The 72,089-nt window shown below is 39.6% G+C and overlaps 1 protein-coding gene across 1 annotated transcript; it reads right to left on the bottom strand.

The window, feature by feature from the left end:
* Nucleotides 1-22,851: 22,851 nt before the first annotated feature.
* On the bottom strand, nt 22,852-56,486 carry TMEM161B (transmembrane protein 161B). The gene is made up of 11 exons (XM_082497784.1): nt 56,383-56,486; nt 49,791-49,871; nt 45,208-45,305; nt 43,343-43,499; nt 34,505-34,656; nt 33,905-33,965; nt 32,034-32,174; nt 28,530-28,643; nt 27,239-27,413; nt 24,968-25,064; nt 22,852-24,131 (listed from the first exon to the last, which is right to left on the bottom strand). The coding sequence occupies exons 1-11, from the start codon at nt 56,454-56,456 to the stop codon at nt 23,854-23,856; spliced, it is 1,428 nt and encodes a 475-aa protein (XP_082353910.1). The 5' UTR covers nt 56,457-56,486; the 3' UTR covers nt 22,852-23,853.
* Nucleotides 56,487-72,089: the final 15,603 nt, after the last annotated feature.

The raw sequence follows: 72,089 nt of genomic DNA, 5'->3' as shown, positions 1-72,089 counted from the left end.
CTCTGTTGTGGGTCAGTAGGATCTTGTTTAACCTAAAGCAGTGTGGGCAGCGAGGGTAGACATCACACAGATGGAGCACCAAAACGATTGCTGAAACTCCTGTAGCAATTTTGTATGATTTCAGGAAATCTCTCCAGCAAGAGTAGGTTTGTTCAGCCTATGACCTGCCTTCCACATCAGCAGTGGAGCTGAGGGTACCATGTCCTCAGCAGCCCTTGGGACAGATCCGCTTCAGTGGCAGGGAAGTGGCGATCCCTCTCTTCCTTTCCCAAAATTATTTGCTAAGAAACTGGTATTATGAAGACAAAAAGCTTCGCAGAAATATGGCAGACCAGACCCTTTTTATTTTCTTTTCAGATGCTTTGCCCTCCTTATAAATGACCTAACAGCTGAAAAACGTACCTGTAGAATTTTTTCTAAGTTGGGAAAATCTCTGTGTGGTGATGGTGGAGAGAGGCTGCTGCGGACGCTCCCTCTGCATACTCTTCCTCCAGCAAGAAAACAACTTCACATCCACCTCTGGGGAACAGGAATACGGTCTGTGGACCGAAACGAGTAAAGCCTGGTGGGGTTTGGGTCGAGAGGCTTTGCCAACAGAGCTGAGCACACAAACTCCACCTTCTCACCACTCTTCTCATGTTTTCCTTCCCATGTGGTTCTGTAGGAAGGAACAGGGACTGGTCACCTCCCTCACACGCGTGGTACAAACCTGTTTGGTTTAATAGGGGAAGTTTTTGGACAGAGCAATGCACTGCCTACATGTGCAGAAAGGCAGAAATGCGAGGAAAGAGACCAGGCCAATAGAATAAATATAAACAGGCCCAATGCCACATGTGCTTCGTTGCTTATTGCGGCCTTCCAGTCCCTAGAGGGGGCCTACAGGAGAGCTGGGGAAGGATTTTTTACTGGGGCACGTAGTGATAGGACGAGGGGGAATGGCTTTAAACTGGAAGAGGGCAGGTTCAGATTGAACATTAGGAAGAAGTTTTTCACTGTGAGGGTGGTGAGGCACTGGAACAGGTTGCCCAGAGAGGCTGTTGAGGCCCCATCCCTGGAGGTGTTCAAGGCCAGGCTGGATGTGGCCTCGGGCAACCTGGGCTGGTGGGAGGTGTCCCTGCTTATGGCAGGGGGTTGGAACTGGATGATCTTCAAGGTCCTTTCCAACCTAAACCAGTCTATGATTCTATATCTGTATAGATTTTGACTAAGAGCCTAGGTTGTGTGGTTAACTCTCACGGTTTGGCTGGAGTTGAACAATATTTCAGGCCCTATTGAGAGAACTCCACTCCTGGAAACCATGTGATTAGGTGAAAGGAAGAAATCTGGAAACGAGCAGAAAAGATATCCCTGTTTTTATTTTTTAAAAAAATGAGAGTTTCTAGTCTTTATGGTTAGCCCCGCCGCCAGCAGCAAAGCCCACCTACAGCCGCAGGAAACAAAAGTCTCACTTTGTCCTCCTCTTTTTGTTTGGCTTTTTTTTTTTTATTTTTTTTTTTATCTTTTTTCTAAAGGTTGCTAATTATTTCACTCCTTGCAGAGCTTGCTTAGAGTCTACAGGAATTGTTTCTTAAATATGCAAACCTATAGGTGTGCAACGTACTGAAATTATGCAATTCAAAATATCCCCCCAAAAAACCTTTTCGCTTTGGTCAGTCAGACCTTGTTTGAAATTATTTGGTTAAATAACTGATTAAAAGTGCGGAAATATAAGATTCTTAATTATTTGATTCACCCAAAATACCTTTGATTAGTCTGATGCAAAGGCATTTTCAGTTTATTAATTAAGCATACTTAATTACGCTTAATTAAGTGTATTTCAATTAAGAATACTTAATTATGCTTAACACAAAACACATGAGTAATGCTGTTGCCTTCCTTAATGCACGTACTTAAGTCACCTGCAGGGGAACAGGGAGATGTTGCCGCTGTGTTTCCCAGCCAATTCCAAGAGAAACCGGCAGCGCAAACGAAGGGCCTTCAGCTGGAGGACTCCTGGTACACGCTTGCTCTTGTGGCCAAAGGCCCTGTTTCCCTCAAAATAAAAATTTGTTGAATGTGGAGCAGCTGGTAGTGTAAAGCACGTATTTATAATGTCGTGGCTAAATAAGACCTCAGCGACTTTGACTGGCTGAGATTCTGATTCCAGGCACCGGTTCTTTCTTGGGGTGAAGAACAATAATTTAAAAAAAAAAAAAAAAAAACACCAAAAACCACACAAAACAAACAAACAAACAAACCAAAACCAACAAACCACAAATATCAAATTTTTCAGAGCCAGCCAATTATTCTACATTTTGGTGTTCATCAAAAGCCCCCTGCTTTGGACCACCTAAGCTGGCCACGTTGGTCCACTCTGTCACCCAGAGCTCTCACGGTTAATTCATACACCATTGCGTAGTAATACTCTTTAAAATCAGGCAGTGAGCAGAGGTTACTCCTGCTTACACCTCTGACACTCTTTGTACTAAGAAGCATGTTGTCTATGCTTAAAGTGCCTTATCAAAGTCTTTCCTTGTGCAGTACATCCCAAAGCCGCTCACATGAAGCTGACTGATGAAATCGATGCAATTTTGTGTTCTAGGTGTGGCACAAGGTTTCCAGAAGACTTTTTCCTGTTAGCACTGACATAGTAACAGATACCCCAAAGCCACACTTCTCACCTTATTTCTGTCTTACCTGTATTTATATTTTTTTCATTCTTTGTTAACAAAACAACCTAGAGCCCCGTGTCAGTAGAGCTCAAGCTGCAAAGACTGGACCTAAAATGAGGAGCGAGATACTCCTGCTACATCCACATCCCCAGCTGAGCATTCAGAGCATCTTAAAACGAGGTACAGGGAGCTAAATTATCTCTCCTCAGAAGCTGATGGCTTGATCTTCAGGCAGGGAGACACGTAGACATCGTCTGGGCATCACCACCACCAAGCGCGTAGGCATCGCTGAATAACTCAGTGGGGGAACGAACCATCCATCAATCAAATCCTGCTGCCGAGGCCACCACAGCTCAGCAACTTCCAGAAGCGATTTCTCTTGCGGAGAGGAATCTGGCAACAAACTCGCTTGGACAAAATTGCAGGGAGATATATGAGGTGGCAGCAGGTCTCTGCCTTCAGAAGGATGGAAAAGGCGGGTCGTAGGATGGGAAGAGAGAGCACTACATCAAGAGGTGAGTCATTTTTCTGGCTGTGCTTTCCTCCCCTGCAATTCTTTCTTATTTATACATATATATATATAGGGAGGGATCAAGATCCAAGAGCAACTGCAATAAGTGATGACCTGCGGAGGGGTGACTTGCTGTAGCACCCGTAGATGCTAGTGACTGCGGCCAAGGCAGGAAGAAGGTTTGATGGAAACACCACTGGAGCAGGCAGATGTTTCCCAAACAATAATGACACTTCTAATTTCTGAGAAAGGAACATACGATGAAAAGTTACAGCTACGAAAGGGTAAGGGATACCCCTTTGTGAAGTGGAATTTGGACCCAGAAAACCTAGAGAAGACAAACAGTGGAAAATAATTTTGATGGAAGAGACGAAAAGTGATGGAAGAAGTGGCCATCAGGTTGTAAAACCTGTAAAATTGTGTTGTCGGAGGCTCCAAAGTGGGTCTAAAGAAGAGGAATTGCTCTGACTTGTTGGAGGAAGAACAAAGCTCCGAGACAGAGCCTGACACAGCCAGAGCCGGATTTCGCAGTGCATCCGCTCACCATCCTCTGCAGAGAGACGACACGGATTTGGGGGGAAAAACACCTGCAGCACACCTGGTGTTTGTTTGTCATATTTTGCTCTATCACCACTTGTGATGCAGCCCTATTTCTTTGTTCTTGTTGTCTTATCGCCTGAATTCTCACCCAGTCTCACATCGCTTCTCTCTTTCCTCACCAGGTCTTGCACCCTCGTTATGTCGTGTCCCACTGCGTTGGTGGGAATGCAAATTCCCGGCGCTAAGGGTGCAGGCGGAGCGCAGGGTGGGCAGCTGTTGACCAGAGGACTGGTACACTTTGCAGACTAAAATAAAGGAAGCCGAGTCCTTTGTTCCCTTCCAGCTGCCAAATCTCTCACCCCTTCACATGGGGGTCTGAGTGTGCTTTGAGGAGGGCTTTTAACAGGCGCTCACCATCAGCTCAGCTCTGCTTTCGCCAAGCTGAGAGTTAATCAGCTGGAATGTCTCAAACATCTTGGGATTTGCAGCTTCGTGACTGAGATTTTTTTCCTTTTTCTTTTTTTGCATAAGACTGTGCATAACCGTGTTTGGCTTACTGCCACTTTTGCCTTGGAACCCTGCTCTCCTAGCTACCCCTAAAAAGGTCAGATGTCTCAGAGGCTACAAATAAAAACCAAACAGTCAGTGCCTTACTCCCAGCATTTCAAAATTCTAACTGTACAGAGCACGGCATGTCTGTAATCACGTGTTTATTCATAAATGTGTTCTTAATAAAAGTGTTCCAAAGAGGAAACTCTTTAGACTTATTATGGGTAGAACTGAGTGAATTCCCAATACAAAATTTATTTGAATACTGGTGGTTTTGGGGTTTTATGTTGGTTTTGTTTTGGTTTTTTTTTTTCCCCTCTTGTATGAAAGTTCCCACCAACTTTGAGGGAAGCACATCGCTGACATTCGCTTCCAGCCAATCCCCAAGAAAACAAGTACACATCCCCAAACAAACATGAATCTTGTTCACCATGAGGATTCAGACAAGGAGGTTTATGATCTTGGGTTTACATTCATTCATAAGACAAATGCAATTTGTATCACAGCTAAGAAGATGGTGGATTTCAAGAGTCAAAAGCAACCCACTAAAGGGAAGACACAGGTCATTCTGAATGTGTAATGCTGGGGAAAAAGAAAAAAAAAAAAAAAAAAAAAAAAACCAAAGAGAGATTTTGCAGAAAACTGACCGTAAATTTGTTAGGAAATTTTACTTTGCTCTGTGTAATATTGAATAGGAAATACTCTGTTGATAGTATATGTGAATGTTCCTCGTTATTTCAAGGCAGAACATTTGTATTATAAAACCACAACTTTCAGGCATTCCTGTCTGTCTAGGATGGGCAATTGAGATTGCTAAGCAAACTGAACCATTCTCATGCTGCTTTGCAAAATGAGGAGAAAAATCACGGGAAAGCATGCACAAAAGCTGTGATTTACACTCAAAATAACCCAATCATGTCATCACATAGAGGAGAGAGTTTCTCTACAATGTCTAAGACCACTTTGAATAGGAAAGTAATTCCACAGCCATAAGAGTTAGTAAGAAAGTGACAACTTAGTACGTGGTTTTTTTTTTTTTTTGTAAGTGTACTGGGATTTCTCCTTTTTTTAAATAGCAAGCCTTTTCTGATCTGGGTTTCACTAGCTGTTTGGTCTTTAAATACATGAGAGTGAAACGCATCATCTTTTTCCGCGACCAGGGGGTGATGTGCCTTGGACGTGACTGATGTCCCCACCAGCACTGGGATATATTTATTACGGTAGCATTGCGGTGATCCCCTCCGTTCCACCTGGGCCAGGCTGAGGCTGTCTTCAGGATGCTGCTGCTGAACAGAAATGTTGATATTAGCAGAGGGAGCTTTAGGAGCAACACTACCAACACATGGGGATGGCAGGGGGAGGGGGGAGAGAAACCTAGGGAAGATTACAAGAACATTTATAGGTTGTGCATACGACCGTACTAAAAGCCCTACAAAACTCACTACAATGCCGCTTGAGTCACTAACAAATTGAAGCACTTTACAAAATTTGTAGCTCTTCAATAATTTTGAATCACTCTAAAGTGCTCATGCTCCAAACCATAAAGTCTTTCTTAACCACTGCAGACGTATAAAAGGCACATCATCAAAATGACGGTAATCAACTCCTTCAATCTCAGGTGTGAAATTGTTCTGTATTTTTCCCTTGTCATTTTTGTTATTCACCGAGAGCAAAAAAGAGAGAAGTGGTCATAAGGACGCAAGTAAAAAAAGTCCCTTTTCTAGATTCCTACATAATCAAATTCAAAAAACTGTGGATAAAATAAATTCCACAGTTATCTTATGCAACATTGGCTACACTATCAAACTTTTTTTTTTAATAGCCACCCCATGAACAAAAACAAACAAACAAACAAACAAAAAACCAACCACAAACATGAAGGGACTGAACAATCTCCATAGATATTTGCTTTAGCAGAGAAAGTGTTTTATGGTCAGAAGATGCACGCTTGAAGCATGTTGTGCCGGGTACTGAAAATACATTAACCAATATGTTAAGCTTAACATGTTTTTCCTATAACTCACACCACACAGCAGAGAGCAGTATTGAATTGTCTAGGTCAGATGCTCATAACTAGGAAGTTGTGTGAATAGTGGAAATCTCTAAACCAAAAGAATATTGGTGTGTGGGAGGAGAAATTTCAGAATAACTCAGAAGAAAATGAAAATACATTCAACTTCAATTAAAAAAAAAAAATGAATTACAAAAATCCAAAACTCTTACTTAAATAAGGATGGGAACTGAATAGTTCCATTTCTGTTGTGAAAAAAGAAAATCAAAATAATAAGAAAACACAAGTTTTGCTGCAGTTATTCATTCAATTCACAAATATTTTATTCCCTTGAACAGAACGGTCTTTTGTTTTTTATTAAAATACCAATTCCTCTCATGCTGTTCACTGCTGAAGTATAAACACATGTTGCCAAGAACACGCATTTCTGTTATTGCTAAAATTCTCCCGTCTCTGTCTCCGAAAACAGGCCTGAAGAGAGACGTCCTGTTGAAGCTTATTATAATGCAGCAACACAGTGTGGTGTATAAGCCATCTCATGCTTAAAAGACGTGAAACAACAGAGGCAGTTGCAAGGGAGAAAAATGAGAGCCTCGCCAGAACTGGAAGCAGCAAGTTTGGGTTTGTTTGGGTTTGTTTTTGTTTTATTTTCCCCACTTTTTTTTTTTTTTTTTTTTTTTTTTTAAATTCCTCCCTCCTGCTCTGCCAGGGACATCAAAAGTAATCAGATGGACTAGGTCAGCACAAATGAACAAGGTGAGCCAAGCTGCAAATGAAATGGGCAACACGGCAGTGACTAAGATAGCAGGGAGGTCACGTGTACCAGAGTTCAAATCTCTAGGGAACAGCTTCACGCAGCTCTAATCAATTTTTAAAATATGCTTACTCTCGGTTTTGACCGGCGGGTTTAGAACCAGTATTTCACACTAATTTTTGAACGACATTTTGCATCAAACAACACAACAAACTAGCCACTAAATTGCAACAACTTCAATTAAAGTTTCTTCCCTTTTTCAAATTAACCAAAATCTATCCCTTTTGATTCAGCAGGAGCTATGTAAGCATCAGTGCCCGGATTCCCTTACAAACCTTCCACACACCTAGTGTGTAAAACTTATATATACACTTATCAGTGAAATATAGGTTAAAAGGAAACTGCTCTCAGAACATGCTAATTCACTCAAAGTACAAGAAAAAGCACGGGATGAAGCAGGACCGGAACAGGAATCCCGCCGAAGACCGCATAAAAACGAAAATACAGGCAAAAGTAAGCAAAACAACGTTCCTCAGGTATCCGAAGAGTTTAAAACCAGCCCTGTGAAAGGGAACCACCTGTGCTGCTGGAACGAGGAGAAATTAAATAACTCTCCCTCCTCCATAGGTCTCGTCCTATGACCCCACCTCTGCCCAGGACTTCGGAGGGGAACCTGCTGCATCCCAGGTTGCTCCCCATCCTTGGGGCAGTGTCCGGCCCTCGACTAAGGGGTGACTTTTCACGGGGAAAAATAAAGGAGAATTCAACTGTAATTTGCACTGGGCCCAACGCTGCTATGTCTAAATCCAGTACCAATTTGCTTTTGCTTAGCCAAGTAGCTACACCACCCAAGTTTAAAAGTCACCCGTACAACAAAACAAGACCAGGGCCTCCGCAGAGATTTAAGAGCTCACCTTGAGGCAGACAGGCTTGAACGCTTTGCCCTGTAAAAGTCCCTCTCCATGTCTCTAACCGCACGGTGGTCCAGTATTTACCCACTAAACAAACTGTTTACATTGCTAATTCAGATTCATTGCAATTTTGTTTGTTCAGCAGCGGAAACTTAATTTTAAAACCCTTTTAATTGAATGACCTGCTAGAAGTATATTAAAGTGATTTCATTATTTTAAAATTTCCTAAAGGAAAGGTCATTTGCATAGTCGTCATTTTTCACGTGCACCAGCAGTAGCCGTTTTTCAGCATTCAGCTTCTACCCCTCCTTTGCACTTCATTCTGCACTGGGTAGCAGACAGGCTACAGAGACGCCGCAACCATGAAATGCGGTCCAGTAATTTCAAAAGAGAATTTAAAACAGAGTTTAAAAGTCAATACTAGATAATTTCACAGCTGTGCTTTATTTTTTCTTGCCTCCACTGCATGAAACCACATAGGTCCTCAAAACTGAGTATGCCACGGAAAGATGGGGGGAAATTTTGGGGAGAAAGTCTATGAAAAGCCTCATAGAGGACGTGGAGTCAAGTCCCACAGGGAACGTATTGGCCCAGGTCAAGTGCCTGGGCAAGATTTGCTCATGTCCCAAGGACGTTTCTCAGGCCAAAGTCTTTGCAGAAAAAGCAGGACACTAAGGTTATGGTCGCAGATACTTCAGCAGATGAGTGTAAGCCCACCTCCCTCATCAGCTTCACCAGTGACTTACCCTCAATGCACTCATATTCTTCAGTCTCTGATTTTCTTATAACCAAAATATGCTCCCTCAATGCTGCTTCTAAAATCTGATATTTTCACACTGATGCTGCCACCTGGCATTTTTATTTGAGTACAGAACGATGAAACCATCAGTAAATAAATACGTTGAGTCTCTACCAGGTGCACTTCCATCTACAACAGAGCGCGCTTTGAAACACATAACCACCAGCAGACAAAATTTCTTTCAATGTTTTGACAATTCCATTTTTTATTAAGTATACGAAACATTTGTACGTGAAAAGCTCAGTGTAGTCATTTTCTCAGATACAATATCCCTTTCCTGGCAAAAAGCTCGTGAAAAATAAACCCTTTACGCTTTTATGCGGTTGAATCAAAAGAAACAGAAGGTGGAAGTAAAAACAGGATTGTAGAGACCAAATAAAATTTGAAGAAAGATATTTTATATAAGCAGCACACGCCCTGACCACTTCAAAACTTATTTCTCAGTATTTCGGAGTGATGTTAACATAACCTAATTTGTTTGTTAAAAAGCAGAAATACTACTAAATCCACTTAAGCAAATAAGCCGACTTTCAGGGCGCTTCCTCCTGCCCTGCTGAAGAGCTGCTCTGTTTAACATAGGTCTGCATCAGAGACATCAACAGCTGACTTTGGGCATATTTATCCCTATCTAATGCCTTCCACAGAAGGCTATTTCCGTCTTTGCTACAGTTCTGCAGTTGAGAGAAAATACCTACAAGTTTTTTTGTGTTGATTTGGAAGTTAGGAGAACACAGATGGAAAGCACCGTAGCAATCAAAACTCTGGTAAAAATAAAGATGATCCCACTGAAAGCAACTATTAGTTCTCTAATAAGAATCCTTTGTCTGTGAATTTGGAATAACTTTGTTTTGTAGAGATGCAAATGTCGGGAACTCGTGGAGCTGACAGAGATCGGAGGTTTTTTTACGAAAGGCAGCAAAGCTGGACTTTACACGCTTTCCCAACAGGATAAATTTATGGTGCAGTGTGAGTTTAGCATCTTCCAACACTTGCCACAGCTCCTTCTCTAAAAGGTACCGGGAAAGCGACTTCTCTAGTGGGAGTAAAGAGAGACGATAAATAATGGTCCCATGGAAGGAGAAAAGGAACCAGAGGAAGAAGAGAGGTGCGTTTCTTTCATAACCAAGCTCAGAACAAAAAGAGCGAAACAGCAGCACACAAATAAGGGGAAGCATTAAAATAAAAATCTGCCACAGGCAGACAGGGACAAAACCACGAAAGCTAAGAATATCTAAGAGATAAAGGAAACAAGAAGGAAAATTAATAGCTGTCTATTACTTAATAGGGAAATTAAACAAATAAGCTGCTGGAATGCTCCTTAACTTTTCGGTTAATTTTTCACAATGGCAGGCCAGGATACAGAAAGAAAAGACTACTGAATATGAAGAAAAGTTGAATGGATTAGGTCAGGATTGCTTGAGGAAGGTCACTGGCATACTTACCGCACTGGCCAAAATTGCCACCACACAATTATTGACCAGCCCCAAAAAGCTCAGGGAGGACAAGGAGTGTCTTGGGGCGGGAGGCGGGGGAGTACATCCACCTTTAGGAAGTGTGGGGTAACTGGGGTTATTAAACCACCCAACCTAACTTCAATACCCAGACAGAACCCCCGAACAAGTTCCTAATTAAGCTGTAAACTCTGAGAGGGCGAAGCGATGATGAAGGCTGACACAGGTCTGCCAAGGGCAGATCGTGTCAAACCAATCCAATTTCCTTCTTGCACACAACTGGCCTGATGGGGAAGGGGAAAGGCAAGAGATGCTGTCCGTTTTGCCTTTTTTAAGGTCTTTGAGGCAATACAGCAGGAAATTTTCATAAGCAGACTACAATACATGGATTAAGATTATGAAGTGTGTACGTGCCAGTTCGAACACGGCATACAAGAACTACTGCAACCATTTCGCTGTTAGATGGTGAGTATATGATGGGGGTAGTGTTTATGTATAAAAACACACACCTGTAAACACATATATACAATGCATATATGTGCACACGCCTATGAGGAAAATACACTTGAATATTTTCCTTAGCATCTTCAGGGTTGGACTAGCTGACCTTTAAAGGTCCCTCCCAACCCAAACTGTTCTATGACTGTGATATCAGTATGTTTGCGTAGAAAACACATAGTAAATCTAACAGACCCAAGTTACAATTACTTTGAGTTTAAAGTAACTTTGATACATTGGAGGAATGGCCTAAAATTAATATTAAAAAAAAAAAAAGAAGAAACAAAGTGCCAAGTACTTAATAAAAAAAAAGAAAAAAATGTATATACAAAAATATGGAATAATTGTCTTTCAACAGTATAAAAGGACCTGGGAATTATCACATATCCAGGTAAGAACCACTGTTGCAAAGCTGTTGCAGAACAAGGGGCAAAGTTATTTGTGAGACATGTTAATAGGGCTGTCTTATTAACACTTGGGAGGTGATCGTCTGGCAGGGTTGAAAGAAGTGGGCTTGCAGTCAAGGGTGGGAGAAAAAAAGACCGGGAACACGGCCACGGTCTGTACGAATACATATGGGGTGAGCAATAACGGCTAAATCTGTAACGACAGATGGGCGGGGGGGTGCTCTTGCCTGGTGCCCCTCTCTGTGGGTGAGGAGGGGACAGGAGCACACGGGGCGCAGAGAGGGATGGCAAGCGCGTGCCCGGGCTGGCCGAAGGCGAAAGCCCCCGCTGGGGACACGGCCGGCACCTGCGGAGGCTGAAAACACCCCTCGGCCAAAAACCCTGCTCCAGAGAGCGGACTCCACCGCGGAAACCAAGACACAAAAGAAAAAGTGGTATGTACGTGTAAAAGTTTTAACAGAACATACATGCTACCTAGGGAGAAAGTATCAAATCCAGCTTGCGGAGACTTTGATAACAGACAAGGAACTGCGGAAATTCCTACCAAAATATCCTAAACCAACCACAACAGCCTGCTCGAACTACCGCCGTCCGGCGTGCATTTCTCAAGCAAGGTTCCCGTGAAAAGATGGAGTTGCAGGGGGAGGGGGGAGGATACGTCTCCAAAGTAGAGTTTCTTGACAGCAAGGCAATATAGCTGCCCAAAGGTTAACAATGACAATAATACACAGAGGAAAAGAACAAACCGGTTCTTACCTGCAGGCATTTAAGAGAAGTGGAACCTCATATTGCCAGCTCAGACCTGAAGCCAGCGAGCACAACAGCAAGTCTCCTACTGCTGATTACTTCTGCTGCTGGGAAAGCCAAAACTGGAACTAAAACTCAAGTGCCAGTTCGTGATCCCTCATCTACCTCCTCATTTTTAGCTGAGAAGTAAGACTCATAAAATTGTAGCGTCAGAACAAAAGGTTCAAGTGCTGAAGACTTGCACTCCTAACTTTGTAAGAGCAATGTTCTGACTCTGCTCTTGACATGGAATTAGATTCGGCATCTTTTGGAAAAATAATTTCCAGGCAAAGTTTTCTTTTCTAAGATATGATTATGCTTCTAGAAAGACAGAATAGAACGTTTACATTTCCTTATAGTTCTTTATTTTCAAATTTACATTACTTTTTTTCTGGATATCAGCAAAACTGTATTTTAAATTCTTTCACCACTTACAACTTTTCAAAGGCATTAAATCCCATGCAATATAAACAAAGTGGCTACACGTAGTCCAGGTTTCAAATGTGTTGAAGAAATGCTAAGTTTGTGTCTCCTAGTCATGTGGCAATCCAGCCACAGCAGTGCCAATCCAAAAGTTCCAAAATTCCAATTTTTAGAACAAGCCTAAATTAAACATTGGTTTGGTTGTTTGTCCCCCGGTTCCTTTACTTTTTGTTGATTATTCTTGTTTTGAGAGCAGTAACTTGCTCACCCATAGCAGCTTATAGAGAGGGTGTCTGAAGACAGCCCAGTGGAGAATTCAGCACTTCAGGTTGTAATGCAATTAGTGCCTCTCTCTGTTATAACCACATTTTCTACTACTGTAATTTATCTAGTGTCAGATTCCAGTCTCTGGTTCCTGTTCGGTCTTCCTCTAAGATTGGAGTCCTTTTCTATGCAGTTTTTCTTCCACGTTAAGGTACTTCAACCTCTGAATCCTCCCTTGATACCCTGCAGAGTTCTTCTTGTGTTTCCTATTAAAAGTCACTTTTCTAGTCCTTAAATCCTCCGCAGCTTTCCCAGGTTGTCATGTGAAAAGCAACAACGCACAACACCTCACGCTGCAGTTTTACAGCATCGGTCCCACTTATCCTGCGCTACGCAACACGACATCCAACCCACCCCTTTTGTTTTGACATTCAGCCCCCACCCCCTGGAGGGTTTTCAGCAGCATATATCGAACCCCAACATTACCACGTTGTAATTCCCTGTGGCCAACAAACCCCTGTCCAGATCAAGTGTTTTCTTTGTCTTTCATTCTGTAAACTGCAGCCCAAATCCCTCGACTCTGCTGTGCCCCTCCACCACGTCCCCTTCCCCACTGCTGTGAGCTCGTGCTGCTCAATCCCACTCCATGAGCAAGAGGACAACTGGCAATCTGGTCAAGATGCAGATGTTTGGGCTGGGGATTTTATATTTTACTCTTCTAATTGGGTTGATGCTAAAACCAGAATAGGAGTGGAATAGCTTGTGCTCTCTCAAGGAAGAAAACTGGATTTCAGGGCCAAAACCCGCAGGAACATCCTATTCCCAGTAAAACCCAAATGAACGGGAGGCAGCTGGTCATCTGCGATCCTAAGAGATCCTAAAAGATCAGATACATCTAACACCAATTAAAAGCCTGTATTCTTTTAGTTTCTGACACACGCACAACTGCTTCACACTATGCCCCACACATCTAAAAATGAGCATTTCAGGAAATCACGCAAGTTCTACACTCATTGAAAAACTGCTTTCAAATTTGATGGGTGGGAAGAACACGGGCTGCTTATCCAGAACCACCGAAAGCAGCTCGCGAATCTCCTGACTCAGAGAGAAGGACGCTTTATTTTCCTTTCTGCTTTCAAGAGAGACAGAATCACAAAGCGGCTCCGCACTTCACGAGCTGAGGAGCCGCCTTTCCCCCAGACCCACCAGGGCTGCACCCCACGGGAAGCAAAAGACTAACCCTCAACAGTGTATCGCAGATACACTCAGGTATTACGAAAGACAGAAAATACTGCAGGATTGGCTCCAGAACGAGTATAACAAATTACTTTCTATTTTCTAATGTAGATTTAGAGGGAAAGTGAACATTCCTCCAAAAGAGGGAACTCCCAGTCTCTGCTGCATCCCTTTTGCAGTCCAACAGTTCATAGCCTGCCCATCGAGCAGGCAAGCAACAATAACTGTTATACCTTCTTTGAAAATTCTCCATAAAATCTAAATCAAAATGGCAACATCCTCATTATTTTCTCAGCCCTGCCCAGACCAGCTAGCAGAGGACAGGTACCTGATGCTGTCCCTCTTGGCTGAAGCACACTTCTGAGGCTTACCCTACCACAGAACACACTCTGCAAAAATTAACGTTTTTAAGAGTTGGATAGTCCCTGGGTTATTACACTGAAGCAGAGGTCAGCTCTGCTGGTTTTCCTCACCAAGCACCTTCCGAATCAGCGGGGCTTTAGAGTGTGGCCCTGGTGGGTTCAACAGCAAGACTTCACATGGGCCTTGAAATCAAAGGCTCACTTCCATTGCAGGAGCGCACCACCAAGGCTGTCGTGGCAGCTGCAGAGCAGACGAATGTGAAGAGCTGGAAGGGCAGAGGACACACCTTCATGGCAACCAGGGTCATGGCTAGCAGAAGGATGGGCGCTTTTTCCAGGCAACTGCTCAATTGTCTGAGCTCTGCAGCACTTGGACGCTTCACAGGTGCAGAAGACGCTTTTAGAGTCAACAGCCCAAATAACCTGACCGTGTCCAGCGTGGCTCCAGCCAAAGTCCTTTTGCAGGTTAGACACAACAAACTTTGTAGGGCACAGAAGCCTAGCCTGGAATAGACCTGGAGAAGAACCTACACTGTTTCGGCACCCACTGGTTAACTTGCAGTAGCAAACCAGCATCAACAAGTTTCCCAAAGTAGAAGCACAGACTACACAAACTGCTGAGGAGAACATGGTGGGCTAAACACCCATTCTACTGCAAAGTCTTGGGGACTGTAGGGTCTCAAGGCAGTCCCAAACTTCGGGTTGCGTGGAGGAAGCAGAAGGCTGAGGTGGCTCCTGAGACACAAAGAAATCTCCCACCATAGCTCATTACCTTCCTCCTAACCGTGATTTTAAACTCACCCTATTAATCTGAGATAGGTTGGCCACTTCCAGGAGGGGATCCCACAGCCCAAATGCCTTTTACAGTTTCAAATCCCCACACCAAAAATCAAGACTGGCTCTTCCGAGGGACTCTGTGGCATTTTTCCACTCAGCAAAACTGTCTTTTATAATTGAAGAGGGTTTTGGTACCAACTTGGTTGTAGGTTAAAGGAGGCTGTTTTCTCAAGGATTTTTTTACTGTTGCAGAACTATCGGAGCAGTTTTGACATCATTCATCTGTACATGTTGCGTACATGGAAAGAAAATCCAACGCATAACCAAACCTGATATTCAAAAAAATCAAATTATAAAACCCACAACAGTTACAAGCTGTTATTAAAGTATATTCCTTCTTTGTGCTGTTAGCGTGAAACAAGTAGAAAAGACCACGTGATGTGTTTTTAAACACATTCCTTCTCTTTTTTTAAGACAACAAATACAACCCATACTTAAATGGTTTCTTATCAGGAACAGTACCAGACAAGAAGAAAGGTAATAAACCCTGTGAGCGTACTGGGGAACTCAGAACATCCCCAACTCACCACGGTACACAGCTGATCTTTTTCCCCCAGGAAGTTAAATTGTTCCCAAATTTTAACTCTGAAACACCCAGATATGAAAACATTTATATCAAACCTGTAAGTGGTTCTTTGTGGGTAAACTGCTATTCACGCGAATAAGACATTATCTGCATTTATATTAGAAAATTGTTTATACTGCTGCACCCCAAACAAGGAGGGGATAAATGGTCTACTCAATGATTTCTAAAAAAAGATACACCATGTAGGCTAGCATAGAAACTGAGAAAAAGTCTGGTTACCACACGTTCTTTGGCAAACCTGGAGATTTTGCACAATTTGTTAACAAGTGGGGTGTATAATACAAAATAGGAAAAAAAAATAATCACACTGATAGACAACAAATATTTATTGATCTTTGGCTTTAGAAATTTTCCTATTTTGGATACGGGAAATACTATATAAAATAATGGAAGTTTTTTTTAAACCTAGAGTAAGTACTGCAAAACAGTCCACCCTTTCACAGTGCACAAATGCAAGGCATGCAGAGTACATGTAGGGATGCTAAATTACCGTATGAGCATCACTGCAGTAGACGTTAAATGTCTAACATGGATCAATGCTTTACAAAGGCAAGCAAGTCGATGGGGCAGTTGATATACAGCAGATATCACAGTTTCTCTTCGATTTGCTGTGGTATTACCATTAGCAACTAACAGATGTAAATTTAGTTTTAATAATGTATGCATTATAAAAACAAAGTTAAATTATAACATTTCAACAGAATGAATGGGGAATACGAAAGTGTAATCTTGCTTCACTTTACAAAATTTACTGATGGAATTCAGGCGTTTAGATGACAAACCAATTCTTACTATTTTCACGCTAACAAAAAGCTGCCTGATACACGGTAACATCAAGCAAGACAAAACCAGCTTCTTAAATGCTCTACAGTAAAAAAAAAAAAAAAAAAGCAATGTAATTTCTTACACCTAGTGTAAGGAAGTGTTTCGTAAGCTTACTGGAGCAAGAGTTCCCAAACAGTGTACTATATACAGTATAGATTGCTACGGCCACTTTTTAGAGCTAAAAGCTCAGAATGTTTTTATAAGCCTTCCCCAGGGGAAGGCTTCCTTTGGTAGATTTGAATCAGCAACACCATCTCAACTTACAAGCACTTTGCATTTAGAATGCATAATTAACTCGAGTCGGCACCTGCTGCTTCCTCACTTGTTTAACTTCCCCACTGCGCCAGAGCAGGCAGGCTTCACCTTCCGCTCCCGCCTTTCTCAGAGGCAGCTGAAAGGTAAGGGTGGTTTCGCTATTCAACACCCTTACAGCATCCTACAAAACCGGTACAAGGTGTGACTTGCGCCTTTTCTTTTGGAGCCGCTTTGGCGGGTGCCAGCCAGCCCTGTAACAATCCAGCTCTTCTGGACTCTTTGTGCCCCCAAATCCATACGGATGCGGTGAACTTCAGTGCAGCCTTCCTGAGCTCAGGCGGAGCTCCGTACCCGGCTGAAGTCACCCCTGTGCCAAGCAGGGCATAAGGTAACCCTCATGGTGTCACTACAACACTTTGCTGAAGTCACGCCTCGCAGGACTGTGCGAGTCCTTTCCCTCAGTCACAAAAAAAAGAAAACGGAACGCGTAGGTGGCAGTGGGGTGTCATACTACCAGCCAGGCAGTGGGAAAAGCTGTTAGATTATCATTAAAGTAACGGGGATGGAAAAGATTTCTTCAAAATAGTACTTGCCTCCAACGTGTAACAACCCATAAACACACATGAACATTCTATACGCCAAAAGCTGTAAGGAAACAATAATTTAATAGCAAACCCCACTTTAAGGGCTAGCAGTCCTTGCATTTTCTTTCTGGAAGTTAACCTTCTATTATGCAGCAAAATAACTACAAAGGTACACGCACGAAATTTAAAGCATGTCTTCTAGAGGCCACCCACGTTTAGGCACTTTAGTCGACAGTGTACAGAAAGAACGCATTGTTACTGAAGGTTATTTATTATGTGTAGCAATCGTACCTAAGCATCAACTTGACATTGGCTTGGGGTAAAAAAAAAAAAAAAAACAAAACAAAACCAAAAAAAGACACACACCAACCACCAAATGCCCACAAAACCCCAACCCAAAATAAAGCAACTCCCCAGCTTTTCCAACGTGTGCTGTGCTCTCCCATTCGCAGGTCCCAATGAACCACTAAAGCAGAAAGCAAACAAGACAATTTGTTTTGAAACAGCAGGTGGTGCACCACCAGCCAGGACAGGTGAACATAACGCAACAACCACTTGACACCACCTTCACTATGAAGCATGACAGTCTTAATGCTTGTAAAGCTGCAACTATAAAAATTGTATTTTAACAGTAATTTAGCAGTAAGAGGAAGCTAGAATTTACATAAATAACATCACAGTCTTTCCCATTTGGCAAATACTGAAATGAAAGGAGGGGAGTCTTCTGCTCTTAGGTTTGTTCTAGAGTAGGAAGTATTACGTGCTTTTCACTTAAAAAGACAAAAAAAAAAAAAAAAGACTATTAACAGAAGAACAATGAATTTGTGTGTTCCCAGCAACAACGAGACATAGAGTAAAATATTTACAACTTGGAGGATGTTCCCTGTGTAATTGGTAACAAGTCTACCTTATGAGAAATTCTAGGCTTAAATTATTTACCAGCATCTTTACATTAATCTTTGCTCACATAAATGGGAAGACTGAAACATTAGACAAAGTTTCCTGCGATTGCTATTACAGAGTATTTCCCCATATGTATTCTTCCAAGAAAAACCTTACATATGGAAAATGCGCGAGATTGTTAACAACAGGACGAAGGAAGGATTGAAGACAGGAAAAGTGAAAACTGTCTGTTGGCACGTCACGACATGGGTATGAACTGTACCTACAAAATCAAATTTTTGGTGCGTTTTTCTTTGTTCTACATTTCTATCAAAAATACTATAAATATGCATTCTTGAAGCTTAGAACATACACAGGAAGCAGAGTTACAATGAATAGAGCAAAAGAGAACAAGGTTGATTTTAAGCACAAGATATTTTACGCCAGGTTTCAAAAAATACTTAGCAGCATCGTAAAATAAATCGAAATGGCCTACTACTAAGGAGTTTGTAAAAATCTACTCTCAAAACTCTACTGAGGTGTTTTATAAATAGCAGAGTCATACACATAACATTGCTGAGAGAAATGCTGCAAATCTAAACAATGGTACTTGACTGATTTGTGATCACTTAGGGAAAAAGTATGGTATTTACAGATGGATTTCACACTTCAATATAAAACTGCATACCTGTTAATACTTCGGTCCGGACATCAAGTTTTAAAAAAAAAAAAATAGTGCAGAATTATTTGACTTCTAGTTGCAGGCACTGATATTAATTTGAAAAAAAAAAATGAAAATATGATCCATGGTATCAGGATTAAAAATAATTTCCATTAAAAATGCCATTGAAATAAAAGTTATAAAAATACATACACACTGGCACGCAAAACAACGTCCAGTGCAGCATTACTCTCCTGGCAGTCCACAGTAAGAGACCTGAAAAAGTTAAGCGCAGCATATACAGATGTCAGTAGGAGCAGCCTTGAAATCACATCTTGGCCCCACGATCTCTCCCACAGAGGAGGAAGACCTTTCCGTCCGGGATTAGGAGCGGAGATCAGACATGCCGTGCATGCGCTGAAACGGATGGCCACAGCCACAAAGCATGGCAGACCTTCCTAAAGAAGAAGTTGCACAAAAAACATTCCAAAGCACAGACTGACTACTCTGCAGCAGCTTGCTTAACTAGATCAGACATTTGGCTTCAATACTTGTCGCCTAGATGCTCTTTAGAGTAAATATCAGCGAGGCCAAAATATTGCTCTTAATTTACCATTTGGGATTTAGGACTTAGGCTGCAGATGCTGAAAATAACAGTCTTATTTACTGGTAAACATTCACATTTAATATTTGATTTAGGATACAAGTGACCTGCTGTTGCCTTCCTCTGTTAAGATTTTGCTCAGCCATCATAGAAAGATTTCTCCAAGAGAACACCAAATTTTCTTTGGCCTGATGTTCATTCAACATTTCCATTTTCACTGTGCAATTAGTTATTTGGTCTTAACTAAAATACTGTAGTAATTTTGTAGTGACAAAATGAACTGGGGGGTTAAATCTGGGGTTTTTGTGGCTAAGAAATAAGCAAATTGTGTCATACAACAAAGCATGAAGCATAGCATTTATAAGCTGTTCAGAATCTTCTCTGGAGAAACAGGCTATGTTCAAAAGGAAAACAGAGGTCTTCGAGAATGAAGAGGCATAAGGCCTTTTACCTTGTAGAGCCTTCCAACAGCTTTAAGATTAAATACTTGAAATTTTCTATGCGGTAAGTCGAAGATCTCTATTACCATTTAGCTGTAGTTACTGGGACAAAATACAAAGCTTTTTATTGTTCCTTTGAGGTTAGCTGACATTTCCGTACTCACTAACCATTTTATACACTGAGGTTATGCTACCCAAATGTTGTGTTGATGCATGTTGGCGGCATTTTTGTTCGTAGGCAAGTTTGACTTTAGAACCCAGGTGAGCACACCTCTCACTTCACAAATCCCCCAGTACTTGTGACTCAAAGAAGGTGAAGAACAACTGCCAAAGAAATGAATTTTCTAAAGCACATCCTTCTGTACAAGGATGTTCTCTTGTACTGATGCCACCTGGTTTTCCCCTGTTTCTTTATCTGTTGATTCTTATGCAAGAGAAGTCTGTGAGAGGAAAAACTGTGCAGCTAAAAATACGTAAAAACCTGGCAAATCCTATAGCTTGAGAAGGTATCAAAAGAGGACAAGTGCTGCCTGAGAACACTGCCTGCAAAGTGGAAGAGTAGACTTGTTATAACTCATTCTCCTTTTCCTCATCAAGTTCTCTAAGCTCAGAAATAACCCAAGTGTTGTGTTTGGACTTCCCTGAAGTTGCTGGAAGACATGGATTTATCATTATCTTAATACTTTGTCTAAAAGGGACTTCCATTATAAAAGTGCAGTGTTTAACCAATCATTAAGAACTTTGTTTATATTTCAGCTAGAATTCAAAGTTATTTAAACTAGCTATAGGAAGTCATCCTTCAAAAACAGAATAATTTAAACCAAAACAATAAAAATCAAAACACAATCCTGAACTACTTTAGCCCCGTCAGTTCTGTGTAGGGAATGTAGGGAAAAAGCTATGGACAGGAAGAAGGAGTCAAGCCAACAAGTCACGTTACTGGAGTAAGAAAGAGATGCGCATCAAGGGAGGAAGAAAGTAAGAAACATCGATTCTTTGTCAAAGGCACCTTTCCTTCTCAAATCTTAGAAATTAAGTAGGTAGTGGGCAAAAAGAAAGACAAAATGCTTAAGAATCCTGAATAAAATCTACTAATCTCTCAGTCATGTTTTACCTGCTGCTTCTTTCCCCATCCCCCAGGTGCTGATAAAGGTCTCCATGAAAAAAAAAAAAAAAAAAAAGAAAAAAAGCAGTTGCCAACTGCTGTTTTAAAGCAACTTACTAAAGAAGTGAGCAGATACTCCTTTGAAGCTTACATAATGTATATGGAAGTCAGGACTATCAGGGTTGCTAATCTGCTTTCAAAGTCACTTTCAAGCATATCACACAGTTGTAGGAAGCATTGCTCACAATTATAGCAACACACTCTCTCTAGTTTCACTGTCACCTCACATTTCAAAGGCATTTATTGCTGTATTTCAGTTTTTAATAAGCCTCATAGACTCATGTAAGGACTAAATGGCTCCAAAGAAAGACCATCTCCCACTCAGATCAGACTGCTGACCAGAAGGTCAACCATTCAGTTCTGCGGAACAATGAAACAGCAATGGCCAGAAGCGTTGTTCTTAACTTTAGCAACATCCAGGTGCCTATTTGTCACTGTGATCAGTGTGACGTCTGAAGAATAAGACAGCATGAGGTCTTACCAAAAGCGCTGCAAAGCTCAGCTACACACACAATTACCTTTGCTGAATGCACTGTTATGTAACTACAGTTCACTTTTACTTACGAGCTTTCAGAATAAATACCTATGCCAACAGAAACTCTGTTACTTAACATAATTTTGAAGTCTTCTCCAGTATCCAAAGTTCATTCCTGTCCTTCAGATTGCAACAATACATTACACCTCCTATACAGTGAGTTGCTTCAGCCAAGTTCACCATCAGAATCAAACTGGACTGTACTGTTTTATTTTCCTGAATAAAATACACTGGATACCCAACTATAACATAAAAGCTGGCCCTATTAATTCTATTAGTAATGATATGTCTCGAACTAACAGAAAGTGGGTCCAGTATTGCTGAACTTCTCATGTTTTGTCATTCTACTGATCTGAAAGACATTTCCTAGGAATGTTTTGAGATCTGAATCTATCAAGTCAAATATTTTTCCTTAGGGCAATTCACACAGTTAAGCCTTTGTCCCCATTAGTTATGAAAAGTTGGTGTGAAAAAACAAAGCCTGCAGCACCAGTAGCACTGAAATACTATACTGCAATGAAACCGGTAGAAACATGCAAGGTGTTCTCAGAAATCCCAAATGCATGCGGTAGGTACTAGCTGGTGTGCATAAATCTTTCCCTATTATCAGCAAATGCAATTTAATAAACTAATAAATAACTTAAAAGGCATTCAACATAGTAAGACAGTTTATCACCAGCTTAAATTCTTGATTTTCTGCATTCATTGATAGTGGTAGGTTTGCTACATATTAAATATTTAGTTAAGCTTTTCCATTTATAAATGCTTATTATATGTCAAAGCTGTACACAAATTCAAGAGAAAGAGAACAGTAACATAAAACAGCTAGTATTAGTTAAAAAACCCACTGACCTCTGCAAAGTGTAGTATTAATTTTTTAAAAAAGCTACTGCATATAAATTCCCATTCCTGTTTTGCAATTATACAAAACATCTGAAAAATTGTCATTCTACTTTGTTTTGCAGTGGTTTTATACTTGGAATATATCCCCTCAGTTAAGCAAAATTTGTACAGTTCGTGCTTTGCTCCTCCTTACTGTAGCTGTTTTATTATACAGAAAAATCTATTTCTGAAGCCAAGAGATATTAGTTGTTAATATATGGCCAAGTTAACACAGATTAGAGTGGCAAAGATCATCATCTGACAGAGCAGAAATTTCAAGATTAACAGTTTAAGTAGATCTTTTCTTCCAAAAGAGCATAAGTTCTTTAGTATAGCTAAGTACCTTTGAAGAGGCACCAAAAACAAATAGCCCTTTCAACTGAACTTTCAGAAAAAATTTAATTTTCATTTCAAAAGGAATCTTGAAATTACTAGATACACATACATCCCTCTCCCACAGCTCTGTAAGATACATTCAGTAATTTAAAATAAAGATTCCATATTTTATAACTTCATATATATTATATATTTAATATATAATATATATTTATATGTACATTACACAGATACATACACTCTCAGTCAGCAGGATTAAACTTTTCTTTTGAAATATTTGATTGGTGTCACTAATCAACTATTATTTTGTGAATTAAATGGAACTGAATTTCTATTACCTCAAAAGAAGAAATTTAAAAGATCCAAATGGAATCCGTGGATCAATATTAGCACCAATACAGATGGCCATTACTTCAATATGACAGCAGGGACTGAAACAATATAATGTTTTATAACCCTCCTTTTACTGCACAGGCATTCCTGCAAAATATTTAGGCAGCAACACCTGCTAGGTCCATACATTTATTCTTGTTAAATTTAAATTTTATACAACTTTCCTTACTGTAATATACAGTATCTCTTTTGTCCTGTTGGATTATTTCATTTTTCACGGAGCAAAGTGACCGATAGCTATCCAACAGAATTATTTTTTTTTTTAAATCCCCTCTCTCCTTCCATTGTATGGCTCAGTTTCAAGATTTAATTGATAGGCAGCCACCATCAGTATAACCAGTACCCTTCTAACACAGTTCAGCCACTGACCGTTGATGCTTAAAACACAAAGTTTTGAGGTTGGCTTGCTGTTTACAGACAGAGGTCATATCTTTTCAGCATGCTCACCACCACCTGCCACACAATAATGTCAGTCAGTCCCAATACTATAATTCAATTAGTTACCTACCACTTGGGTAACAAAAAACAACAAACCCAGTTGCGATTTTAAACATTGTAAGAATATTCACCCTGAGAACACAGAGGAAGTGTTTGAAAAAAATTCTGATATGTCTTCTCTTCGTATATAGTTTTCTTCTTTTCTCTTCATCTCCTCTTGGGTACCTGGGTTTGTATCTAGTATTTGACCTCGCACTTGCTTTGTCAGTTGGCCTGTTCATGCCACAGTCAGGTACTGGTGATAGAAAAGCCCAAAAAGGCTTGTAGAAAAGAGGCAAGCAGCAATCCACCAGGTGAGGAAAGACAGGAGTCCCCGGAACAGAAGAGGAGTGAAAATATTCTTTAGGCTTCCCAAAGCCATTGTTATTTGTACTACAGTTACTTTCATCTTTCCATCAGCAGGTGGAGACTCAGAATAAACTGAACTGGGAAGCAGGCTGCTTTCTACTGGAGTGTCAGAATTCAATTCCGGGTAGATGCCCCAAGAATAATTACCTGTTAAAAAGAAACGAGTAACAGATTTTTGTAGAATTAAACTCAAGTTCTGTTATTTCTATCACTCTATAGATTACCCTAGATATACTTTTCACACACAAAAAACTTTGACATTTTTATAACTCAATAAATGCTAACTGTATTCATCTGCATGGCTTCCTGATCATACTAGTAAGCTATTAGGGTAGGATTCATCTTACCTTTCAACATCCTACTACCTAACATGTGATACAATTGCCTTGGGACACCTGTTAGTGCTGGTTATGATTCACCCACCAGATGTGGTTGTCTACTCCAGAACGGGATAAATCACAGCCTAATAAAACCTCTCTCTTTCTGTTGACATTTTGCGAAAAGAATGCCGTGACTGCATGGCAGTCTGTGAAAGGCATCCCTCACAAGAAAGAAAAAAAGCCAGTGACATCAGATCTCACAATCATGAAATAAACCCCGTATCTCAAAATTTCTGTTCAAAAAGCCCACTTAAGATTGAAAGCTGAAAAAAATTCATTTAACAGATACTCATACAGTTAAATCAATAATTCTTTCTACAACTCCCTTTTAAAATATTTCAAATATTTCAACAGAAGTAAACAGTTTATTTACACAACTTCTCAGAAATAAATCAAACAATTTAGCTATAATTGAAAGATGCCAAAAGCATCAGCAGAAAAGGACAGCCTAAAAGCCAAACATCAGTATGTTTTAAATAGTAGGAATCTACTATGTATTTCCGTATCGCAATTACTTGTACATTCTAATTCTCTTCAGTAAGCTGAAAATATAAAAGCCCCGTATAGAACATAATACATTTTTGTTGATCCAATTTTGCCTACCTAGTGTTTTCAAGAGCAGAGTTGTGTGAAGGAGCATTACCAATGGTGCAACATACTGCAGTGCAATTACACAAAGATAATAGAATACCCGAGCCACCTGGAAAAACAGAAGAGTAATTCATGAGTTCTGGCTGATCAAAGCAAACCTTTATGAACACATCTAGAAAAACACAAGCAATTTATTAAAAAAAAAAAAAAAACAAACAACAGTACTTAAGCATTGAAGCATTTAAAAGTTTTCTAGCGCATCTTGGCATCTGACATATTTTCTTCAAAAGACCTAATGAAGAAATCCTATAAAGAACTCCAGTTGCAGGACATTTACAAATCTCAGAGGAAGTGCCAAAAAGAAATAATTAAAAGCATCAGTTCTGTTAAAACAAACAGAATCAATTTTGTTTCTGCAAATGGCATGTCATCTTTCTAAGACTCTTGCTTCTATATACCAGAATCAAAGATAAATACGTTTAATTTTTGAAGTCCCCAGTGATTTCAAACTAAAACCCATTTAAAAAATGAACCAGTAGTCACAGTCCAAAGCCTCACAAAAAGTAAATGAGAGTTTGGTTAATATTGCAGTCCCTTTTCAAAAGCAAGGTATTTTTAAGATATCCAGTTCAGAAACACCAGAATTTTAAAAACAATGACAAGATGATTTTTCATTAGTAGTTGATCAATAACAGCATTTAAAAGGTCTTTATTTCAGGTATACATTATGCCTCCTTGGGAGCAGGGGAAGGGATAAATCTATGTGGATTTCAATCTGCTCCATCTTTCTCAAGATTGTTACATTACATATTTTTATATAAGCTATTGACCTAAAAGACCAGACGAAATAAAGAAGGAAAGAAGTCATAAAATCAATAGCAAACAAGCAATGAAATGAAGCTAACTGGATTTTAGAAAAGAATAGAATACAGGGTAGCAAAAAAGATGAAGGCAGACGTGACATTTTTGGAAATACCTCCAAAGCCTCAAAGGGCTTAATGATGAGCCAGCATCAAAAAACTAACATAAGAAGAAAAATCATTAAGACACTGACAGAAGAAAAAGTATGAGACAAAAATATTGTAATATAATTGATGGAGTATGACGAAAAGAACAAATTAAAAAGTAATGATTGCTGTAAGATGACAGATAGGAAAGACTTTACTGGCAGAAGTTCCACAAGGTAAAGCAGACATGGCTAGTAAAACAAGACAGGACTTCACAAAGTGGTTATAGTATCCTCAAAGAGAAGATACGGAGATACTGGATAAATGGATTTAGGAGATACCACACGGTAAAGACATAATTGTTTTATAGATAGAATAAAAGCTCCCAGAACTAAAATTATGCATTAACAGCAATCAGCACAGTTCTATCCTAACCAGTTGCTGGTGGTTTCCTAACCTTTTTTCTGAAGCCAGTTGCTAGCCCCTTTATTTGTAAATAACTACTGCATAGTCTAATTACGACCTTCAGATACTCAGTGAAGCCAACGACAATTTTATAAGTAATAGAGACAATCCTAAGAGAGGAATCTTTGTCTTATGGCATACTTCAATCTTCCTCCTGCAATACACACCAACACAGCAGGATCATCAGGCAGGACTGTCAGGCAACACTGGAAATCTCAGTTTATTTTGCAGGCAACATGCAACACCATTCTACAACAAGCTTACAAATTTTACCTCCTCAGTTTGTTCATGGTATGGTTTATTATTTAAAAAAAAAAAAGAAATCAAAGAACTTTTTCCTATGTCACAGTAACAAGATGGGCAGACAATTTTGTAACTAGGCTAGTGCACTTGAGAGTGGTGTGACAGAATTAACCATGTCTCATTTTATTCTAAAATATAACCCCTTTATCTTAAGTCATAGTTGGGATTAGGTAACAGTATTTTACCCTTCTATCTAAATTCAACTTCATTTTTTTCCCCCCATGTTGTAGGTACATATCACCCTCACCTTGTGCTCCCCAAGATCTATTCTTGCCAAACAGAAACACATCATATTCGTGCATATTTGTAAAAAACAATTCACGAAGGGATCTTTTATAACAACCTCCGAATAACATAAGACAAGCTATCTGCATAATATGGATGATACATCTCTGCATATTTTGGTTTGCAGAATGTCTCTGTAATATGCTATTTCTGTAGGAGATACAGTTTAGAAAGCTTCATTCAGATTTCAGCTCTGTTGACAAAGACGACACGAGAAACTGGAAAAAAGCATTTGTACAGATGGAGCACTCCAAATATGTAAACTCAGTGCCACCATACTTACCATTTTCTGTAAATCAACCATACTTATTCTGCCAGCTTCCTTTTTCATCTGATCCACACTTTTCTGGGCTAAATTCAGATAGGCCTGTAAATGATGACGCATCATAGCCAACCGTAAAGCACACAACAGGATTATAATCCACAACCTCACAGTGTCAAACGTATCTTCTGACATTCTGTGGATTAAAAAAAAAAAAATAAAAAAAAAAGGTAATGCCGTTTTCCAAAGGTCACATACTGCTATAGAGTTATTTGTATCATCCATAAAGAAATCTTGAAGCATATTGTCAAAAATACTTAACGCACAATCTACAGTTATGAAGTTCATGTGCAAGTAACATTCACTTTTGTCCTCTGCTTCTCTCTACTGCTACTTCTTAGCAGCCCTATTACAGCATTAGATCCAAATTAGTATCCAGTTGTAAACAAGAACAGCTCTTAAATGCTTAAAATTCTGAGTAATAACAGGACACTAAAAAACAAGCTCACTCTGATAATTACAGGTTTTGAGACACACAGTTCTAGATAGCAAATGTGTGCTTCGCTTGCCTTAGATACCCTGTTTCAGATCAGCCCTTATTTTAAGATAAACTGAGGAACAAAATGGAAGCACAAAATATGTATATTTGCAATGTTTTATGTAATAGTTCAGTGGTCACAGAGTCACCTTAGAAGCACATCTTAGACCTAGAAAGCAACAGAAGTGTCAGCCAATCATATCTATTAAAAGTCTATTTGAATGCTACTATTTTGAATTATCTAGACCACTAGTGGCAATGACAATCACCTATGCCACTTATACAATATTTATTTCAGACACCACTCTTCCTGAAAATTCTTGCCCTTTTTACATTTTAAGTATTTTAGCTATCAATTCCATATGCACTTTATCTACACGTAGACAAATCGCGTAGATCAGTTCTCATGCCAATGCATCCCAAACGCCTTAAGTGAAGCCACTCCTCTCCCACACCAGTATGTAAGATACAATGTTCCAGAAGGTGGAGGTGAGGTGGTATTCCACCCCTGGGAAGGACATCCCATCACTGCCAAGGAGATGCTACAAGATAGAAGCTTTTTGGGAACCACCACCTTAACAGTCAACACTAATTCTCCTTCTTCTGAAACAACAGAAGCTCTTTAGAGTTCAGTTGGAACTTTCACAATATCTTTGAAATCAAATGCTATTAAATTTTAAGTCTTTCACATTTCTATGACTTTCACAGGGCACTACGTAAGACTTATGGCTTTGTTCTCAATAGCCCAGAAAGAATTTTTAAAGGGAATCTTACAAAGGGATGCTCTCTTTGCCCAAAGGTGGGTTCATAATGTAGTCCTTAGTGATTGGTTTTACCCACAGTAGAACCATAAATAAAGGTGCCAAGAAGTTTATATGTAGCAATGTTCTGAAAGAAGAAAGAAAGAAAAAAAAAAAAAAAGAAGTTAAATACAAACAATTACCATACTGTTGAAATTGGGGGTACAGATTAAAAAGGAGAAATTCAAATTTTAAAATAGTTGGGAAGAAGGTAAATAAGAAAATTACTTCCCTATTTTATAAGTATGACTTACATTTCAACTAAACAGTAATATTAACATACTGTGAAATCCCACTGGCTTAAAAAAAGTGCTCTTAGAATATCTGGAAACTTGATTTATGCCAAACAATCTAACCAAAGGAGCTACCTGCATTATGCCACAGTATAGTAAAAGACAGTTGTTGAAAACTTCCATATGATGGCATAACACCTAACTGCACTATTACCGTTGTAATCTAGAGAGTCAGCATTTCAGATGGATAATTATGGGAAATATGCTGCTATGTTACTATTTTTTTTTTTGCTTTAGTGAAAGTGTGCTCAGATTAATTTCCATTACCTATACAGACCAGGGCAAACAGTTGTCAGAGGTCAGATTTCCCAGTGTAATAAAAATTTTTGCTTAGGAACCTTGACCAAGTGAAACTTGGTACTTACATTCAATTAAAGATATTCAGACAAGAAAAAAAGATAGCCAGCACAGCTATTCCATTTTAAGAGCATTGAACTGCATAGTTAATGTAAAAGCAGTACTCTGTTCTAATCTTTGAGTACAAAATAAACAGCAAAATGCAAGACGAAGAGGTAGTTTTCTGGAGTTTTTCCCGAAATCAACATCCTTCTTAATTTCTGAACCTCCTATCCCAATCATTTTTCATTACTAAAATGAAATGAAAACAATTGAAGACTTCAGTGCTGTAGCTCTGGTGGTTTTGCTAGTGCAACACTTCCTCGCTAGCAGAATCAGCTTCTCTATTTCCATCTCCAACCAGAGTGCTTCTACACTATAGAAAAATGGAGGTAATCAAAAGTTATTCTAAAGAACAGAAGACCTTACTGATTTCAAACTAGCAAGTTTCCTAAAACCATTAAAATGTTTGCACGTTTCAGAAGATGTCATCACACACACACATTTAAATCATTGGTTTCAGATAAGACCTAAGCACTGCTAGTTATTCAGTGTTGCTAGGGAACACGATAGCATCAAAGAACAGTCCAAAGCATTTCAGTAACTTGTGAAAGCATTTTACCTGAGCTTCTACTTATTTAAGACATCCTACTGAGTTAAGGGATTGGAGTGTGCCAAAGGGTGGCAAGAATCCCTTTCTGTTTGAGTACAGGGAGAAAGGCTGAAAGACTCTTTAAGCAGTCTCTGGAAAATGAGGGAACGTGTACAAAAATGGTACAAATTGATTAGGAAGACTCCCAAATATATGCAGGGAAGGATACTGCTGCTAAAGGAAACATCAAACCAGCTACCAAAACCAAAAGGGACACTAAACTATTTTTATTCCGTTTACCCCAAAAAACTTAACACCTATATACATAAAAGAACCACATGAATCATTTTCAACATATTAATGAAGTGGCAGTTAATCATTAACCTTTACTTGGTTTGTTTTGGTTTGGTTGGTTGGTTTGGTTTTGTTTGGTCAGACTTCCCTGTAAGTTAAGTTTCCCATTCTGTAATGGAACGGGGAAGGGAGCTTGTCCCCTGTTTGGTTTTTTTTTGTTTGTTTGATTTTTTAGGTTTTGGGTGTTTGGTTTTTTATTTTTTCCTTTTTTCCCCCCCCGTTGGTTTTGGGGGGATCTTGGGGACCAGTGGCTTTTTTGGGAAGCTTTGGGGATTTGAGGTGTTTTGGGTTTTTGTGGGTTTTATGGTTGGTTTGTTGTTGCGTTTTTTGTTTTTGTTTTTTCTCCAAAAGTAGACCATGTATTTGACTGCAGAGAAAGGCACTGTTCTCCTGCACCCAAATTACAGGGCTTTGTATCAGTCACCCTCATTTACTACACCCCTTTAGTCACTGTCAAACAACTGCGAACAGTCAATAATGATTTACTCATTGATAAAAACACTTCACTAAGGGAAAACACCGAACTCTTCAGGCCAGTTAGAACCTATCACTTAACAATGATTCTTTGTTTATAATTGCATTACCTAGTTATGTTGATATCTGACCAAGTTTTAATCCATTTAACATAACTTTTTTATTGTTCTAGTTGAATAGTCAAAGTATGGGTAGATTTTTGAAAATAATTTGCTTGGGGTTGCACAAAGTTATCTTCAACAACCAGTTCCCATATCTTCTAAACATTAAGTTAGAGAAGATTTATTTTTCATAACCCCATTCTAATAGATATTAATTACCCTTTTATTTCATGATTAATGAACTTCCGTTTCAGAGATTTTATATTTCTGCCTAGGATCTCATGTCCACAGATAAAGGAAGGTGTTGGAAAATTAGAGGACACTTACAGAAAAGGCACAAGAAATCTTACAATATTGAGAACCATAAAAATTAAAAACTAAGTAGTTTATTTAGCTGAAAAGAACAGATTATAAAGTGACTCAGTCACAGTCTACACAGAGACAGAAACTTAAAAGCAGATAAAACAAGCCAAAGGCTTGCATCTGTACCTGGATGCATTCAACTACAATGAGTGCAAGTATACCACAGACTACTGGGTTACAAATTTACCAAGACTGAAGGACCCACTTTATACACAGATTAATTTTTAAGCTGGGCATTTTTCAGGGAAAAGAAAAAAAATGCAATTTGAACATAAATAATTTTTGTATCAGAAAATATAATGGTTCTCGTAGGAAAGTGACCAGACTCAATGATCACGACGTCCTACGCTGCAGAACCTGTCATTAACATGTATTAAACATGAAACGTCAAGATCTATGAAAGACACTTGGAATTTCTCCCTTAACCAGAGAGCATTGAAGAGAATTAGCTAAGTCAGAGAAAACATTTTACTACCAAAATCAAGGATGTCTGAAAGTGAAAATAATTCCTTCATACTGGTATTAACCTCTGATACTTATTAAATATTCCAGGTCATCTTTTCTTTGAATCTTATCCTAAATGTATGAAAGGTTCCATGCCTGCCTGGAGGTTGGGGTGGAAAAAAAAAAAAAAAGTCTGTGGTTTCACCGCTGCTTCCTGAAAGTTAACTTCCAAAAAGATATGATGGGGGAAAGGAAGCAGTAAGCAGGAACATTCATGGTGGAGCTCTGGCAGGAGGAAAGGAAAGCTCCTTTAATTGGGAATCTAATTACAAGGCAAAGAATGTAACAGACTGGCAGAGCAGAAAGAGGCAGGTGGCAAGTCTGCTCAAGGTACGGAAAGCAGGCAGCAACAGAAGTCTTAGTCACTACCTTCTTGTGGGAAGAGTTTGCTTTGTTTATTTTCAGACATTAAAGATTTAAGACTGAGTAGCATATACCTATGTGCATATATTTTCTCTTACTGTGTTATTTTTTCTGTTGCTAAATTCAGAGCATCCAGATGCATTTGAGCCAGTCGCAAGCCAGGGAATGTCAAAAAAGCACCAATAAGTGAACACATAACAGCCAGGAACAATTTGAAGGTTAGTTTAGACACAGGACCCCTAAAAGAAAAGAAAGGAAATAAGCATTTTCTTGGGGAGGAAGTTGTGGGTGTGGGGTATCAGAGACTACTTTCTACTCAACAGCATCTAACATTTAAATTTAAAAAAGCAAACAGTATTCTATAGTTTTACTCTGGAATACCAACATTATTACAAACCAATCAGAAGTTGAAATAAAAAAAAATAGGAGTTAAAATAAAAAAAAAATCCCCTATTTATTTCCTAGAAAAACCGAAAACCTAAGCTACTGTCTATAAGATTTTAAGTTTGTTAGTAGAGAAGAACAAAAAAAGAATAATTTTTATCTTGTAAGTAACAACAAAATATGTAACAGAACTCACTAACAGAATGAATTTAATGATTATGTTTTTCAGAGGAACAGATGCATCGTAAGTTTAAACGGTCAAACACAAAATTGGTACTTAAATTCTACTACTTACATTCTACCTTTATCCATTAAAAACTCTAGCAAACTGTTATCACTGCAGTTTTTCACAGGTTTATCTAAAACATACATGTGGCCAATTGATGTGTCTCTTCCAAATGACATATATAGTTTTTTTAATGAACTATGGAATATATTAGAAAGTTACAGAAAAAAATATCCAAGATCAACTGAATTACGGAATTAACAAACACTGGATTACACAAAAAAAAAAAACAAAAACAAGTGACATGTGACATGTAACTAACACAGATAAAGAGGAACACAAATAAATCCAGTGATCCACATGAGTTTCAGATTCTTTCTCAATCTATGTCATATCAACGACCAAGAGACACCATCATCAACTCAATTGCTGCTATAAACAGCCAAAGCACTGCAAAACTTCAAAATTAAACAAACACTTAACAGGAAAATTAATGCAGAATTTAGTAAATTTGCAACATCTTAGGAAAAGCAGACTGAACAAAGGCTTTAAGAAACACATGGGATTCAGTTAAGGGTTTCCCATAAGTTGATTCGTGACACACTAATCTACTTTGAAGAAACTTCTGCTCCTCAAAAATACATTCTATAGCTTTTCCATGACGGTTCCAAGCAAGAAATTCAAAGTTGTGCTCCCACAGTGATGAAATACCCTATAAATGCATTTTAGAGCATGCGTATAAGGAAAGAATTGTAACAGAAATCCATTTTACAATATACAAAGGCTGTCTATGACAACAACAGTAAGTTTATGTAATATCACAAGCTATGGCATGTTCTTCTGGCAGTCTATACAAGACTTGGATGTCCTGTAGCAAGCAAATGTTTTTGTATAACAGGAAAACACTAATACAATCTGAAAACAGGACTGAAGGCCAAAATTTACTCCTAATACCAAATGTGTCACAAGCTCTATCTGTAGCTTTTGCACACTCACCCTCTTGCATACCACAGGAACAGCAAAAAATACCTATCACCCGTTTCAACCAATCCTTGCAAAGCTGAAGGGTATTACCATGGAAAAAAAAATATTTATAGTTTTGAACTGTATTTTATAAACTACAATCAAAATGTCAGGGTAGAAACTATCTCCAAAATAAAAAGAGAAAACACAGACGCAATTTAAGTTACTTGTGAGTGCTGATGAATCACTTTCATTAACCTACCTCGTCACATTGTTATAGAGATTATAAGCACATACAAGAGCAAAACATGCAAAACAAATGCTTGCTAAGAAAATCCAAGTGGTCCAATTATAAACACACACATAAAACAAATAAATGTATTTCCAGAAACTTACTGGGATTCCAAACCCTGCTTTTCAAGAAACTGCATAGCACTTTCTGAGAAATTCGAGAATCCTGCAGAGACACATATATTATATGTATTTTATGCCAGCACAAACGCAGAATCTCTGTTTTGAAATAAAATGCTAGGTAACAGGTTATCTTTTAAACAAATTTTCTTATATCTAGCATAGCTCTTTCATGTGCTAATTAATATGCCATAATTCAATAAAACTTGATTATCAGCATCTGATATTAGTACACATTAGGAACATTAATAAAATGTTTGTAAAAATAATATTAATAAGGGTGGGGTTTTTGGGTGGGGGGGGCGGGGGGGGATGTTCAGGAAAGGAGCTTCGCTTTACTAGGAAAAGCACAACAGGTTAAATGTAAAACTGGAAGGCAAAGATTACACTATTTAAAAGAAAGCAGGGAAAACATACAGGATATCATTCAGAATCTGCATTCCAAACCAAAATTTCTTAGAAATGTATGAGATACAGAGCTCATTTTAATACAGATAGTCTCAAAAACACCTAAAAGACTTGAAACAGAATTTTTGAGGTCATGCAATCACTAGAGCTGTTGCAAACACTGAAGAAAGGAGTTACCTGATTCTAGTCCAAACTCAAGATAGTTTTCTGTCACAATGAGAATTGCCATTGCTTTCACAAAGAAGAAGAAACCAAAGGTGACACAGACTGATCTTTCACCTCCATCTTCTACTTTGAAATAATGGGTAGTCAATGAAAACAGTACCTTACTACACAAGAAAAAGGTCAAGGAAAATTAAATTTGTAAAATAACTATATTTAAGAATTATAAAGCTGTATTTTGGTCATCTACACTACGGCTGTTCTATGATGTGCAATTTTTTTAAAAAAAGTTAACGTGTTCATTTTCAGGTTAAAATTACAGAATACCATACAGCACAATAATCACATAACAGGTAGCCAGGAATAAACTACTCTGGAGTATAGTTCTGATATAGGCTTATAGTTAATTGCAGCAATATTCACTATCCAGCTAGGAGAATTAAACCACAGTTCAAATGTAAATGATTACATAATCAGAAGTTAGATCAAACAAGAAATAAGACAACAGTATCTTCAATGCAAAATATTGAGCTAAATGAAAAACATTCCATCAAACTACCCAACTCAAGTTTTAATTAATTTCTAAATCCAAAATACTACTTTTGAATGCAACAACTGTGATGGCAGGGAAGTGAATAAACACATTTTTAACCACAGAGGAGCTACAGGTATTTTTCTTGCATTTCTCTACTTTCCCATGCATGTGTTTGAGATTTCTCAGCCATCGAGGATAGCAGAACAACAGCACATTTAGTACTATCTAGGAATTAACCCCATGCTTATCTTAGGAAAAAAAAAAAAAAAACCCGACCTTAAAAAAATCCTGTATAGTTTGGCATGATATATTAAGTCTTTTCACATAGCCCCAGTGCCACAAATATGAACATTTAAGAAATCACCTGCTCTGTTATCAAGTTGTTTTTAAAATTAAGCGTTCTCTTTTTTAAACACATTTCTGAACATAATTCGCTCCAAAGTTAAACAGTAGATTAGGATAAATTTTTCATTATATATTATCAACTCTTATTACTATGAACTGCAGCCCATTGTAACTGATTTTTTTCTTTTTTGAAGGGCAGGCAATATCCAGTCCATATTTAAATAAAGTACCTGGAGATTACTCTGGACGTCACCTGCTTTTAAAAACCAAAGATAAAAAGGGAAAAGAAGATTTTAAGCATAAACTGTACCTTTTTTCCCCCACTATGCAACAACATACTCATTCATATTTGCACTTTTTTAATACTGGAAGTATTTTAAGATGTAGATTACATGAAAACATGTTTTAGAGTATCACAGTATGCTAGGGATTGGAAGGGACCTCAAAAGATCATCTAGTCCAATCCCCCTGTCGGAGCAGGAATACCCAGATGAGGTTGCACAGGAAGGCGTCCAGGCGAGTTTTGAATGTCTCCAGAGAAGGAGACTCCACAACCTCCCTGGGCAGCCTGTGCCAGTGCTCTGTCACCCTCACTGAGAAGAAGTTTCTTCTCAAATTTAAGTGGAACCTCTTGTGTTCCAGCTTGAATCCATTACCCCTTGTCCTATCACTGGTCGCTACTGAGAAGAGCCTGGCTCCATCCTCATGGCATTCCCCCTTTATATATTTATAAACGCTAATAAGATCACCCCTCAGTCTCCTCTTCTCCAAACTAAAGAGACCCAGCTCCCTCAGTCTTTCCTCATAAGGGAGATGCTCCACTCCCTTCATCATCTTAGTTGCCCTACGCTGGACTCTCTCCAGCAGCTCTCTGTCCTTCTTGAACTGAGGGGCCCAGAACTGGACACAATATTCCAGATGCGGTCTCACCAGGGCAGAGTAGAGGGGAAGGAGGACCTCTCTCGATCTACTAACCACCCCCCTATCTATACAGTAAAACATTTGAACAGTCACCAGTTAATCTCTCAAGAAACTCTATGATTATGCAATATGGCATTTTATTAAGCAACACATATTTAACATACACATTGTTCTACCTCCTGTATATGCAGAGAGGTACTCATGCACACAATGAAGGGGCCTAAGCACAGCATCTAATAACTATAAGCTCAGAGTAATCAACTTAAGCTCCCTCCATGCCTCGCAGAAATAACTGATATATCTAAAGGAAGACTTACCTCATCCTAAAAAGAGGTACATAATAGGTCATACAGACTGTGTTCTGGAAAGCTCTGTTTCTCTAATAATACATTCTTAAACCGAGTGTCTTTAGAGCTAGGCATGTCGATCACAAATTGAAAACACATTAATTTCAAATCTTGAAGTTATACAAAGGACTTCATAACAGTTTGTGATCAATAATCCTAACTTATAAATAGATTTATAACCCCCTAGATAACTCATGTTTTCAACTATGGATTGTGCCTAAAGGATGATGACTATCTCGATGTAGAAAATACAACCAAGAAAAAGAAAGCGTGCTGGCAGTAAATTCCAATTATAGTGCAGATTCAGAATTCAATATATAAATTAATGATTATGCAAACTATGTGAGACTGAAACCCTGTGCTAGTTGAATAATCACCACTGCTACCTCTTTTAGGGACGGAGAAAAATCAAAGCATTACGGCTCACTTCATCACTTCCTTTCACTGCTTGACCTACGTTTCAGGACCTACAAAAGAAATAATTCAGGACTATACAGTGCTAAGCAAATAGGTTCTCTACCCCACCTTTTATTACCTTTTTTTTGGTCACAAAAAGGTAATACACCTATAGAATTTGTGGTATGCACTTTTACAAAAACAATTTTATCTTTTAAATTGCTACAATTATGGAATTTTTTAATGACATGGTCCACTGGTATTTATGCACATGGTTGAAGAGAAAAAGATCCACCTTCTGTTTCTATTAAAATACATGAAACTTTTGGATTCACAAGTGAAAACCAAATAAACTCCTCTATATTCTTTCTAATTGCACGTATGTAGAAAAAAAATTAGTTTCAGACTTAGAGGTTATTTTAATCTATTTGATGGCTGACTTTCCCTACATCAACCTTTGGTCAAGTTAAGACCATCGCTTTCCTTTGCTATGCCAGTGATACATTTTCCAAAAGTAGCCAGTGAAATTTACTAATCTACCATTTGCCTCGATCCACTGGACTGCAGTGTGAACAATACCACCCTCACAGTTGGTGGTGTGGATAAATAGTTCCAGGATAGGGAACTCTTATTTTTAGCAGAACAGAAAAATACATCTTTAAATCATAGAATGGTTTAGGTTGGAAAGGACCTTGAAGGTCATTGAGTTCCAACCCCCCTGCCATGGGCAGGGACACCTCCCACCAGCCCAGGTTGCCAAAGGCCACGTCCAGCCTGGCCTTGAACACCTCCAGGGATGGGGCCTCAACAACCTCTCTGGGCAACCTGGGCCAGTGCCTCACCACCCTCACAGGGAAAAACTTCTTCCTAATGTTCAACCTGAACCTGCCCTCTTCCAGTTTAAAGCCATTCCCCCTCATCCTATCGCTACGTGCCCCAGTAAAAAGTCCTTCCCCAGCTCTCCTGTAGGTCCACTTTATGTCTAGGTGGTCTTAGGAAGACTCAAAGATGTTTCTTGGAGGCAGCATTTAGAAGACCTGCTGTACCACCTGCTCAGTGTTCAATATTTTTTAAAGGCTGCAGGACACTGTGTCGGTTGATCACTTTTCATGCTGTTAGCCTGCACTCACTGAGCAGTTTCCAGTACCTGAAGAGGAGTAACAAAAGATCTTGCAAAACAAAGACAATGAATATTTTTAAGACAGATCATTGGTCATGACCTGGTGATTGTGAATTTTGGCTTAAAAATGAGTTTTGCAATGTTTCTTGCAAAAATAATGTTAATGTTTGTGAAAACTCATTGTGGTGTGGGCCACATCGTGGTGTAAGCCCTAGGCTTACAGTGGGTAAAGTGAGCATGAGCTGCCACTTGAGCATCTACCCCGTCTGGCAGCAGAATCTGGCATCTTTCACCAAGGTACCGCTAACACAGTTGTACACACATTTCAGCACATGAAACATGTTTAAAGCTACCTTAGTTGTGCCTAGCACAACTACCATCAAAGTAATGCCGATATACTCAAAACACTGGAACTCAAATACTAAATTTACGTACTACTCCTTTTAGACTAAATTTCTATTAAAACACAGATGTATGGACTAGATTCATTTCTAGAATCTTTCTGAATGTCTACACTATGAACGTCAAAAAGTGCTAATAGTAGGTTATTGCACTGAACCAAAATCAAAATCATTTTGGAAGACATGCTTGAAAAAAATTCCAATCATCACTTCCATCTTCTCCAACCTTTTTTTGGTCATTCTGTCAGCCAAATCCTTAGTACAGCCTATCACCTCTTAACACACAGCCATGAAACAGAAGAAATACCTGTCATCGAAACACAAAATTGTTCTAGAATTAATTCTTGACGTATCATGTTGACGGCTTTCAACCGAAAATATGGAGGCAATTAAATTTTTTTAACACTTAAATTATGATGAATTATTTCTGGTCTTGACATACTGAATTAGTAAATAGTTATGTAAGCTTTAAAGTATTCTCAGCATCCCAGAGGACTGATGTGACAACCCATGAATGAAACAGTTTTCTTCTGAAATCTCTTTTCACCTGCCTAGGTACTAGTGATCACAAGGATTGTTATCAATACCTCTGTATATCACTCTTTGCACCGTACTCTTCACCCAAAAAGCTGTAATGCCCGGATTAATTTATATTAGCATGTTTATGGAAATGTTAACTCTGATATAAAGTTCAGGCCGTGCTTGCTGGTGCTGCAGCCTTTTGCATTGCCACTAACCCCTCAGATTGCACATGATCACATTACCACATCCCATCAGTCCAGAAACCATGCAGGTAATTAAGCAAAGACTTATTCAATATTAGGAAGCAGTGACTTCACATGGATTTCTACAAAAATCACCTACTATGTAGAGAAACCTTTGATAAAAATAAGGTTTATATAATGCCACAGAAAAAAAAGAGTAAATAAAAGTTGTACATAATGGTAGAAAACTAGTTCTGACTATTTGTTTCCTTTCTACAATTAATAAATGACTGTTCAACTACCCATTATCTCTTTCAAACTACCCAAAAACGTACAATTGTTTCTTAAGTGATTCATTTAAAAGCCTAAAATCTAGGCTCCACTGCTTGATAACACATTCCAAAACAGAGGTAAAAAAAAAAAAAAAAAAAAAAAAAAAGGTTACATTTGTATACAGGTTTCTTATTTCCCAGAATTTATTTATTTCTGAAGGCTTGGTGCTACCTATCAGGCCATTCTCTGGGCTTTCCCAAATTTGCATATGTTTCTAGAAGTGCCACATGAACTTTAAACTCTAACTTCCCCAACCGTTCTCTCACCCCAACAAACTGACAGAAGTCCTCAAGGATTTCCTCTCTAAAGTGTTCTGCTTATTACCAAAAACTCAAAACAATATTGGTGCCTTAGCCAATGCATGCCTAGGTACAAAAATGCCAAAGCATGCAATTAACTGTTCACAGCTTGTTAAATAAATTTAGCTTTTGGCACATGATCTTTTGCTTTTCAAACTATTCTATCTGATCTCACTTCTCTTTCAGTCACGTAGCAAGGCTAGTGAGAAAATATAGCTAATAGGCTTCTAACATTCAGAGAATACTACATCTGCTTCAATCTCCTCCTGGTCCACATGTGTAACTAGATCTAAGTGCTTCAGCTAGATTAGGATAAAACTGGCTGGAAATGTTGAGTTAGGCTCAATTCATACCTATTTGCATGTTCATACTGCTGCGACAGAAAGCTTATACTGCCAGGCAACTTAATCTTTTTTAATTTCTGCATTTGGTTTTGCCCTGAATTGATGACCAAGTGAAAGCAGAGATTAGGATTGTATTCAAATACCACTATAAGAAAGAATTATTGCAGTGGATTTTCTTACAATATATAATTCACAAGTCTGTTTCACCCAGAGTTGCAATCACTGTAGTATTATTTAAGTTGGCTACACCCAAGATTTGAAAGATGAAGCAAATGGAGCATTGCCACCAATAAATTTAAGAGTGCGTTGTGGTTTTAGTATTTGAAGCTTGTTTTTCCATTAGTTCTATTAACCTCCCCCTCATCCTCAAAATGGGAGTCAAAGGTGTTGGCTTTTATTTCTGATTTCTTAAGCAGTAGCTGCCTCTCTCTCCTTCCCTCTGCCAAGATTAAACTAGAATTCATGACTTCACCCAAACAAAGAAAATAAAGGCTGTGCAATAACAGCTGTATATTAGCTATAGAATCATAGAATTGTCTAGGTTGGAAGAGACCCTTGGGATCATCGAGTCCAACCATCTACCCTACTCTACAAAGTTCTCCCCTACACCATATCCCCCAACACCACATCTAAACGTCTCTTAAACACATCCAGGGATGGTGACTCAACTGCCTCCCTGGGCAGCCTATTCCAATGCCCGACCACTCTTGCTGTGAAAAATTCTTTCCTGATGTTCAGTCTAAATCTACTCTGTTGGAGCTTGAAGCCATTCCCTCTTGTTCTGTCATTAATTACCTGTGAGAAGAGACCAGCACCAACCTCTCTACAGTGTCCTTTCAAATAGTTGTAGAGAGTGATGAGGTCTCCCCTCAGCCTCCTCCTCCTCCAACTAAACAGACCCAGCTCCTTCAACCGCTCTTCGTATGATTTGTTTGCTAGGCCCTTCACCAGCTTCGTTGCCCTCCTCTGCACTCGCTCCAGCACCTCCATATCTCTCTTGTATTGAGGTGCCCAAAACTGGACACAATACTCGAGGTGTGGCCTCACCAGTGCTGAGTACAGGGGCACAATCACCTCCCTACTTCTGCTGGCCACGCTATTTCTAATACAAGCCAGGATGCCGTTGGCTTTCTTGGCCACCTGGGCGCACTGCCGGCTCATATTCAGCCGCTTGTCAATTAGAACCCCCAGGTCTCTTTCTGCGCGGCAGCTTTCCAGCCACACCTCCCCAAGCCTGTAGCGCTGCACGGGGTTATTGTGGCCCAAGTGCAGGACCTGGCACTTGCCCTTGTTGAAACTCATACCATTGATGTTGGCCCAATGATCCAATCTAAGTCTCTCTGTAGAGCTTCCCTATCCTCCTGGGAATCAACACTCCTGCTTAACTTGGTGTCATCTGCGAACTTGCTGATGATACACCCTATGTCCTTATCGAGATCATCAATAAAGATGTTAAACAGAAATGGTCCCAACACTGAGCCCTGAGGCACACCACTTGTGACCGGCCGCCAGCTGGATTTAAATCCATTGAGCACCACTCTTTGGGACCTTCCAGTCAACCAGTGCTTGATCCAGCGGATCAAATGCTCATCCAGGCCGTGCGAAGCCAGTTTTTCCCACGAGAATTGTATGGGGGACAGTATCGAATGCTTTTTGAAAGTCCAGGTATACAATATCAACAGCCTTTCCCTTGTCCAATATTCTGGTTATTTTGTCATAGAAGGAGATCAGGTTCGTCTGGCAGGACCTGCCTTCCATAAACTATAATAGCTATAGTATGATTATAAGGTGCACAAGAGCCAGACGCTAACTTTCCTGTCATTACCTAGCAGACTAGAAAAAACACCTTTTGGACTGTGGATCTGTCTGCTCACAAGTCAAAGGAGGAACACCTGGCCTGGAAAGCAAGTTATTACTCACTACAAGAAAAATTCTGGATATCATTTATACTTCAGGGTACTTAGATAAATAATTCCTGTCCTTAACATAAAGACAGCACACATTTTAATAATTATCAAGTACAGACAAGCATTAAGCATACCCACGACTGTTAGCCAAATATAACCAAGCATTAGAGTTCCAAGGTTTTACACAACACACCCAGCTATTGTTAACACCAAAAAAGAAAACACAAAGAAAACCCACAACACAGTAAGAATCTCTACTGAAGAACAGGCATTTATACAGAGGAATCAGTTTTGAATATTCAAGTGCTATATGGACCCTAACTTAGCACCCTATCTGGCTGTCAGCTGTTAAGGAAGCAGAGGAGTTGCAGAAATTAATTTTCTAACTCACCTTTGCATAACCTGCACTCTTGTAGTCCCTCATTCAATTCCACTGCTTTATCACCTATCACGTCTTTAAAAGGCAACTTTCCTCCCAAAATTGTACATCTGGCTTGGTATGTGGAAAGCAGTTAATTACCACACAAGCATCAATGTCTGATACTGCCTTCTCCAGTAAAAACAAACAAAACAGCTGCTTCTTTTTATGGTTTGATATTGCCTGTTTCCCAATACTCCACTTTTGTTTCCCTCAGTTTCAGAGGGGAGTTGAGCTTTTTACGGTGCTTTGAAAACATACCACCTCAGCTCCTACAACTGTCTACACATTTTATTTTCTGTGAACTTTGCAAAAGTGTCTTGAATATATTTTAAAATTATGACTTCAGGCATGCATCTTTGCAATAAATTAGTGTACACATTACTGTACTATTTTGTTCAGGAAGTATCAGACTAAACATACTGAAAACAAGCAGTGTGCAGTAAATTGCATGCTCCTCCAAAAGTTGTAAATACTTTCTGTACAGAAGTCTATTTCTGATTGCCAAAGAGGACAAAACCAAATTAGTTTAGAATGACTACATGCTACAGACAAGCACTACCCATATGTTCACATATATGTATTTTTTCCATAAGTGGTTTGATATTAATGTTAACAAGCTATTGCTATCAGCATGTACATTACCCAACAATGGCACCAGCTTACACGATCCTTCTTCCAAATTTGTGTATCTTGCCAATGAACAACACAGAGCTTTATATGAATTGCAGAATGATGTAAACTATTTGGAACAGAGTGACTTAAGAAAACAGAAAAGGATACACTGCAAAAGCCAAGACAAGCAGACACCACACTACACTGATATTCATTTCTTGTGAGGGCTTCACAATACTGTAATAGGCTTCCGTCACCACATACACAACTGTAGCTGCAACAGTGAAATCCACCAACCACTGATACTCCGGAAAATAATGCAATGCTGAAAAATACAAGTTTGCAAATGTTAAAGGTTAGATATTTTAAGGCAGGTACTGACATACATAGAATGGATTGTGAATTAAAAAATGTTTTCAATTAACTGGGGTCTAGGTAGACCCAAGTAAAGAGCAACAACAGCAAAAAAGCCACATTTTTTCGACTCAACAATGTGAACTTCACTCTTCACTTCTGTAAATCAATACTTGATTACTATTCAAATTTAAAAGGCTACAAGATTTTATCATCTCAGCTTCTATACATTAACATCCTAAATTCAAAAAGCAGACTTAAAGCTCAACATCACGACAGAAAATGGTTTTCCAGTTAAGTCTAGCTGCAATTCCAGGTAAAAGTTTTTTTGACTCTGTTAAACATTAAAAGTTCATTGGCAATCATTTAAAATACTACCTATAAATACTTCCTCTTTTTCTTTAAAAAAAGCCAACATCTAAGATGCTGATGGTCTGTTCTTCCAGATTTTGTTAATATCTCCTGTACAGCAATAAATCATTGTGTAAATTCCACCGTAAAAAATGAGGATCATACTGTCTTGCATGCAGGCTGCATGATTTATGAAGAGAAAGCTCCCATAGGTGCTGGGAACTGCAAAGAACAATTTGTGAAAATGAAGTGCAGCCTGTCCCTCCCAAACACCTTCCCTACATCTACGCAGTTAAAAAGTCACAAAACATTACTGAGCAGTTCTCTGTTGACTACCACCCACCATCAAACACATGAAATCAGCCAAGCTCAGTTATTTCAAAGTAAGTATAGGACTTGGAAATACTTATCCGGTTAGATTCAACAAAAGTTTGTATACACAACTTTTTAAACACAGTTAAACCCTATGCTGTGTCAGTATCTGCAAATACTCAGGGAGACAGTTACATGCTATAATTTCAAGAAAATAACACTAATTGACACTCGTGAATGGTTTATTTATGTGCCAGCTTCAAAAAACTGGTATTTTCTACATTGCCGTCAATAATTTAAGCTGTGAAATCTCCTGCATAGGACTATGCTTCCTTTCTTTCTATACTTATCCACAGAACACATGCACATAAAAATGTAGATACAAAGAAAATACGTACCATACATACATACATAGCCATATGTGTTTTCTGTAACAGAATGACTAGTTATGATTAAGGAATCAAAAGTTACCATTTAAAAAACCAGCAACTTCCAAAACACTTAATGCTGCTTATTTTGGTACTGTCACTTTCATCTTCTAAGCATTTTACCTCAACACTTCAGATGTGTGGTTGAAAGGTCTAGGTTTTAATGCTACAGCACATTTCCTATTTTAAATAGATAGGATAGCAGAAAGTATATGTTTCGACATCTGCCAATTGTCATTTTCTTGTACAAAGCTATGATCTCTATTTCAAATAGACTACAATGGGATCCTTTGGGTGTTGTCTTATACTGCTATGGGTGCCTGATCCAACAATAGATGTGCTTTATGCTGGATTTCACCTACTTATCCTTTCCAATAACACTGCTATTAAGATGTCAGCTCTGGAACAACAAAGGAGACTTAGCCCTAATTCTTGCCTTCTCATTTAACTTTATTATCAATTGTACTTCTATTCATTCATTGTCTCTAAAAAAAGATATTTCAGCATTCACTGTAAATAAACACTTGATAGAAAGAATGAGGACGTATTTGAAATAACACACTATCATCTGCATCCACTTATTCTTACCAATAGTGTCCCTTTCAGTCACCGATTTTGTCTCCAGATGAAGATCGATGTCTTTTGGAATGGTTAGGGGTTTGTTTTCAATATGTCCATTATATTTTCTGTAAAAATAAATAGATAATACATATGCAGATGTGACAAAATAAACTTCTTCGAGATACAATGACATTTGAAATTCATGAAAACCGCAGACCACTTCTTTGCCAAATGCAAATATTTTTATCTAGCTAGCTAAAAGCATTAACTCAAGTTCAAATCTTGAGAAACAACCAGGTATGTCAATGATTCCTTGCTTCCTTTCTTGCAAGGGTCTGACATACTACTGTGGTATGGGCTTAAATAGCTTCCATATGCTGCATCCAGAGCATGTATTACAGCAAGATCCGGTGGCCAGTATTTACTTCAGCCCACTTATTTCCTCTGTTCAGGGAGCTACAGGGTGTTCTAGCAAGTTCCCACAAACCAGAATATACCCACATTGCCATACAGATACCCTGAAGAAAAATCAAAGTTAAATTGAGACTTTTTAATTGAGGTCTAGACCACGATGCTGAAAGACAAAAGCGTTAAAGTCTTTGGATTGAAATTGAGTAAAACAGACAGACTTGGCAGTGTTAATTTACAGAACATTCACTGGAAATAACAAAAAGCAGTAACCTACCTCGGAAAAAAGCTGATAAGGAAAAAAATGAAAAAGAAATTTCCCAACAGAGCATTAGGCCTTTTTGTCACAACAGGGTGCTTAGCAAGCACGTCATACAAGCTGGACTAACCTAGATCCTTGAAAGATCCATCCTACTAGCCATCAAGCAAAGACAATTTTAAGATAATTTTCCAATCTAACAGGCTTTGTGTCGAAATACTACAGACTTGTTTCAATTCATACTGTGGCTACTTGCTTATACAAATGGCAGGAATGAGGCAATCAAATGTTGAGCTGCATAGTGTCTTGAGGCACCAAGTTCCACACTGCGTGTCCCAAACTGAGAAGTCCTTAAATCTACTCTACTAACGTCATTCAGTGACTCCGTGTGTAACATAGTAGTAAGTTTACTACTCCCTATCCGCCCTCTGCGCACTGGGTACGTACCTGTTGCAAAACCCTCAGCCAGTTCTCACACAAGTAAGCCTTATGCTGCTGCTTCTTGTGTGGAAGCCTTTCTTCTAGCCACCATCACTCCCCTTTTCCAGTTCCACTGAACGATGTTGGAAATATGGTATAAACTAAATTATGTCTTATATGTATAATATGAAGTTAGACTATGTTTTACAAATTGTTGGTTAGAATTAAAACACCTTTAAGGAACCATTTTTCACAGCAGAGATACATGTGAAGACCATAAAAGCTGACATATCTAGAGTAAAAAGTGCATTTTCATCTGGAACTCTGAAACTATAGCAACATCATGACCTTCACTTTCCTGAAAATAAGCCACGCTGCCAAACTTTAAATTGAAGAAAACAGAATGCTCCTAAAAGAACCTGAACAAAGTCAATTTACATGAAATTGGGCTGTGAGATTACCATTACTAACTAGGGTAAAACTTACCTCATGACAATTAAAAAACAAACAAACAAAAAAAAACATTAAAGCAGATCAGAAGATGTTTTTTAGATTTAAAAAAAAAAAAAAAAAAATCAAAACCAAAACTTAAAACCCCTAAATGGCTAGAAAGAAACAGTAAGCTCTTCCAGATTTTGGTATAGCACCTCTTAAATTAGAAAAGGAGATGTGGATCTTCCATAGAAAGACAAGGTATTGGGACATAAGCATTAAGAAGAAATTCAATCAATCATTAACTTATTTTTAAAGAATTATGTCCTGTCAGCTAACGTGTGAGATGAGAACACAAGCAGAAAGTATTAAAAACTTTTTTTTTTCAGGTTATATTAATTCTTAGTATCATCCGAAGGACAAGAATTTTAATGGACAAACTGAAAACTGAGGTTAGGAATCTGAAGCATTGCTCAAAACATTTAGGTGCTCAAGTCAAGCCTAAACGAGATGTCCCAAAACACTGCCCAGCCACTTGACTACCTGCAAGCTTCGTGTGCTTTCCTGTCCCAAATTGTACTCTTGATGTTTTCTGACTACATGCACCCAGGAGTACCATCATCTTGAGTGAGATGAGCATTTTGATAACTGAAGCCATTTCAGCTCAACAGAATTTGGTGTTCCTACACTAATTATCCCGGGGACCCACAATCCAAGAGACACAGTCAGAACATACCCAGGATCACTGACAGCTTTAATTCCAAGTAATTCATAGTGGCTATGAACCTTTTCATTAACCTAACAATTTAATATAACATAAATGATTCTGGAATAGAAAATCTGCCTAAAATTCACGTGCTATTATAACCTATAGCATAACATACTGAAGTGCAATAAGCATTGAATAAAATGGACAACAAGTTTACACCACAGCTGTTTCTAAGGCTCATTTTCTAGCAAATTCCTTGGATCTCCTTTCAACATTTCTCTTTTAATTAGTTCAAATTGGAAAAGTATTTAAGTAAGGAGCAGGTGCTCCATTTTGCAAGACTCTGAGCTTGACAAACCAAATTCTTTATCTTGAAAAGCCATGGGGGAAAAAAAAAAAATAAAATAAAATGGACGCATCCTTATTTCTCCTACATCATCTGTTTCACACCTCCTTGGCTCAAAGGAGCACTGCATTCCATTTTTTGCAACCTAAAACAGTACATCCAAACCAACTCAATAGGAACAATTCCTACTTTAAACTATGGTTTTCCTCCAACAACAGCCACTTCTTTAGAGGACAAAGAGTTATATATATTGACTAAAGAGTAAGTGTATTATTCATTCTGTTGTTACAACAGCAAAGCAAACGTCATTTAAGCCTCCACATTACCATCCTGGTTTCTTTAAATTTTCATATCCCCCTGTGATTAACATTCACCCTAGTACAAACAACTACATACAATTATTACAATTGTATTCTCTCGGTTACATGTTAATATAGTAAGATAATTATATCAATCTTCAGACAGGAAAACATAGCATCACATTTGAAACATTAAATGTAGAAGTTTAGGAACTGAAAAAGGACTTAAGGCATACATAGATGACTTGTGATACAGGTTCCAACTAAATTTCAAAGTAAATTTTCCAAAGATTACAAAATTTAAGCTTATATGTCAGCACACATTAACATGCCATGCTTCCAACACAGCTGAGTACATGTAATTGCTCTGGTGACAGTATGAACACGCATATTTTGGATGGCAGGACTGAGGAAAGACAATAAGAGCAATGTACAATTATTATTTGGCAATGCAATTGTGGTTTTCTGTTTAAGGCTCCTGTGGGTGGACTTCAAGTTATAGTTACGCAATTAAAGTTAATTTTATATATGAATAAATATTACTGGCTAAATGGACAGTTGTAAATTGTAATGCTATTTATAATTATTTTGCCTCAATTTGTTACAGAAAACTCTTAAGATAAAATGAGTTTCTAAATTTGAAAGAATGTATTTAATATTAAAGGAACGACTTAATTCTTTACCGCAAAGTATGGCAAATAAGGTTGCTAATCACGTAGCTTAAGAACTACAAAACAGAAAAAAAAAAAAAAAAAATCACATTACAATGAGCAGATTATATATGCAGTTTGTGGATTATAAGAGAGCTCATACTGGAATAAAAGAAAAAGGACTAAAGGAAAGTTCCTATGTCACCGTAAAGAAAGCCAGAGGGGTTTGTTTGTTTGTTCGTTTTAATCATAGCCGATTCAGAAATCCTGCATCAGCATAGCAGCTCCACCATCTCAAGACATCTTGGTTCTTGCCACAGTTGTAATTCTGGGAGGCTGTTCCAGAACTTCATGACTGAACATCAGAAATCTGTTTCCACCTAAAGCTGATACACAGCTATCCCATCCCTCTCAGTCATCTTTTTGCTAGGTTAAACAAGCCAAGCTCTTTTAGCCTCCTCTTGTAAGACATACTTTCTCTTTTCTGCATGATCCTAGCAGCCTTCTGTTCATGTACCAATTAATTTTTCTTGAACATGAGTGATCAGAACTGTCCACAGTAATCCAGATAAAGTTCTACACTGGTGCCTTGTCCAAGAGGATTAATATTTTGCTATCTCTTCTACTATCAATACCTCATCTAATACACCCTAGGAACACATTTACCTTTTTCACAGCTGTGTAAGGTGGTGGCTCAGACTAATCCTGTGTTGAACTAATATACACAAATTTCTCTACTCTTGCTTCAAGACAAAGAGCTTCAATCCTATAGAAGATTTGCTTTCCTCAGTTTCCATCCAAATGAATATATTCACTAAAAATCTCCTTGCCACCAAATCAGCAATTTCACAAACCAATTTTGTGGACTGAAAATCACCCAGTCTTGCACAATTTGGGCATATTCAACTCTGCTAAACTGAAAGAACACAGTTTGGGACAGAGCTGTGACAATTAACGCAAGCAGGGCAGTCATACACAACCAGCAGTTTTTAACTGACATTAAAACAAAAGACGGCTAGCAAAGCTATTATAAGGTTCATGCTAAAACAAAAAAGTTAAAAAACAAAAACTTAAAACAAGTATTTACCTGTCTTTTTTGCTCTTCCCTCTTTGTTTCCCTGCAAGAATCCTTAGTTCTTCTTCAGTAGGATGCTGATACCACCTTAAACTAAGGAAAAATAAAAGCTCATTTAAAACAGTATCAGTATTAGCAATTTAGTGGGTTTAAAAAAAAAAAAACAACTGTATATCAACATAGATCTATATGCATATTAAAACACTGGTCATTTGCAACACCTAAGTGGAGGAACTGCTCACACTTTGGAATGGAGAACAACCCTGCAGGAAGGCCTGGATAGGTTGGAAGAGTGGGCTAACAAGAACCTTATGCTGTTCAACAAAAACAAGTGTAAGGTCTTGCATCTGGGAAAACATAATCCAGCAGGGCGGCACAAGCTGGATCTACCTGACTGGGAGCAGCTGCATCAACAAGGGCATCACCAGCAGAGATGAAGAAATCATAGAATCATAGAATCAGTGAGGTTGGAAGGGACCTTTAAGATCATCAAGTCCAACCATTAACCTACCCTGATAAAAACACCACCACTCCTAAACCATGTCCCTAAGCACCTCATCTACCCTTTTCTTAAACACCTCCAGGGATGGTGAATCCACCACCTCTCTGGGCAGCCTATTCCAATGTTTAATAACCCTTTCAGTGAAAAAATGCTTCCTAATATCCAATCTAAACCTGCCCTGACATAACTTGAACCCTTTTCCTCTTGTCCTATCACTTGTCACCAGGGAGAAGAGGTCAGCTCCCATCTCTCTAAAAGCTCCTTTCAGGGAGTTGCAGAGGGTGATAAGGTCTCCCCTCAGCCTCCTCTTCTCCAGGCTAAACAACCCCAGATCCCTCAGTCGTTCCTCATAAGGTTTGTCCTCCAGACCCTTCACCAGCTTTGTAGCCCTTCTCTGGACACGCTCATCATCTCAGTATCCCACTCTACTCAGTGCTGGTCAGGCCACACATGGAACACTGTGTTCCGTTTTGGTCTCCACTATCTAAAAAGATGTGGACAGGCTGGAGAGGGCCATAAAGATGATCCAAGGACCGGGAAACCAGTCATATGAGGAAAGGCTGAGAGAACTGGGTTTGTTCAGCCTTGAGAAAAGAAACTTAGGAGATACCTTATCACTATGTTCCAGCATTTAAAGGGTGGCTACAAACAAGATGGAGACTCCCTTTTTACAAAGAGTCACAGGGAAAGGGCGAGGTTTGATGGGTAAAAGTTACTCCTGGGGAGATTCTAATTGGACACAAGAGGAAAATTTTCCACAATGAGAACAATCAGCCATTGGAATAATCTCCCCAAGGCAGTGGTGGATTCCCCATCATTGGACACTTTCAGATTTCAGCTGGACAGGGTGCTGGGCCATCTTGTCTAGACTGTGCTTTTGCCAAGAAAGGATGGACCAAATGATCCTTGAGGTCCCTTCCAACCTGGTATTCTATCATTTCATCTACAACGAAAATAGTCATGTGCAAGTAACAACCCTACCCGAACTGAACCACCACAGCTAAACTTCAGTTCTCTCCAGCATGAGATGCTTATTCATAATTAGAAAGCTTTGCTACTTTGTCATTCAAGTGAAAGCCCTTCACTTCTCAAAACACCAAATTTTCAAGCTATCAAATGCAGCAAAGTTGCACTGATATTGGAAAAAGTTCACTAGAATAATTATACCATTACAGCTACCCATCAGAACCATAGTCTAAATGATTTTATAAAGTATAATTATGCCTCTCAAAGAAACAGTAATTTTCCAGAATAGCTATTATCAAATAACCATTAACAGCCTTTTTTCTTAGACAGAGCAGACTGTAACATCAACATTCCTTTCCTAAACACCTCTTCAGTGTTATCTTCAACTCCTACTAGAAAAAGTGCTATTAAAAAAGAAATCACTAATTTGCATGTAGCTGAGCTGCAAGCTTTTTCGCTTTCACAAATCAATGCACCATCCATCACTCATTTATTTAAAAGGCATGTAGTGGCAAGGAAATTCCAAGGAGGAAAGCCAAAGAAGGTTAAGTCTCTAAGATGGTACATTTTACCTTAATCTCTAAGCATGTCAAGAACCTTAGTAGCTGAAACAAGGCCTCTTCCACATTCAGCAAGGGAGGGTTGCTGTCCAGATGCAGGAAGGATGTTACTCATCTCCATTCTGAAATGCCGAGGCAAAGGAGCCCAAGCATTAACTGGAACAGACTTGGGAAATTTATCTCTATTTATGTGTAAGTACTTTTCCAGAGTACGAGGCCACTAATTGGTGACATAGGTTAACACAAGGCTCTAGTTACAGATGATAACGGAATCCACAACCATCAGTACTTCTCACGTTAAGAAACCTTCATCAAGTAGGACCATTCAAACCTACGTTGGCAAATTAGGGATTAAGTTACATTCAATTTCAAAAAGAAAGCAAGGCATATTTGGAAAATAACTATCACATTCAAATAACCTCAAGCCACTTGATAACACTTGATTCCCAGCTCTGTTTTGGAAAGGCTTTCTGTCCCAAGTGGAAGTCTGGTCCACCCATCTGTATATTCACAGAACATAGCCTTTCATGTAAATATAAAAAAGTTTGTAATTCTTAATGGAACATTGTCTACACATCAAACACTGAGGGAGGTTCACTGCTACGAGACTCGTGCTAAAAGCAGAAACAGTCCTAAATGCAAGCTGCCACAACAAGCAGTATTATACATCTTCTACCTTCCTTACGATGGCACGGACACTTCATGTGTGTGCACATGTGCTGCAAGGGACACTGGATAAAAAATGCAAGAAAGAGTACGTACTATTTTAATGAAATGTACGTACCACTGAGCATAGGCCTGCCTGGCAGATCTTAAACAGGAGACATAGCCTTTCTGTCCTGATACTGCCCTAGACACTGCACTAGACTTGGCTGAAGACAGAGAGGTGGGAACGAAGAAAAATGGTGTGACAAAAATCAAAACACATTTCAAGAAGAGCTCCCAATTTCGGCAGTTTAATTGCTGGCATAATGAAGTATTAAACAGACAGGTTCACAGAGTTCATGGACATCATCTTAAAAACTAGTGCAACAGGTAAGTAAGAGTTCAAGCCAGCAATATTACAAAGAGTACAGTCTGGTTAATAGGGGGTTCAATGAGCACAGCAGTACCTGCTGACACAGGCTAAAGAATCAGTTGATGCTGGGATTTCTTCAAGAGAAAAGAACTTCAGTACCAGGCAGTAACACATCACAGAGATCCAAACCATCACATGCTGCAGTTTTCCCTTGAAGGAATTCACTGCCAGTTCAAAATCTGAAAATGGTAACTCCTACAGACTTTGCACGAACAAGGAGTTTAGGGGGGGAGAAGAGGGGCTGAATTTTGTTTGTGGGGTTTTTAGGGGGCACCAGTAAGAGTGAAAGTTATTTCATTAATTTATTTTTACCATGTGTGGTCCCAGCTGAAAAATTTCCTGTTTGTAAACTTTGCTGCAAAAGAGACTTTGTTAACACCGGGAATCACACAGAAACCAGAGCAACAACCTTCTCATCCAAGATGTCAAACTACATTGGAGATACTGCCTTCTTCCTATCTTTCACATGACCTAGAGAAAGTGGGGGAAAGCAAAGGAATAGTCTTCTGCTTTGTCATTCACCATCTCCCAGATCAGAACTTGGCATGCTGAAAGCACCACAAGTAGTTCTGCAATGATGAGAATCACCTGTGTTGGAAAGCTCATTTTTCAAAATCTTTCCTGCACAGATAGAGAAACAGTTCCTAATACAGCAGAACAGAAAATTGTTGTTCTGTTTAACATACTAAGACAAATCAAACACTTAAACCACAATTTGCTCTTAATTACAGTACAGAATTATGTTGCACATGATTCCTAATTACAACTAACAGGATACAAGAGTTTAGGGATTTTTTTTTAGTTACTAACCCCTAAACACTTTGCATATACAATCTCAAAATCAAGAGACCTGAACAAACATTTTCATTAAGGTAGAACTAAAAAAAAAAAGTAATTAGTATCTGCTTTAGCTTATATCAGCTCTAAAACTGAGATCCCACAACTGATTACTCTGTAGCTCTGACCAAGTTAGTCTAAATCGCAACAACAGCAGAGATACACACCAGTTAATTTCAATTAAGGTCATTAATGAGTGCACTACAAAACATCCATTTTCTCCTGTCCTCCTGAGATGGCCAGAAAATAGAATGCAGCAGAGCAACTTAAATGCAACATTTTGGTAGAGAATGTTTCATCAGTTAAAGAATTCAAAGGCCTATGCAGATGCTTTGGCTGCCAATTCATTTACTTCAATAAATATGAATATTCAAATTCAGTTCAAGCTCTGTAAATAGCATTGATTGAAAAAGTTTGTATTTCTTTACAAATTTAAATAAATAGTTTTTCAACAGGCAATGATAGCTGTGAGTTCTGTAAACAAATAAGTATCTTATGTCTACCTATTCTAACCATTGTTTTAAATTTTGAAGTGTCCATGTTTCCTTTTAACATACACATACAGGCATCTTGAAACCAACTGGCCACTTAAGAGTTTCTAGCTTATCTGGTAATGTGTTTATCCTCCCTCCCATTTGGCAAGGGCTATCTGTAGACATTTGAGACTGTCTTGCTTAGGAAAGCCTCCCAACCCTTTGGAAGAAAGACACACAAATAACTTAAAAACCAGCTTTGGGAACCAAAGATTAGTTGAAGCATATTGACAGAGGAAAGGAGGAGCAGGTAGTAACTTTTCCTAGGAAAGCTGGACCGCTTAAGAGTGCGTCTGCCCCTGCCTGTACACTTATGTGTAAATAAAACCCTCCACCACCCCCACCCACACCCACACAGGTCTGTCAAAGAAAACACCATTGGCAAAAAGACAGCACTAAGGAAAATGGGTTAACATGAAAGACAGTTTGTCAGCTAAACTAAGAAGAGAACTGTTTTTCTTTCTGCCATTAGAATTCAGATTCTTGCTGCAGTGAAGCATCTGACTTGTTTTTATTTCTGGAACACGGCATTATTTCTGGGTCTTCACATAATTCTTGTATTCAGGAGGTTATTCACAACGACAGAAATTACAATGCACTAAAATAGTTACCAGATAAATAGAAGAACAGTGAAAAGCAACAAGGAGATTCTCGAGGCTACTAACATGAAAGGCAATAACAAGACTCCCATTGACTTCAATGGGAGCACAATTCCATAAGTGCAAGTGCAGAAATCCTGCTTTATGTTTTTATCAATCTGCAGGTGTGCAAAGAAAACAGGAGAAAAGGATTATGACAAATATTTCAACAGCACAGCCTTTCCCTATCACTGGCACAAGGCATGCCTTAGAACAAGGATACAGAAAGTCAAAATTTCACAAGAATGAAGAACATGGGCATAATATTGAGCAATTCTTTAAGAAGAGCAAATAAGTATCTACATTTTTAAATAAAAATTTGAATAAAACTTTTAGATAAGACATAAAAAGCAGAAAATATTATTTGAATAATTGCTGATAAAAACCACAATGGTAGTAACACACCTTAAAAATAAGTGGTATGCAATTTCATGTTCATTAATTTAATATTCTTTTAAGAGCACAAAAAACGTGATCAATACCCTGCAGATGTGGTCAACAATGAAACTTAACACAACAATTAAGAGTATAATTCTTGTTCCTATTATTCACCTGACAATTACTGTTTTCCATTACACCTAACCAGTGATACCTAACATACATCTAAACAACATTTAGAGTCATTTTTCATTAGCAACTCTTTGGGTGATGAAATGGGGAAAATTAAAAAGAACAAAGTTGGTAATTCTGAAATGCAGAGGAAAATTATATGAGACTGGTTAAGACTCCTATGGAGCACATTATTATTCAAGGATGCTTCTTCAGAAATCAGGGAGTAGAGATTTGGTATTCTCAAAATTTTAACAATTACAAAAGACAGCAAACTACCTTCTAATCATACAAACTGTTTTTCTTCCCAAACGAAAAAACACAGTGTCTATGATTCTTTTAATATTTAAGATACTGACTTATATTCAAAACAGCTGCTGGTTTTTGTTGTTATTATGGATACAGCCACACAGGGAATGCTCCCCTTGCAACTCATTATGTCTGTTTGATCTATTGTTATGAGGAAGTGGTGTACTGAAATTTATACTAATCCTGTCCTATGAAGTATTAAGAATAGAATTTTTAATAAACACCTAAGCACTCTTTAGGTGCAAGGCTAATCAGCAGGTGTATTATCAGGAACACTGAGACAATACAGAGAAAAAAAAACTTCCTTTTTTCAGTGTCCTGTATTCAGTTTAGCTTTTTAATATTAAAGTACGTAACTTCTGCCTTTAGTAACATAAGAGCTGGACAACAGCTAACTTTATGACTGCTACAATTAATAACAACAAACAAGTCTGTTCTTTCACAGCAACACTGTTTTTACACCTTGAGGCTGTTAAGTCAGGCATCACAATACTATTGTAATAAATTTAAGAACAGCAGATTAATTATTTTTCAAGAAAACAACCTAGATTAGTATGTTTTACTGTTACTACTCTAATGCATAATAGTATTACCATATTCACACACAATAGAGCAACTGTTTCTTATCTTACCTGCCACTACAGAGAAGCCAACGAGCAAGAGAATAGTGAGGTATGATCTTCTGTATGACACTAGCCATTACCATGGTAACCACCAACTGAACACCTATCACACCCTGTAGGGGAATAAGTTAATAACAAGTCAATATGCGTTTTAGAAAAGTGCTGAAGTACCTTTAAAAGATACTAAAAAATTAAAAACACCTTGAATGGTAGGGATAACCTTTTTTAGTTCTTTTTACACTAGAGGGGAAAAAAAAAACATACCATATCAGTTTTCAAGAAATCCCCTGGAACTTGCTATAATAAAGTTACATACTTCATTGAAGGGAAAAGGCATTGTTAGGTCACAAAGCTGGTAATGTATGCCCCCTGTTTCACAGACTGTAAGACCACATGTGGACATAACATTTCACAACACATTATGCCTTCAAATTACATCACTAATTACAATCTTGGATTTTGTGGTCTCTTCAGTTCCGACATAATTTAACAGCTGACACCACACAAACCCACTGGAATTAACAATAATTTACCACATCCACCTCAGGAAATTTCAGGCTTTGATTACTGCAGAACATTTGCTCCTTTCTGAACTCCAGGCACGGGTGGGGAAGAGAGGGAAGGGCACGCAGGAGTCAGCATAGCTTCACTTTAACATCCAACTCTCGATCGGGATTTGGCACTTCAGCAGAGCCAGCAGCAATCTCATTCCCAGTCACTCAGCAAGCTTTAATTCTGACTATTGGTTGTTGGTGGGTTTTGGGGTTTTGTTTGTTTGTTTTTAAATAAAGCAACTTTAAACTTCTGAAGCTCAATAACAATGAATGAAATGTTGCATCATACTACATACTCATCCTGCACGTGAAACTATCAACTAATACTAAGACCATATCAAAAAACAGCATGAAGTGTGTACACCATATTTCCTCTACTAAAGCAAGACTTCCATGCTTAAAACATCACAAGCAATAGTAAAAAGTATCAAACAGATATGCAAGGGAAGTTTACAAAACCACGCAAGTGAAAAGACGCTAAGAATCAACCAAATAAGCTACTTTCAATCTTTTAAACTGTTTTTCAGGATACTTTCTCATGGAAAGGAGTACAGACACTTCTTCAATCAGAGCATAAAATGCCATATTTCAGTCATGGCATATAGAAATTAATATGCACTTTCAATTCTTAGACATCAACTTTTGGTAATTGCTAGTTACTAACAATATTTTGAAGAGAAGATATTTCCTTCTCTAGTTGTAGAAGTTGGGAATTACACTTCACTAGCATTGTAGTGATGCAAGGTGCTATAGAAGGTCAGGAGGCAAAAGTATTTCTACATATGGAAGCAGTACACAATTAACCACTGCCAAATAAAACACAGATTAGCTCATACTCTTGAGAAACACTTTCTCCAAAATTCCCCAAAGGAAGAAGTAAGGTTCGTCCCTCAAGAACACCTCACTAGCAGCACACCAGGCAGTACTGCCATCGTTCGAACACATCCACCTAACATACCTGTTCTCTTGGAGGAAATTTAACTACATTACTTTTACCAGAAGTTTCTCTCAATTTAGAGATAATTTAAGCAAGGAAAGAGCGATTCTTATAAAATGGTGAAACAGATGAGATTGGAATGAACCTCTGGATATTATCTAGTCCAAGCTCCCCTGCTAAGAACAAGGTTAACTACAGCAGCTTGCTCAGAGCCACATGTTCAGTCAGGCTTTGAGCATCTCCAAGAACGGAGACTCCACAACCTCTCGGGGCAACCTATGCCAGTGTTTGACCATTCTCACTTTAAAGTTTTTTTCTTTCTTACATTTAATTAAAGTATTCTGTATTGTGTCCACTGCTTCTTGTTCTTCCACTGGGCACCACTGAGAAGAGTCTTGCTCCATCTTCTTTATTCCTCCGCATCAAGTATTTATACGCACAGATAAGATGCCTCCTGAACCTTCTCTAGGCTCAACAGTCACAGCTCTCAACTTTTCCTCATATGACAGATGGTCCAGTCATCTTTGTGGCCCTGCGCTAGACTCTCTCCAGTAAGCCTATGTCTCTCTTGTACTGGGGAACCCAAAATCAGATGCAGCACTCCAGTGTCTCACCACTGCTGACTAGAGGTGTGCACCTTTGTCAGCTTGCTGGGGATTCTCAGCATAATGCAGCTCAGGGTGCTGTTGGCTGCCTTTGCCACAAGGGCTCACTGCTGGCTTACGCTCAACTTAACGATCTCCAGGACCTCGAGGTCCTTTTCTGCCAAACTGCCCAGGCTGACAGCCCCCCGCATGTACTGGTGCCAAGGCTTATTCCTCCTCAAGCATGTTGGCGTTTCCTTTTTTTTTTTTGAGCTGCATGAGACTCCTGTTGACCCATTTCTGCAGCCTGCAGAGTTCCCTCTGAATGCCAATACAACTACCAGATGTAGCAGTGACTCGAGTTTTGCACCATCTGCAAACTTGCTCAGGGTGCACTCTCTTCCATCTTCCACGTTGTTAATGAAGATGCTAAATAACACTAGCATCAGTATCAACACCTGGGGCACATCACTAGTGACCAGCCTACAGCTGGACTCTGTGCCACAAATCACAACATTTTGAGTTCAGCACCTCAGCCAGTTTCTAGTCCACCTTGCTGCTCAGCTACCTAGTCCGTACTTCATCAGTTTGCCTATGAGGATGTTATGGCAGATGGTGTTGAAAGCTTTGCTAAGGTGAAGCTAAACAATATCCCCTTTTACCCTTGTCCCCAAACTAGTAATTTCATTGTAGAATGCTATCAAGTTGGTCAGGTAGGACTTTCCCTTCAAAAGTCCAAGCTGACTACTCTCAAACCCACCTTGTCTTTAATATGTTTGGATTTAATTTCCAGGGCTATTTGTTTTATTACTGTTCTGGTTCCAGCAGGGATGGGTTAATTTCCAAGGATCCATGTGATGCCATGCCCAGACTAAAGCAGTGATACCATAATTGTGTTTGTACATTCCTCTTTCCTTTGCCATTCTGTTAAACTGCCTTTATCTCAACCCAAGAGTTTTGCCTTTTTCTTCCAATTCTCCCCAAGGCTGGGGGGGGGGGGGGGGCTAAGGGAGGGGCCATATGGTTCTTTGTTGCCAGCTGAAGCTAAACCACCACAATTACCCCCTCAGGGATGAAGGGGCAGCTCACCAGCCTGTACTTCCCATATTCTCACTTCCTGAAGACAAAAATAACATTTGATTTCTGAAGTCCTCAGCAAACTTCCCTGATTGCCATGACCTTTCAAGGTCAGAGTGAGGGTGGCCAAAGAGAGTGACCTTGCAACATCATCGGCCACTCCCTCAGCACAGATGGGTGCATCCCATCAGGACCCACGCACACGTGTATCTACAACTTGTTTAAATGCTCCCTAACATGTCTTCCACCAAGGGGTAAGCCTTCATTGCTCCAGACCCTCCTACTGGTCTCAGGAGCCTGGGATTTCTGAAGACAAATTTTATCAATGAAGACCAAGGCAAAGGCAGCATTAGTATCTTGGTCTTTCCCATGTCCTTTGCCATCAAGTCTCCTGCACCAGTCAGAAGCAGGCCCATGTTTTCCATCATAGTACATTTGCTGTTGTTATACTTGTAGACGTTTTCTTGTTGCCATTCATGTTCTGCATCAAACTCAACTCCAGGTGGGCTTTTGCTTTCCTAACCCCACCCCTGCATGCTCAGACAGTTTCTCGGTATTCCTCCTGGGTGACCTGACCCTGCTTCCACCTCCTGCACACTTCCTTTCTATGTTTGAGCTTAGTCATGAGCTATGTGTTCATCCATGTACATCAGGATGGATTGTTCTTGAGCTTGAAAAAGGTGATCCTTAAAAGTCAACCACCTTTCCCAGACCCCTCTTCTCTCCAAGACCATATCCCATAGGATTCTTCCAAGCTGACGCCTGATCAGGCCAAAGTCTGCTCTCCTGCAGCCTAGGATTGTGAACCTGCCACTGGCCTCATTTGCTTCTCTCAGGATCTTGAACTCTACCACCCAACAGTCTCTGCAGCAAAGGCTGCATGACCTTCACATCACCAACTAGTTCTGTGTTTGCAAGTCTGAGGCCCAGCAGAACACATCTTCTCATCAGCTCCCCAATCACTTGTGTTAGGAAACTGACATCAAAGCACACAAAAAAATCTCCTGGATTGCTTATGCCTTCCTGCATTGTCTCTTCAGAAGATACTGGGGTAGCTGAGGTACCCAATAGGACCAGTGCCTGAAAACCTGAGGATTCTTCCCGTTGTCTAACGAAGGCCTTATCTTCTACTTCTTCAGGATTAAGGCTACCTACAGCAGACACCTTCCACAAAATCACCCATGCTGCTCTGCCCTCTAGTCCTTACCCATAAGCTCGTTGGTTCGTTTTTCATCCCATGGCAGGCCTCCATACATCCCTGCTGTTCCTTCACATTAGAGCAAGTCCCCATCCTCCCTGTCCCAGCCAGTCCTTCTAAAGGGCATGCAGCCATCCACGGCAGCACTCCAATCGTATGAGCTACCCATCACATCTTTGTTATTCCAATGAAATCACAGCTCTGCAACTTTACACAGCCCCCTACTTTCCCATTTTCTCCCCACACTGCATGCATTAGTGTACAAGCAGGTCAGAGATGCACCAAAGTGTGCCAATTTCCCAGAAGAGGTATAAAAGCTTCTCCCCCATAATGCTGGCATCAATATCTGTGTACAGGCATTTCCTTGTTTGTGTTTATATACTTGTGTGGGCCGCCTTCTGCCCTCTTTAGTTGTTTTCAAGGACTCCTCTCCGCATCACCCTGCATCCTTTGCTTACCAACCCAGTCCACCACTTTTTCCTCTCGATTTGTGAGTCACAGTATCACAGTATGCTAGGGATTGGAAGGGACCTCAAAAGATCATCTAGTCCAATCCCCCTGTCGGAGCAGGAACACCTAGACGAGGTTGCACAGGAAGGCGTCCAGGTGAGTTTTGAATGTCTCCAGAGAAGGAGACTCCACAACCTCCCTGGGCAGCCTGTGCCAGTGCTCTGTCACCCTCACTGAGAAGAAGTTTCTTCTCAAATTTAAGTGGAACCTCTTGTGTTCCAGCTTGAATCCATTACCCCTTGTCCTATCACTGGTCGCTACTGAGAAGAGCCTGGCTCCATCCTCATGACATTCCCCCTTTATATATTTATAAACGCTAATAAGATCACCCCTCAGTCTCCTCTTCTCCAAACTCAAGAGACCCAGCTCCCTCAGTCTTTCCTCATAAGGGAGATGCTCCACTCCCTTCATCATCTTAGTTGCCCTAAGGAAGGAGTCATCACCTCCTTCCTCAGTCCCAGTCTAGAGCTCATCATACCAGTTTGGCGAGTCTGTTGGTAAAGATGCTTTTGCCCAACTCCATCAGGTGGATGCTGTCCCCTCCTAGCAGTCCTCAAACCTCAGAGAGGGTCCTCTGATCATACAAGTCCCTGCTGTCAATACCCACTATGCAAACAGCTGTTAACCTACAGGATCCACCACTCCTCTTCAACCTTCCCCCTTCAACTCAGCAATATTTTCTTCGGTCTTAAAGATCGTACTAAGGGAAGTTCTCTGTTCTCCCTTGTCCTGGTTTGAGGTAAAACAGAACCAATTTTGTTCAGTAACTTCGCTTCTTAGCTGGGCCTCTCTAACTACTGACATTAACTGCATATAGTGCAGACAGTGTTCACTCTCTCAGGGTGATAAGCCCAATGGTTACAGCTGATGCCCGGGCATGGCATGCAGAGAGGCTCTGCTTATACTCATTGCCATAACCCCCACGGCCAACCCACTTTGTGATTTGCCCCGTTGGAGGGTCGGAAGCGGAAAAGCATAGAGGGGTCCCACCTGCAGGGAGGAGTGGACAGGACGGGTGACCCAAAACTGACCAACGGGGTATTCCATCCCATCTGCCTCAAGCTCAGTGTAAAAGCTGAGGGATCAAAGGGTGAGCACTCTTCCTTCGATAGCCGACATCTGAGGAGGACTTTGTGATCCCGATCCTGAATGCAGATCTGGAATCCAGTTCCCATCTGTCACTGAGTCCAGCCTGGGACTGCCCCAGTGCCAGCCGGTGACGTGATTGTCATCTTGGGAGCTTGATACAGTTTAGTATATATTTCATTATTTCTTTTCATTTTATTATTAATATTTCACTAAAGTAGTTTAGTTTCTTCTAAACTCCTAAGTCTCTTTTTCCTCCTCTGCCCCTCTCTTTGAAGGGGGGTAGAGTGGAGCATCTGTCGGTCCCATCTGGGGTACCCCAGGTCCCCAGTAGCCTATTTGGCCTAAACCATGACATCCCTTCAACGCTTTTTTTTTCCATTTAAATAAATCAGAAGTTGTGTCAATACTGCTTTTATGAAAAATTATAGGCAGATGAAATGTTAGAAGTGATGTCCAGTATCACACATCACAAAGTGTCAAGTATCATTTAGAAGTACTTGTTACTTTTTTATAACTTGAAATAACACCTTTGGGATTTCTTTTACAGATATGTTAAGCTTCTTTAGTACACAACCCTCTCTTTGCTAGCTCCCCCCTCCTCTCCTTGAAATTTCTACTGTTGTTTTACATTGGTGCCATCAAAAAGCAAGACCTCACATTTGCTTATGATCCCTGTCACCAAGACTAGGGATCGAGATCAGGATTGAAAGCAAGCTGTATGTATTATTTTAAACACTCTACCTTTATTAGGGATTCTTTACATCTTGGAGTCCTGTGCCTAAGATTACCCAAACCAGTTCCTTGGCTAAGGGGAAGTGTACTTTAAAAGAAAGCAATTGTTATTAAAACAAGTGGCCTGCATAACAGATTTGATATATTTAAATTACTAAATTGGTTAGGAGGTTTACAATCTGTTTAAAAAACAAATGATGCATTTTAAAATCAAATATTTATTCTGACTACCTCACAATAAGCCACTTCCACCCAATGTGAGAGAAACCACCGCCCCTCCACCTAGCCTGCCTACTGAGCTATGATCCTCAGAGTCCACTGTCTCAATGCAAAGTTGCATTAATATTTCTCTAGAATACTCTTTGTTAGGAAGACTACCTATTCAGGTGCCGGTGTGTCACTTCAATTACTCCTAGGGCTTTCTATTTGTAAGGGAAAGAAAATGCCTTTTGACCTCAAGACAACAGGAGGGAAAATGATGCAAATAAAGGCAGCTATTTTTTTTTTTTTTTTATACAGGTTAATAGGTCCACTAGCTGAGCTAAAATACCTACAATTCAACTGACTATTTAAAAATGCACCTACTCATTTCCTTACTCAAGTGAAGGCTGCAAGTTGTAACTGAATCCATTAGGATCGTTTCTTCTTAAGCCACTGAACATTTCTCTGCATCCTCCCCACCCTCTTTCAGCAGCAATTCACCATACTCACTCCCATAAAGGTTACTACTATATTTCCTAAAAATAGAAGTATCTACAAAAATATTTCAGCTTACAACTGAAAAGAGTCTTGCAAATTTTAAGCCATTAAAAAAAATTAAAAATCAGCAATGTCACAGTGGAAATATTCTTCTGGTATTTTTCTACACTTCAAGCAATTAGAAAAACTGATATACCCACTCACTCAATCAGGGTATTTTTCTCTTGATTCCTGAAAGTTAGTAATCAACCACAAACAATATGTTAATAGACTAAAGCTGTCACATGAAATTAAAAAATTCCACTGCATTAATCTTCTTGCAATCAGCCAAGAACATGTGGCACAGGAATATAGTAAGTGATATGCCCACTCAAAATAACATGCTATGTGCAAAGCACATTTTTGCCAACTCTACTATTTTGCCTGTACATGGTTACACACCATTTATAAGTTTATTAATACACTGGAAAAATCTACATCATCCCAAACTATCTCCTATTGCAACACCAGAACACATCTTTTCACCACACACAAAACCACAAAATACAGGGTTCATTCCAATTCAGGCTCTGTGTAGATCAAGTCTCCCACATACTTTTAAGTCTTCCCATTACCGCTAATATCAGTTTAAATTCAATAGCACGCATTTCAGGAACATGAATGAAGAATAGGTGTTGGTTCCCACCAGTATCTTATATCCTCTACTTGCCATACTCTAAATTAGAAGACACAGTTTAGAATTTAGACGTAAATAAAAAAATCTAACCCTGCTTAATACAGTATGATATGCATTCAAGGGAGAAGGTGCTGATGGGCAAAGTCCACAATCACAAGGGGATTTTGAGGGGCTCTGGTGAACAAAACCTGGAACCCACCAACTCATGTGATCTGTGATAAAGTAAATGAGCATACAACCATTGACAGGCTTGACTCAAAAGTAATAGAAGCATTATTCACCTCTTTGAGATGAGGAACTGCTGCACAGATTTAATAAAGTGTCTGCAGTTACAGAACAGTTTGTGGAAAATTACATCATTTGAATCTGTTTCATAAGACCTTTGGCACTCTCTGATTCCACATACATCCACGTCCCTATCATGCTGCAGGTTCACAGCTTGGAATTTGAAATCCAAATTCAAGGCACTGGACACAGAAGTCAGTATCTTGCTGGTCAGAAACATTTCTGTCACTCTGTGTAACACCGAGAAGCACTCAGCCCAAAGAAAAGATGACTGTAAGACAGTTAAGTCAGTTTCTCTGCAAAACAGAGGCTGGCAAGCAATCTTGTGGTCAAAGATGAGACTGAAATAGTACATGCTCTTCGGGACTACACTGTCTAATAAACTGCAGTCTGGCGGTGTTTGTGACAGTGGAAGGTCTTTGGTTAGAGGTGTCTTAAAAGTCTTGAGCACTGTGCTCAGTTCCAACTCCTTCAGTAAGTATGGCATTCTTACTTTCACTTGTACAACACAGCACACATTTTACAAGAAAGCTTTTAATAAAACATAGCAGAGAACACATAAATGGCCTACAAGAGAAGTGTCAGCAGCTCCATTAAAGGGAAGATTGCCAGATTTCTTAAAACCACAAAAAAAAAAAAGATGACAGGTCCAAAAGGGAACAGTATAACATTGAATAAAGTATAGCCTAGACTTTGGTTTTCACAGTCTATACCTTTTATACTACATACCTGGAGACACTGTTGCTGATAATTAGGAGAACAAAAAGTAAGAATAAGCAATCAAGATAAAGTTACAATACTCTTATCTACAAGTTAAGAGTACTTTAAGTACACCAACAGCTACCTCGGAATAGTAACAAAAAAAAAAACCAAACAAATTGTTAAAAGTACTTCTGCCTAAAGGACATTTTTCTTTCATCGTGAATTGATTTACAGAACATACACAGCAAAGATAGCCAAGGCTAATAGTTTCATGCCAAGACACCACTCTAGTCTCCTCACTTTGACCTTGCCCAAGGTTATTCTCCCACACCTGTAGTAACAGGTCAGCTTTTTCCCCTCTTTTTTCTCCTACCACATACCTAGATATGACAAATAATTTAAATACCTAGTTTCACACAGGACTCCGAAACTACTTGTTCCCTAACAATAACAATCTCCTCCATTGCAAGACAAGGGCCTTGAACTGCAGCCAACTGCTGTATGCACCAGGATTGCACTAGCAATGCAACGGCATGCCTGAAAAAGCAGTGCTAGTAGAATCCAATTTACCATTTCAGCTTCAGAAATGCAATGCCAACTACTTACTTTTCTGAAGTGGCAAGTCTTGTAAAAACAAGATTTTTACTCGAGTGCACTGGAGTATTCTATAGATGTTAATTCAGGGCATATCAATCTCTTTCAATGGTAGCACACAAACATATTAAAAAGGTTGCGAATTTTCAAGTAAGAAATGGAAAAGCTTTTATATTAGTAGCAACCAGCAAGATCTCTAGAAGAATATAATAAATACTCCTATCTTCTGCATTTCCACAGTGCAATGATATTTGTGAAGCCTAGAAGCTAAATCGATGCAACCTATTTGAAATGCCGTTTGATGAATGACATGTTATTGCTCTTGCTATTAGATGAGACTGTTCCATATGTAAAGTTTTCTCCATGTGTACAGGTCCACGCTCAAGCTGCAGCTTGCAAAAGCAAGACAGTGCTCGAAACATAAATGCAATTCAAAATTGTTGGCTAAATAGTAGAAACCATTATATGGGATGGCCAAAGAAAAGACTGTGCAAAGTCTTAAAATGAATGCTTTCTGTGAAAAAATACTATTTTCACAAAATATCTATAGTCAGAATGATGTCTTAGAGTTGGCAATCTGAGGCAGTTCAAATATTACTATTTGTAAAAATCAGACATTCATAAAGCTAATTTTGGGAAAGAAATCTATGCCAAGAGACCTCTTCAAAATTCAGATTTTATTTTTTTTTCTTTCTTCATGGCCAAGTTCTCCCTGAATTTGTATTTTTCTACACCTACCACTGTTTGCAACACAGCAGGATGAAAAAAAGATGCATAATGTGGCATGAAGAACATACAAAGAATTTGGGACTACCACTGAACGGCTCATCTTTGCAGGTCTTCCCCACACAAAGGTCATGTCACTGAGCCATGAACTACCAGATGGAAGCAGTCACCAGCAGCATGAATCCCTTTGAAACAGGGTGTTTTTATTTCAAACCAAAACTACATTTCAGTCAGCCAACAGCATTTTACCTGACAATCTTGCTTCTTTTTCCACTGAGGCCCTCTAAGCCAAGATTACAGAACTAGTGATCACTAGGCAAATCCAGTTATTACTATAGAAGTCTCATGCCCGCAACAAGGGCATTTATAAAATTGCAGAATTATCATTATTACTGAAGAAGCTGATATAGAACGTTTGTTGTGCAGAACACTAACACGTATCTAATGTATGTTAAACTTCAGGTAAAACTAGTTCAGAGAACTGATCTACTATAAAGGAAAAAAACAAGGTTATATTCTATTATTACTATCCAAAGATTTTAAAGATCTAGTTTACCCATACTTCACCAATTAACACAAGTAGGAACTATGGAAGTTCTCACTTTCCAGAACATTTGTTTTTAAATAGCAGGCTTTGCCATTACAGGAATCCTTCCAAGTATAAAAAGTGAAAAGTTTTTAATGTCTCTGCTGAACAGCCTAAAACACCATGCCCTATTAAGACGGTTGTGCAGAGTTTAAAGTTGTGAGCATAACTGGCATTGCAACTGCATAGATGAGTCCTGGCGGTCCCAACTTGGCAAAGCACTGCCAGGAAATTGTTTTGGTGACTTGATTTATAAGCCTCCCGATGCAAAAGAAACTGGTGAACATTTCACTTTCCTGTTGCTTTGAAACTGGAGAGTACAGCTTCCAAGCAGCATAAAAGTGGACTATTATCTTTTCACTTTGCTTACGTCATGGAACCACACACAAAGATTATTTGTCCACACTGCCAGCAACTAGCAAAGAAAATTGGACCTGATTTTTAAACCCCACCAGGCAACAGAAGCAAACACTTAATTTATTTCAATAAGGACCTACACTGAGAGGAAAAGCTGTATTTGCCTACAATTTCCAAAAGTAGCTTCAAATACAGAGCTAGAGGACAGCACCCATGCACTCCTGCAAACAACAGGAGTCTCACAAGACCTTTTGATTAAATATTCTAACATCTACAGAAAATAAAAAGAGAATGGAGAAGACAAAATGAAAAAGCTACCTACACGGTTCCTTTCAGATTTCAAAACACACATAATTAAAAAATACCTTACTAGAATCAGGTGATTAAATATTTAAGTATTAGACAAGTTAAAAGTCAGATTTTGCTCAAAGTATAACTCTGAAGTATGTTCTCTAAGCAAGGCTTCCATCACTTAAAATGACATATTGATATCAATTTCCATATGGACAAGAAATATGTGTAGTAATGCGACATAAAAAATATGCCTTTCTACCTCCACTCATGTATCCTTATGGTGCTCCATATATCTCATATCTGTAAAATAAGTACATTGAAAGCAGAACCAACTCAGGTGTTTTGAATGGTTACTAGGACCTAAATACAAAATTCAGTGTATCTTTATAGCAAAGGAGGTCCATTCATGAAATAACCAGCCTCCACTATTTAAGCTACATAGATCCAACACACTTGGTCATTAGCGGCAATTACACCAGTCAAACTTTGCTATTCTATTACCGTTTATTTTACGAGAAGTTAATTTACTGTGTGTTATGCCAAGTTGTGTCAGTGCTAAAACATCTGTCAGAAAAAGTAATCTGAGGCAGGATTTTTCATAAACCCAATGTATTTGCATATACTACTGCTGCAATGTAACCCAGAGCACTGAAAATGAATCAACAGTAATGAAAACCAAAGTGTTTGGCAAAGGTTTCTGGACACATTCAATACCACGGCTAATCAAATAATCTATTCATGGGGGTCTACAGGAGATGTAAACAAGCAGCAGCATAAACTTATAAAAACCCATCTTAAACCTGACACAGACCACAAAGCATAGCAGCTCACTCCACTCCTCAGTGGAAAAGCAGCAAAGGGGGAAATAACCACTAGCAAGTAAAAGCGTGCCGGTGTAAGGCCGCAGTGAGGAAGCAAAAGGCAAGGTGTTTTCTTAATGAGTAACTAATAAGGGAGATCAACCACCACCACCCCCGCTCCAGACACCCCTAAACCTGTTCCCGCCGCCAAGGCAGGCCGGGGACGGCAGGGCCTCAGCCCCGGCACACAGGCGGGGCGCAGCGAGCCCCCCCCCCCTCAGACTCAGGACAGGGGGCCTCACCCCCAAGCCGTCCCGGCCCCATCCCGGTCCCCCCGTCCCGTTCCCGTACCCCTACCTCGTACCCCGCACCTCCCTCCCCTCACTGTTCCCCCCCCCCCGCTACCCCGCTTACCATGGTGCTCCAACCAGCCCCCCCTGCCGCCCCCGCTCCAGCGGCCCAACCCGGCCCCGCTCCCAGCACATAAATCCGCCACCGCCGCTCCCGCCCGGCGCACGCCTGGCCGCACGGAGGTCACGCCAGGACCCCGACACCCCCGTCAGCCCGAGGACCCCCTTAAGCTGTCCAACTAATCGCCTGAGCGACCGTGGCCGTGGCGCGCCAGGCAGACCCTCGGCGACCACCTCACCGCGCCTGCCATTCCGCCCCCGACGGGTCGAAGGGGTAGAGGCGAAGCGGAGGCGCCCGAGCACGCCGTTACCCGGTTTCTTTGCGCGACTTCTGTCAGGCTCTGTTTGGGCAGCCCTCCCCGGGCAGGGCACCGGCAGTGGCAACGCGCATGCGCAGAACGGGAGGCTGAAGCCGGAAGTGCTGTTGGGGCGGTCGCTCCCGCCTTCCTCAGTGATGGCGGTGGTTAACGGCCATCCCTGAGGAGTACGAGAGCGTAGCGAGGCCTTCCGAAAAGCCCTGAGGAGAGTGGGGCCTACCGCCGCCTCACAGGGCCGCCGGTGTGCCGTGGAGGCGGGAAACGGCGCGGAGCCTTTCGGCTTGAGAAAAATGTAAGCGCGTGTCTGCCTTCCCGCCGCTCTTCCAAGGCAGAACAGCGTTCGCCCTGTCATCCCCGGCCCGTTTAGCCCGTGGTTCCTGTCATAAAAGGATTTGCCTTCATAGCCAGCCCGAAAAGAGCGACAGCAAATTGTCGTCTTTCTTGACTGAAATAAGAAAACAGCTTTCCTGTAAATCCCGCTGCTTCAAGTGTACCATAATGGGTGAACGGGAAACTGGAAAGCATATGCATTCCACTTGAACGGATAAGTAATATTTTTATGGAAAACATTTATCTACATCCGTTGGTATTTTGACAAACTTGCCCTGCCTTTCAGTGAATCCCAAGGGGTGGGATTCACCGTTAATCTAAATCTCGCTCCACACACAAATACCTAGGAAAAGGTAATTTAGTAACGTCTTAACTGCCATGGAGACTTACAAACTGTGACATTTTGACGTTTTTAATTGTTCCTTTGAAACAGGTGGCAGCTAAAAGAAAAACCCAACAAAACCCACTCAACATTACAATAAGAAAACAATAGGGCAAACAGACTTCAAAGGAAATCCTCTCAGATACCAGAGATTATAGTACCAGGGACAAAAACAAGGTAGTTTTCACCTCTTCATTTCATTTTAGTCAACAAATCTTGGTCCTCCCAATTTATTAATGCTAATTTGATGACATTTGTGGCAAATGCAGCAGGGTAGAGAAAAGCACTGTCAGCTGAAGAAAACGACAAGTTCTGAAGGCATTCTGTTTACACCATTAATCATGTGTTCTGGCATACAGAGAATACTAACGGAAATTAGTAAGTTCCTAAAATAGCAAAGTTACAACTGAAAAGCATTCTTGTTAGTGTAGGAATAGTAAGAGTTCAGATGCATTTGGATGGCAACTGGTTTGAGACACATTTAACACTTATGAACGCAAACATCTCAAAACTGTCTTTTAAAGGAAATTCATAACCTCCCTGTGGAACTCTTTGGCATGAGATTTCATCGCTGATAAAAATTTGGTGGCATTTTATGGAAAATAAGCCATTGAAACTGATAGCAAGCAGAGCTGTTTTATTAACTGAAAGAAGAATTACATATTGGTTGTCTTGAACTCTAACAAGTAGGAGTTTAGAGCCCTAGTATTTTAATTCTAGTGTTGCTTAAAGGGTGTTCAACAAAAACAGTCAATACTCACAAAAAAAATGAGGCCAAAGTTGTAATCGCTATGGATTTTTTAAAAGGATTTATATGGGCTGAGTAGGGCCTTTGCAGCGAACAAGCTGAAGAAGATTGTCCCCTGTATTATTAAGTGATGCTGGACAAACATCATCACACCTGTGGTGGTGCTCTCCATGTTTTATGAAACCCATTAGAGCAGACACAGCCTTGCTGCTCATGCCACCTGGACACAAGGCTGGGTTAGGTGGAACACATACACATCATTCTTCAGGAAACAGGCAAGGCTCCCCAAAAACACGTAGCCATTTCTAGACTGTCAGATGTGGTCTCAGCAGCCTCTCTGTTCTCTTTATTCCACATTGCTAAACGCTCTTTTTCTCCAGGTCACCATTTCCTCCCCCATACTGAGTAGTCTTCAACCTCCGCAGGAAAAAGTACATTTTTTTCCGTAACAAGAAACACGTCATATGGCAACTAGCATGACTTAAACACTACTTTAGGTCTAAGCAGACATAAGCTTGCCAGTTTTCCTGAATGTATGCTGAGATCACATCATTAGGCATTTAGAAAAATTTTCTGCATGTGGGAAGGAGCAGGACTCACAACACTGACAAGCTCTGAGAATGTCTTCATTGCGATCTCTATGGACTCCTTTCTTCAGCTTGGTATTAGAGCTGATCACTGTCCCACCTTTCTTACGAGGAGCATTTCCACTGCTGTGATCTGAGACAAGCTATTCCATAAGCAGTTTAAGTGTGTGTGACCATAGTGAGGCTGCGCCATGAGCCTCATTCTGCTGCCATGGCCACACGGGTAATGACTTCCACCAAAGAGAGTGAGGGAGAAAGCCTCATCTTAAGTAAGAAAATGTCTTAACAGGGTCCTCAGCCTTCGAAGTTCCTCATGATGTCACAGTTAATGAGTTGTCACTTTTGTGTCCAGCAGACCTTTACATCGTTGGGGCTATAAAGGCCGCTTAACAGGGCTGTGGCACAACTGTTCTTGATTTCCAACACAACTATGTTATGAAATAACTTTGCACTCTGTGATGCAGCAGCAGTCTTGGTCTGGACAAAGACAGAGTCTCAAAGAAACAGAGAGGAGGAAAGCTTCTATCAAGGAGATTCCCTTT

Source organism: Vanellus vanellus (assembly GCF_965231255.1).
Source record: "Vanellus vanellus genome assembly, chromosome: Z".
Lineage (NCBI taxonomy): Eukaryota > Metazoa > Chordata > Aves > Charadriiformes > Charadriidae > Vanellus > Vanellus vanellus.
Note: the sequence above shows the minus strand (reverse complement) of the source record. Positions and strands in the feature narration are given on the sequence as shown.

Bases quoted from the DNA above. Each gene is read 5' to 3' on its own strand.
- TMEM161B (XM_082497784.1), bottom strand. From the start codon at position 56,456: ATGGTAATGGCTAGTGTCATACAGAAGATCATACCTCACTATTCTCTT. The intron at 43,500-45,207 runs GTAAGAATAAGT...TGTATTTTTCAG, and splicing joins GACTGAAAGGGACACTATTG to CATTGCATTATTTTCCGGAG. The intron at 25,065-27,238 runs GTAAGTATGGTG...CTGTTTTTCCAG, and splicing joins TGGTTGATTTACAGAAAATG to GTGGCTCGGGTATTCTATTA.